We start from the raw sequence: 72,089 nt of genomic DNA, 5'->3' as shown, positions 1-72,089 counted from the left end.
GAATATTATTTGTCAAGACTTTGAAATCACTTTTTTGGGAAAATAAAAATCCCACCCACGATAATATCCGCACTAATTAGAAATTACAAAAGAGTAAAAACGACGTTAAATATTACAACATAGTAAATATAATATCCGAAAGAAGTAATACAATAATACTGATTACAACTTGGTAATGTCAAAAGACTACACTTTTTTAAAAATAAAAATACTTTTTTATTTGACTCTACTTACTATAATATTACGTTCACGCTATTTTCTCATAATCTAAAAAATTACTTGTGGATTACTTTGTAATACTCACTATTGCTCTCTCTATTTTGTGTATTTCAAATGAAAGTCAAAGCTCTGTTTATATAGGAAAAGCCACCGCCTATTCAACCATCAAAATGAATTACTTGACACACCCACAAGTTGAACATTACAAATTACAATAGCAAATGTTCAGTTTACAAATGGTAGGCGCCTACTTTCTAGGGTATTTATTACACTTATTTGAATTTTTTCCTTTTTCATTATATTAATATACTCTCTACATTTAAAAAATATGACTTATTTTGACTTGACAAAGTTTAATAAAATAAAGAAGACTTTTGAACCTTGTGGTTTTAAATTAAAGTTATGTCAAACATACAAAAATTCCCTTTAATTCTATCTTAAACATGCTACATGGATAGTTAAAACTAAAATATTGCCAAAAAATAAAGGAATCATTCTTTTTGAAATGGACTAAGGTTACTTTTTTGAAATGGAGGGAGTGATATATTACTAGGTCCTATTATTCTTGGTTAGTTATGTCTGTCCTATCCTTTTGGCCGCTTTGGATTTTACTCTATACAAAGTCTTCTATGATTTTGGTGTTCTTTTAATTATGAAAACCATCTTTTGGCAGTTTACTTTGAAATTTTTATAACATAGATGTCATAGCATGTAACACCCTAGATTTTGGCTCTTGGAAATTTCTTGACCATTGAACAAATTGGCTAGACAACGACTGGACCTAACGAGTCGTGATAACTCCTTACGAGTCGTAGGATGCAATCGTAGCCTGACTTGTAAGTTGTCCTATATTTCCCTAAGTTTCTTTCCTAACTACGATTGAGACTTGATGAGTCATGGTGAGACATTACAAGTCATAACGGGTGATTCATAGTCTCACCAGTGTGGTTACCTATATTTTCTATTGTGGCCACGATTATAACTATATGAGTCGGATGGTTTGGTCATGAGTCGCAGGGTGAGACTCATGAACTGACCAGTGAGGATGCCTTGAGGTATGCTTTGGTGATAAGTCATGGTGACGACTCATAAGGAGACCCTACGAGTTATATGAAGGCCCTACGAGTCATAGGTGACCCGTTGTCACTGGCGATAAATTTTTAGTCTTTTTATTAAGGGAATTCTTGTCATTTACCTTTTCCCCTACTCATACCCCACCCCCATAAAATATCAAATAGGGGTTATTTCTCTTTATTTATCAAATCAAATACACTCTCAAACACTCTCAAGTCCCCAAAGTCAAGAGCACCTAGGGTTTGCAAGAAATTGGCATTAGAGCTTCCAAAGGGCGAATTCCATCCATAATTGTGATACTTTCAGGCATGTGACTCTACCTTTAATCTTAGTTTACATTAAAGCATGAATTTATATATTTATTTATGCGAATTTGTCCATGGATTTTGATATGAGTTGAGGGCTTTGACATGGTTGATTCTTAAATTATTTTTTCATAATTTATTATGCATTGTTTATGCTTTATGAATGGTTTTGAACTTGTGAGGTGCATGGGTATGGTGAATAAAATAAGGGGTCATGGTTTTTCCCAATTTGATAATTTTGACTTGGCATATGATTTTGAAAATTGTGTTCTCTTAACCCATTTATGAAATTAATATTAAAATATGGTCATGTCACATGGTTTGACTTACTCATTTATACTATTGCATGGAATAAAAGGCTAATGAACCACAAATTGATTTTATTGAACTTTAGAAATTGTGTATTCCCAAACTTGAGGGTCATGGTTTCCCCCATGTGATGGATAATGGATATGGCATGAAAATATTAACTTGCAAGTGAAATTGGTACGACATACCAATGGTATGCCTAAATGAATGAATTAGTTAAATTAATGGGGATGTGTGAAAATGTTTTAATTGGGCTTAAAGTGGGTTGTGTAGATGGGTCGTGAAATTGGAGGTCATGAGGAACCAATACTATAAATCGTATTTTCGGTACGAGGTCTAAATAATCAGGTGGTTCGAGTCCTCCTTATTAAATGATTCGGTGGTTCGAGTCCCCCATGTTAAATGACTAGGTGCTTAAGTCATCTTTGATATATGCCCGAGAGGTTCGAGTCTCCCATGAAACATATGTACATATGATTATTCTCTGGTTAATGTGGCTATATGCACTGGGCCCTTTCAATTGGGGAAAGTTGAACCCATATAGACCGTGGGTGCCTTCTTATGATGTTGAGCTACACAGTCCAGGTTAAGATTTCGAAGTCCATGCTATGCGTTGTTCCCTACCCCGACTTGTGATATATATCTTTAATATATTAAAAGTGTGAATACCCTTAAAAAAATTATTTGAACTTTTTGCCCTTCATTAAAATAATTTACAATAGACAAAATTGTCTTTTCATCTATTTTTCTTAAAATATTATATTATTATTTTTATAGTATTTAATTAAGGATTCCTAAATTATAGAGTCCTAAAATAAATGGTAAGAGAAGAATATATGGTAAAATATAAAAGAAAAAAGTCATTTAATTATATATTTTTCGTAATTATATAAATAAATTATTAATAAAATATTGATAATTTCATAAATAAACTAATGTCAAAATTGGAATTGATCAATCATTGCATATACTATTATGGAAAGTTAATAATAGACTTAAGCAACATAATTGTTGCAATTCCAAAATAGGAATTAAGTTTTTCAACAAGAAAAATTTATTCATAATATTTGGAATTTTGAAGTTGATTAAATTTTTTATTATTAATTTTCTTATTGAATTAGGGAGGGAATCCTAATATTTATGAACTTCATTCATTAAAATTTACCTTAAATAAATTATTTTCCCCAATTAAACTATATAACATAATTATAAAACCTTTTCAACCCCAATTTTCTCTTAAACCGGTTCACATATTTCTTAATTCACATAAATTATTAAGAGATGTTGTAAAGGAGAAACATAATACAGGTAGGGAAGGAGAAGATATTATTGGTTTGCAAGAAGAAGCTATGGTATTCAAGGCAAACCTCGTAATGAACTTTGAACATCATACATAATAAAAATAGCCAAGATTTGGAGAGGATCAACGAAGAAACTTTAAAAGATCTTGAGCTTTTCATGGAGATAAGTCGAATTATATACCTAATTTAACTATTTTCAGCTTATTAGTACAAATCATAGTACCTTTGTAGAAGATCAAGTGCGACAATGTAATTTCTGAGTTTAGTTGCCTTTTCTCTCTATTTTGATTTACAATTAGCTTTTGCTTTCTCGATTATCATATTGGTTTGTTCAAATTTCTATTGTATTACTATCCATTTTTTTCTTATTAATAAAGATTGTAGGCAAATGTTTGATCGAGCTTTGCAAAAGTTTTGTGTAAAAGTTAGATTTTTTTTCGTAAGCATGATTATTAATATTACATATTAAAACAACACATGAGGTAGAGGCTGAGAGGACTATTAGGAGTACCTAAAGATTAGATTTAATCATATTGTTCAAAAATTTTGATTATCGTATTGTTTTGTTGTACTTTCATTTCAATTTTTGTTGATGAATGTCTGGTTGGATTTTGAGAATTTTTTGCGTAAAGATAAGATATTTATTATTTTGTTTTGAAAGTTATAATGCATATATTGAATTTAGAAAAACAATAAATAAACTTCTTATAGAAGATATTATAAACAATTAGCTATTAATTTGTAAATCTATATTCAATAAAACTTTGTTATCTATTATAAGAAATATGTGTAAATATAATATACATGCATATTGTGTAAATTTGAAGAATGCTAGTGTATAAGTCGGTCTAAGTCATATAAATTAATTATTATTTATGTAATGACAGTACATTAAAATAAAATTTTTATCATGATAAAATAACTAAAGTGACAAGAAAGAACATAAGTTAATAAATCATTTATAAAAAGAAAAAAATCAGGTGAGACACAATAGAAAATAATCTATATAATATACAATAGTTATTTATCTTTTCTAAATTGATTTTAAATAGATACAACATTTATTTTACCGTTAACTGCTACCTTTTACGTAATAATTTTGTTTTTAATAAAATTTTTATCATGATAAAATAACTAAAGTGAAAAGAAATAACATAAATAAATAAATCATTTGTAAAAAGAAAAAAGATCAGGTGAGACACGACAGATAATAATATATATAATATACAAAAGTTATTTATCTTATTTAAATAGATATAATATTCATTTTACAGTTAACTGCTACCTTTTACATAATAATTTTTTTTATATGATTTTATTAATTGACACGAAACACACATACAAAGCACGCACACAAAACTAGTATATATATGTATGTATGTATGTATCTATATATGTATGTATGTATTTGTATATGGTTGTGTGCATTAATTTTGAATAATTTTGAACTGTTGATCATGACATTATTTTATCCCTTATCCCTGAGTTACATGCTAGTGCTCAACCCGCTAACCATCTCTGGATGTTGTATCCCCATGCAATGCAGAGCATGGAGACACTTCTGCTTTTTTTGTGCAGTGATAGGATTTTTATGTTGTCAGCAGTTAACTTAAAGTGGTGAGCATCTTTCTTCCATAAGGTCGTTGCTTCTTGGTTTATCTATTATCATAGACTTTTCTTTGGACATATTTTTGGCTATTGTTGGGGGCATGTATCGACTTAGATTGATTTGATTTTGTTAGAGGCTTTGTGAATTACTGTGGATTAGGATTTGTTCCAGATATTTTAGAATCCTTAGCTTAAATTATTCTATCTTGTTAAATATTTGGAATCCATCCACTGCTAGCTGTATTATTTTTTATTTGGCTTAGCTAAGACGGTGGTTTCCGATCCTCGGTGGACTTGAGATACCCATCACAGCCAGACCCTGGTTTGGATTATGAAAAATTTGGTATCAGAGACCTAGGTTCATGGTCAATTGGGTGTTAACAAAGTTGTGTCATGTAGAGTCACTTTTATAGGTGTGTAGCGTGTCACACTTATAAGGGAGAGGCTACGAGGTATTTAGGAATGTTTTTCTTTCTTATGATCTAATTTTGAGATATAGAGTCTAATTTATTGAAACTCATCTAATCTTCATTTATCCGCTCTTCAGATCATGCCTCCCTAAATATCTGATGCTCATGGAACCTCTTTTATCCCAATAGAGGACAATGTGGATGGAACTCCTCCTACTTATTGAGTTCTCACCTATTCTAATGCCCCGAATATTGATTGTACTACTCTTCGTGGAGTTTTACTAATTTCTACCAATCTTCATTGGGCCTCTCGAGAAGGTGATGCTTATGCCCCACCGCCTAAGGAGACATTTCAATACTTAGTTTTGTCCGTTTATTCATCTATTGACTTAACTGGTGACTTCTTAATCTCGTCAGCCTCATTGTGTTAGTTATGTTGCTCCATCTTCTGAGGTTACTAGAGTGGGCCAGTTCATGAGACTAAATCCTCCAACCTTTATTTTCACTAGCGTGGAAGAGGATCGTCAAAGTTTTGTGGATAAAATTGAGAAGATATTCAGGGTAATGAATGCTACTAATTTTAAAGGTATGGAATTTATGGTATATCAGCTGAAAGATATAGCATATCAGTGGTATAAGGAGTGGGATTAGTCAAGGGGTGATGATGTAGAGTTGGAATTATGGGATGACTTCTCTGATGGATTTCTTAATCACTTCTTTCGTTAGGAGTTGAGGGAGGTAAAGGCCGAGGAGTTTGTAAATCTAAAACAAGGCAAGATAAGTGTGAAAAAGTACGCTAAAAATTTCATTAGTTATTCCATTATGCTCCTGGGCTAGTGTCTAGCACGAGGGCTAGGATGAGGAATTTTGATTTGGGTTATCTTGGGACTTGGTCCTAGAGCGCAAGGCTACAATGCTAAATAATAACATGGATATATCTAGGCTTGTGGTGTTTATGCAGTAGGTTGAAGATAAAAAGAAGAAACAAGTTGAATAGGGTAGAGGTATAATAAGAAATTCAGGTATTCTGACCAGGGCAAAGGCCAACAAAATAGTGGTAGAGATGGAAAATATGGTCTAAGAAGAAATAAGGAAATTTTGGTTCCTACTCTAAGGCTATTGCTCCGTATCCTAAGTCGTATGGTGATCATCGATTCCAGGATGACAGTAGGTATAGGGAACAGGGTGCCTAATCTCAGGCTAGTGAAGCTCAGTTGGCCCCACTTATCATCCTTGTCATTTTTTATGGGTAGTTGCATCATGGAGTGTGTGATGAGGGAAGAAAAGATGCATTAAGTGTGATCATCTTGGTCACATACAGCGAGATTATCTTTCTAGGGTTTGCTTTTGGGCTAATAAACTTTTGGTTGCCACATCATTAACTCCTGCACCAAAGGGTGCAAATTCTAGTATCGACACTAGCTGAAATTGTCTCAATGTCCTCACCACCCTTCAAGAATTTAAGGCATCTCCCTACTTTGTCACTGGTACATTAAAGCTCTTCTCTCGTGATGTGTATTATTTTCTTGATTTGGGGTTCATTCTCTTTTATATGACCCTATATGTGGCTGCTCATTTTGGTTTTGGCTCCAAGTGTATTCTTGATCCCCTTTCTATGTCTACCCCGGTGGGTGACTCTATTATGGCTAGAAGAGTCTATGAGGGTTGTATGGTATCTGTCCATGGTAGGAAGATATTAGTAGATCTAATAGTGTTGAACATGTTAGATTTGATGTTATCTTGGGGATAGATTAGTTCCATTTGTGCTATGTGTCTCTTGATTGTAGAACCTGAAAGGTTAGTTTCCAATTCTCGAATGAACTAGTGATTCAGTAAGAAAGGAGTTCCCTAGTGCCTAAGGGAAGATTCATTTCTTATTTAAGAGCCCAGAAATTAATTCGAAGGGGAGTCTATATCATCTAGTTTGGTTTAAGGATTCTAACTCAGAGAGTCCTTATTTGCAATCTGTCCCAGTAGTCAACAAATTTCCTAATTTGTTTCTCGATAATCTTCCTAGTATTCCTCCAGTTAGAAAAATTGATTTTGGGATCGATCTTTTTCCAGAAACTCATCTTATCTCTATACCCCCTTATAAAATGGCTTCAGCTGAGTTAAAAGAACTTAAGAAGCAGTTGAAAGATCCTTTTAATATGGATTTTATCTGCCCTAGTGTGTCATCGTGGGTGCTCCTATTCTTTTCGTGCGTAAGAAGGATGAGTCCCTTTGAATATGTATAGATTACCACCAATTGAATAAGGTAACAGTGAAAACTAAGTATTCTCTTCCTAGGATTGATGACCTATTTGACCAACTTCAGGAAGCTAAGTACTTGGATAAGATTGATCTTCAGCCGGATTATCATCAGTTGAAGATTAGGGAGGCAGATATCTCTAAGACTGCTTTCCATACCTATTATGGCCATCAGAAACTAAAGAATACCCAATTTCCTTTAAAGATTTGGCTTCATTACTTGTATGGGGTTCATGTTGATATCTATTCATATCATAAGAGCTTGTAGTATGTGTTTACCCAGAAAGAGTTGAATCTCAAGCAAAGGATATGGCTTGAGTTGCTTAAAGAATATGACATGAGTCTCCACTATCATCCAGGTAAAGCTAATATGGTTGCTGATGCTCTTAGTAGGTTATCTATAGGGAGATTATCTTATATGGATGAGGAAAGTGGGGGTTGGTGAAGGATATTCACCAATTGGAAAATCTTAAAGTTCATTTTTTAGATTTTGAGGATGGTGGTGTGATTGATCAAGAGGTGGTGAATTCATCTCTTAGTGTTGAGGTAAAGGAGAAGCAAATTTTGGATCATATTTTGATGTAGATCAAGGATAATATAGGACAACAGAAAGTCCTAGCTTTTGGGGTTGGTAGTGATGGTATCGTAAGGTACCTAGAAAGACTGTGTGTTCTCGATGTTAATGGGCGGCGAGAGATGATCTTGGTCAAGGCTTATGAGTCAAGGTATATGGTTCATCCTAGTTTGATAAAGATGTACCATGATTTGAAAGAGGTCTATTGGTGGAATAATATTAAGAGTGATATGGCTATTTTTGTGGCTAAGAACATAGTTTGCCAACAAATGAAGGTAAAGCATCTGAGGCCTTATGGTATATCCCAAGAGATCGAGTTGCTTGTATGGAAATAGGAAGCAATTAATATGATTTCATTACTGGTCTTCCACGGTGGCATAGTAAGTATGATTTGATTTGGGTCATTGTGAATAGGATGGCCAAGTTAGCTTATTTCTTGCCTATAAGGACTACTCATTCTATAGAGGATTGTGCTAAGCTTTTCATTCAGGACATCAAGTTACATGGTGCACTTGTTTCTAGTGTATCTGATCGAGGTATGCAGTTCTCATCTCACTTTTAGCGGTTATTTTAGAATGGTTTGGGAACTAAGGTAAACCTTAGCTCCATTTTCCACCCTTAGATAGATGGACAAGCAGAAAGAACTATTCAGACTTTAAAAGATATGCTAAGGGCTTGTGTGATTTATTTCAATGGTAGTTGGGTTGATTATTTACCTCTTATAGAGTTTGCGTATAATAACAATTATCAATATAGTATTGGAATTGCTCCTTTAGAGGCTTTTTATGGTAGGAAATATCGTTCTCCTATTGAATGGTTCAAATTTGGTGAAACTATATTATTCGATCTAGACTTGGTTCACCAAGCCATGGAAAAGGTAAAGGTGATTTGGTATAGGCTTAAAACTTCCCAAAGTCACCAAAAGTCCTATACTTATGTGAGGTATTGGGAGTTAAAGTTCGATGTTGGTGATCGAGTATTCTTAAAGGTATCTCCGATAAAGGGAGTGATGAGGTTTGGAAAGAAGGGAAAGCTCAGTCCCTGTTATATTAAGCCTACTTTATTTTGACAAGAGTGGTCAATGTTGCCCATGAGTTAAAGTAACCTTCGAGTTTGGGTTCCATTCACTCAGTTTTTCATGTTTTGATGTTGAGGAAATGTATAGATGATCTTTCCTTGGTTGTCCCTTTTGAGAGTATTGGCATTTTTGATTCCTCGTCTTATGAGGAAGTCCCAGTTAAGATTTTGGATAGGCAAGTCCATCGTTTGAGGACTAAGTATATGGATTTGGTGAAGGTTTTTTGGAGTAACCATAAGGGAGAAGAAGCTACTTGGGAAATTGAAGAGGACATGAAGTCCAAATATCTATTCCTGTTTCTTGCTTTGGATAATTGTGCTTGAGTTATATGTATTCCTTAGTATCTTTGTTTTCTATCTTTGTTAAAGGAAAATGTAATTGTTTTCTGTGTTAAATCATGCTAATGGATGCCTTGAATCAACAATTGAGGACGAATGATCCTAGGGGCCGGGGGGAGGGGGGACAACGTAACACCCCAAATTTTTCCCCTTGGAAATTTGATCTACTGCCCATATAAGCACTGGACCTAACGAGTCATGATGACTTCTTACAAGTCATTGGGCACAATAGTAGCCTGACCAGTAAGTTTTCCAAGATTTCCCTAAGTTTCTGTCCTGACTACAGTTGGAACTTGACAAGTCGTGGTGAGACATTATAAGCATAAAGGATGACTAGTAGTCTCACTAGTGTGATTGCCCATATTTTCTGTTATGGCCATGATTAAGACTATACGAGTCGTATGGTTTGGTCAAGAGTTGTCAGGTGAGACTCGTGACCTTACTAGTGAGGATGTGTTGAGGTACTGCTTTGGTAACGAGTCGTGGTGATGACTCATAAGGAGACCCTATGAGTTGTATGGTAACCCATTGTCACCGGTGATAAATTTTTATCCTTTTTATTAAGGGCATTCTTGTTATTTTCTTTTTCCCTACTCGGACCCCACATCCATAAAACATCAAAAAGGGATTATTTCTTATTCTTTATCAAATCAAATACACTCTCAAGTCCCCAAAGTCAAGAGCACTTAGTGTTTGCAAGAAATTGGCCTTAGAGCTTCCAAAGGGAAAATTCCCTCCACAATTGTGATACTTTCAGACATATGACTCTACCCTTAAACTTGTTTTTTACTAAAGCATGAATTTATATGGTTATTTATGTGGATTTGTCCATGGGTTTTGATATGAGTTGATAGCTATGGCATGGTTCATTCTTAAATTATTTTTCCATGATTTATTATGCATTGTTTATGCTTTATTAATAGTTTTGAACTTGTGGGTGCATGGATATGGTTAATAAACTAAGGGGTCATGGTTTTCCCTAATTTGATGATTTTGGCTTGGCATATAGCTTTGGAAATTATGTTCCCTCAATCCATATGAGAAATTTATACTGAAATATTGTCATGTCATATGGTTTGACTTATTCACTTATAATATTGCATGGCATAAAAAGGCTACTGAACCATAGATTGATTTTATTAAACTTAGGGAATTGTGCATTCCCCATACGAATGAATAATTGAACCTAGGGGGGGTCATAGTTTTCCCCATGTGATAGATAATGGATATGGCATGAAAATGTTAAATTACAAGTGTAATTGGTATGATGATACCAACGGTATGCCTTAATGAATGAATTGGTTCTATGAATGGGAATGTGTGAAAAATATTTTACTTTGGGCTTAAAGGGTGTTATGTATCTAGGTCATTAAATTAGAGGTCTCGAGGGACCAATACTGGATATAGCATTTGCTGGCATGGGGGTCTAAATGATCGACTGGTTTGAGTCCCCCTTATTAAATAATTGGGTTGTATGAGTCTCACATGTTAAATGATTGGGTGCTTAAGTCCCCTTTGATAAATGACCGGGAGGTTCGAGTCCCCCATAGTATATATGTACATATGATTATTCTCTAGTTAGTGCGGATGTATACACTAGAACTCTTTCAGTTGGGGGTGAGTTGAACCTATATATCCCGTGGGTTCCTTCTTACGATGGTTGGGCTACATAGTCCATGTTAAGGATTTAATATTTATGCTAAGCCGTGTTCCCTACCCTGGCATGTGATATATATATATGTGTGTGTGTATGTGTGTGTATTTGTATATGGTTGGATGCATTGATTTTGAATGATTTTGAACTGTTTCTCATGAAATTATTTACCCCTTATCCCTTAGTTATATGGTATCACTCAACCTGCTAACTAGCTCTGGATGTTGTATCCCCACACGATGCAAGATACAAAGGCTTTTTTGCTTTTCCCGCGTAGTGATAGGATTTTTGGGTTGTCAGTAGTCAGCTTGAAGTGGTGCGCCTTCTCTTCCGGAAGGTCGTTACTTCTTAGTATATCTATTATCATAGCTTTTCTTTGGACTTTAATTTGGCTATCATCGGGGGCATGTCCCGACTTAGATTGATTTGGTTTTGTTAAATGCTTTGTGGATTACTGTGGACTGGGATTTGTTGTGGATATTTTTAGACTCCTTTGAGCTTACATTATTCTATCTTATTATATGTTAAGAATTCATCCGTTGCTATCTATATTATGTTCTATTTGGCTAAGCGAAGAGTGTGGTCTCCGAACCACGGTGGACTTGAGATACCTATCAGAGTCAGGCCCTAGTTCAGGTCGTGACATAGCATCTATATCCCATTTGTCCAAATGAACCATTGTTAAAACAAACAACCCAGCTTGTACATCCATTGAAGGATGTAGAGAAAATAAAGAAGAGAAGGAAGAAACTGAATTTATTTCTCAAAACTTTTACTGTATAATGCAGTGCTACTATTGTTTATAGATAAGGCAAATGAGCTAAGAAATATCATAACTCATAGCCAGCTTACAGACAGCTAACCATAACTCACTAACTGCCTAACAACTTTATTAACCAACTACACCAACCTTCTAAGCACCACAATCACTGAAACAATAATAACTAACTGTCAAAATGAGACTAGTATACATATTGGAACACTCCCCCTCAAGCCGTAGGGTGGATAATATTTAGCACACCAAGCTGGCTTAATAAATATGAATGTTGAGCCTGACTTAGACGTTTAGTGAGAAAATCAGCAACTTGATCATGAGTAGGGACATCTACTACATGGATCAAACCACTCTTAATCTTGTCCCTGATGAAGTGGCAATCAATCTCAATATGTTTGGTTCTCTTATGAACCACAAGGTTGCTAGTTAGTTAAACAGTTAAATTGTTGTCACTAAACACTGAGATAGGCATATCAAAAGGAATACTGAGTTTTTGAAAAAAACCAACTAACCAAGTCAATTTATCAATAGCTATGGTCATGCTTCTGTACTCAACCTTTGTAGAACTTTTGGACATTATGTGTTGTTTCTTAGACTTCCAAATGATCAAAGAGTCACAAAAATGAACCACATAGTCTATGACTTATCTTTTAGTATTTTGACAAGCCATCCAGTCTGAATCACACCAGCAAGTAAGAGAGGTTGAATTTTGAGATTTTAACCAAACTCTTTGCACAACTGTACCCTTAAGATACCTCACCACTCTAGCAGAAGCTTCCTAATGAGACCTTTTTGGATATTACATAAATTAACTAAGTGTCTGTATAGCAAAACTTATATCAGATCTGGTGATAGCGGCATACATAAGCTTGCCCATAAGTCTTTAATAGGAGTAAATGACTTCCAGTAACTCATCTCGATGTTCACCAATGGTGTGATCATAATCTACTATAGTTAGTCTCAAGTTTGATTCCAAAAGAGTGTAGACTGGCTTAGATCTACTAAGACCAGTGTCTGATATTAATTTAAGGATATACTTTCTTATGCTTAAAATAACTCCTATATCATATCTTAGAACTTTAATGCCAAAAAAATATTTGAGATCACCTAAGTCTTTCATCATGAATTGTTGATGGAGCATCACTTTTGTTACAGTAATTAAGGCAACACTGCTCCCAATAATAAGCAAATCATCAACATACACTAGAACAACCACTATAGCAAATATTTTCTTTAGAGTGAAAAGAGAGTAATCATAAGCACTTTGAGTAAAACTAGCTGCAAGCATGCAGTAGTAAGTTTGAGATTCTACTATCTGAATGTTTGCTTAAGGCCATATAATCAATTGAGCAACTTGCAAACCCTATTCTTATTCTGTCTTCTGAAACCTTCTGGCATTTTAATATAAACCTATTCTTTAAGATCACCTTGTAAAAATGCATTATAGATATCCATTTGTTAAAGAGACCAACCTCTAGATATTATTACTATAATGACACACCTCATTGTTACCATCTTTGCAACAGGTGAATATGTCACATGATAGTCTAGTCCCTCCTGCTGACTATAGCCTTTGTCTACTAGTATAGCTTTGGACCTTTCCACTTCACCATTTTCCTGGTACTTGATCTTGTAAATCCACTTAGAACCAACAAAATTCTTACCCTTAGGTAAGTTTATAACTATCTATGTGTTGTTATCTTCTAGAGCTTGAATTTCTAGCTTTATTGCTTCTACCCATCTATCATCCTTAACAACATGCTTAAAACACTGAGGTTTAGTGAAACTAGGGAATTTGGCCAAGTAACACTGATAAGTATTACTTACTCTTTTATAAGACAAACTCTTAGCTAAACGATACTTACACTTCTGACTTCTAATGGGATTGACATAATCCTGCATCCATATAAATGGTTTAGTAGCTCTAGAGGGTCTGCTGGATGATTCCTCAATAATAAAGGACTGGTTGTAGTGGGAATATCTGTATCCATATCAGATTAATCTACATTCTCTTATATTTACATTAGAAGTAGTTGCACCTGTATTAGGTAATGCTATAGGGATGGATGCATCATATTTACATGGAGATGGTACATGAGAATTAAACTTATAAGAAGTATCACTGTCAGTTAAGACAAAGAAGTCAGGCATGCATGTATCATTATAGAGCCCTTTAGGAGACTGCATTTACTGCAACTGTGCAAAAGAAAAAATATCCTCTTGACAAGTAAGATCTTTACTTTCTAGCAACTTCTTTATGTGTATGTCTAGCAGGACATAACCTTTTTGAGAGTCAGAATAATCCATTAATACAACAGGTTTAGCCCTTTCAGAGAACTTATAACTTTTTAAAACTATTTTTACATAACACAAGCACCCTATGACCTCAAGTAAGAGAGCTTAGGTACCTTAGAAAATAGAATCTCTAAGGATCTTTTCCCATTTAGAACTAAAGAAGGCAGTCTATTCATCGAATATACATCAGCTTTCACACCCCCCTCCCCAATATTTTATAGATAAATGGGATTGAAATTTAAGGGCCCTGCCTATATTTAAGATCTGCCTATGTTTTCTCTCCACAACACTATTTTGTTATGGTGTATGAGGACAACTAGTTTGATGTAAAATACCAAGGGATTGAAACAACATCTTGCATTATGAATTAAGGAACTCTTTTATATTATTAGACCATGTAGTATTAATCAATGCACCAAATTGTGTTTTGATCATAGAGATAAAGTTCTTAATGGCCATTATAGTATCAGACTCTTAGTTGTAAGAGATGAATCCAAGAATATATAACAATAATCATCCACCATAGTTAGGAAATAACACTTATTATCAAAATTAAAAGTTTTATATGGCCTCTAGAGATCCATATGTTCAAGTTCAAAACAGACAGATAATCTGATTCACTATCAGGAAAAGATAGTCTGGTTTGTTTAGCTAGTAGACAGACTGTACATTTATGTAGAATCTATATCTTTATTATACTTCAAGATATCCAAAACTCATAAACCCTGTGGAGCTAGATGCCCAAGCCTTTTTGTAAGGAAGTACAACTGTGAAATGCATCTTCTGTAATAGTCATATTATGCATGTGCTTAGCATTGTTAGTTCTTTCTTCCCAGAAATTCTTGAAGTTGTATAGTTCACATTCTTGTGAAATATCTTGGGTTTTTCCCCGTAGAAAATTTCATAGAAATCCATTCTCTGGAACTAATACGACTCAGTGGTATGAGTCATATGGTGGGGTACGAATAGTATGGTCCTATCATATGTTGAATAGTGTTAGTTAGTGGGATGGTTTTAGTCACTAGAATGGGTACGACTTAGAGGTGTGAGTCATAGGGCTTGGTATGAGTCGTATCATGGACGCATACGGTGGGCAGTGTTTGATCCTCCTGGTATTGCATTCTGTCATGGATATGGGTCATGGGTACGAATCGTATGTTAGGGTTATGACTTGGTTGGATGATTTGTATATTAGACAGTGTCTGATCCAAGGGTGAGGTTTGGACATGAGTGGTAGGTACCAATTGTATTGGGAGGGTACGACTCCTACAGATCAGTCGTATCCCTATGAAAAGTTTTTAAGGGATTTAAGAAGGGGTATTCTGGACATTTCCTTACTTATTAGGACCCACAACTTCTAATACACTTTAGAGGCTATTTACCCTTTTATTATATTCCATAAAACTTAGATCTATTCCAAAACACTCCATAATTCTCTCAAGAGCTTTTGGTGCAAGGCAACTAGGGTTTCAACTAAAGAATTATTTTGGGGCTTGTCTTGGTGATTTTTCTGTCATCTTCTTTGTTTAAAGCATGTTTATCATCATTCATTGTTAATTAAACTAAAGGCATGATTTATATGAATGTTTTCATGGTTTTACTATTGCATAGTTTTTGGCTTTCAAATATGATTTGGGGGTTTTGATGTTAATTGCTTAGTTACAGTTTCCCATGGTTTTAATTATGATTTTATATGCATTAATAGTGGTTTTGGGTAATTGGATTAAATGGGAATGATTTATTGCTAATTGGAATTTTTTGATTATATTATGCCCCCAATGTGTTTGATAAAATACTTATAAAGATATGTTTATTACATTGACTTCTTTTCAAGGAACTCTTGCATATTTTAAACTTGGTAAAGAAATTATGCATTGTTTAAATGGTTTGGAAAAGGATGAAGGATAAATTGTTATGCTTATAGGGAATATAGAAGTCTCTCAAGTGGTTTAATATGGTATATGGAAGGGCACTTAAAAGTCCTTTTAAACATAAAAATGGTTGGCTATGGATGATACTTGCAAGTAAGGGTTGGTATGACAATACCAATATCAATGACCATGGTTAATAAATGGATAATGGTTTGATTACTTGGAAACTGGTTTTCATCAGGCGTTAATGACATGGTGTGTAGCATAATCATGGAAGATGACGATCCTGGGGGGACCAAATTTGGAAACTCGTATTTGCCGATATGAGGATTGGTCTTAGTAGACCATGTGCATGATGTCACTCTATTTGGGGATATACTACTCATCCCATAGGATACTTCCCTGGTCATGCACTAGGGCTCTTTTATCAGGGAGAACTAAACCCATATAACCCATGGGTAGTTTAGGATGGCCAAGCTACACAGCCCAGCTAAAGGTTTTAATGGCATGTTAAACTCTGTCCCTTTTCTGGCATGGTTATATATATATATATATATGTATGGTTGTGTGCATTGAATGGTTTTACTTGGTTTTATAACTGGCATTATTTTATCCTTATTCTGAGATTCATGCTAGCAGTTACTCGCTAACCCTGTTTACTGTCGGTTGTATACCCATGCAATATAGGAACTAGCCATTCTACTCTTTCTACATAGTGATTGACTCGGGGATTGTATTTAGAGTGAAGTAGTGAGCTCTCATCCTTTCAGAAGGCATCATTTCATGTTATGGATACTTTGAGATATTTATATTTATATTTTATTTTGGATATTAGTTTTTGCCATGGTTGGGGGCATGTCGCAATCAAAGTTATTTACTCTTTTGGATAATGGCTTTGTGGTACTTCTGGGGGTATGAATGAGTAGTATCGGTGTAGGTGTTAGCCTTGTCATTGGAATAGACTGGGAGGTTGGCATCATCGAACATGATTTTTCACTATTCTATCATAATATATTTTAGGATTAATTATATTAAATTTTGTCTAACTTATTTAATTATGGCCTGGTTTATGGTCTTTGGTTTGGTTTGATATGGTTGGGCGGTTGGCGGGTACGGTAGGGTCGATCACGGTTGTTACCCTATCCTAGATTCTTAATGATAATATTTATGCTATCTTTTTATATGTATGAATTTCAGCCTATCATGGGGAGAATATAGTAGTTGGGTTGGGTAACAAGGGGTAGTACCCGATCCTGGTTGGACTTGGGATGCCCATTATCTCTGGGCCCCTATTTGGTCTATGATAAGTTGGTATCAGAGCTTAGGTTCATGGTTAATTAGGAGTCTACAAAGCCGTGTTGAGTGGAGTCTCTTTTAGGGGTGTGAAGTATGCCACACTCAAAAGGGATAAGCTACAAGCCATTTAGGAATGTTTCTCTTTCTTGATATTCTATCTTCAAGCTTGAATTTTCCTTCCTAGAATCTTCTCTAATCCTTATTTTTTCGTCTTTCAAATCATGGATCGTAGATATAAAACACAAAGAAATTCTTCTATCCCATGTGGGTATTACTGAAGGGGTGCATCCTGCTTTAGGGGTTCATCTTCGATCTCACGGTCCTATCCCTTATAGTTTTGGAGTTCCACTAGTTGTTGCTAGTTGTCCTCAAGGTGAGGTGACTAATATAGAATTCTAATGATCTATTCATGTTATTGCTATATTGGTTATTGCTTAGGCTGAGCAGGATGTGTTAGGCGACTTGCCTACAGACGCCATGAGAGTTGGCTAATTTATGAAGGTGAGTCTTCCAAATTATACCAAAGTAAAGGTGGAGGAGGATCTATAGGGCTTCTTAGATCAGATGGAGAAGATCTTTTCGATGATGCAAGCTCCTAATGTAGAAGGGGTTAACTTTGTAGCTTATCAACTTAAAGATGTTGCTTATCAGTAGTATGAGGAGTGGGACAGGGATAGAGGTGATATGGAAGAGGAAGGATTGTGGGAGGCCATTTTTAATGCCTTTTTGGATTGGTTCTTTCATAAAGAGTTGAGGAAAGCTAAGATAAAGAAGTTTGTAAGACTCAGGTGTGGGTGGATATCAATAAAGGAATATGATTTAAAGTTCCATTAGTTATCAAGGTATGCTTCTGACTTGGTAGCTGATATGAGGCAGAGAATGAGGAAGTTTACTTTTGGGTTAAACAGAGATTTGGAGAGAAATACTACTTTTCTCATTAAATATATAGATATCTCGAGGTTGACTATTCATATAAAGCAAGTGAAGAATAAACAGAGGAGGCAGGTGGAGTTCGAAGAGTGGCAAAAAAAGAGGAGCAGGTTTTCCTATCAGGGAGGTGCTCAGTCTCAGGGTGGTAGAGATAGTGGCAAGTAGTAGAAAAATAAATGAAGGAGTTCTGGTTCCTACTTTTATGCTAGTGCTTCTTACTAGTCGGGCGATAGGCATCATTATGGTGGTGATAATTCTTGGGCGCAGGTGACCAATCTCAAGCAAGTGGAGGTCAGTTAGTTTCTTTATGTCCTCTTTGTCGATTCTGTGTTCGTCCTCATCGAGGTTATTGCAATAAAGGAAGGGACAAATATGTCAAGTATGGCCAGGTTGGCCTTTTTGGATTAGTTCTTTCATGAAGAGTTGAGGGAAGCTAAGATAGAGAAGTCTGTGAACCTCAAAAAAGGGTGGATATCAATAAAGGAATATGCTTTAAAGTTCCATTAGTTATCAAGGTATGCTTCTAAGTTGGTAGCTGATATTAGGTAGAGAATGAGGAAGTTTACTTTTGGGTTAAATAGAGATTTGATCTTGGAGAGAAATACTACTTTTCTCATTAAATATATAGATATCTCAAGGTTTACTATTCATATGAAGCAAGTAAAGGATGAAAAGAGGAGGTGGGTGAAGTTCGGAGAGTGGCAGGAAAAGAAGAACAAGTTTTCCTATTAGGGGGGTGCTCAGTCTCAGGATGGTAGAGATAGTGGCAAGTGTTAGGAAAATAAATAGAGGAGTTCTGGCAAGTGACAGATATATTCGAGTTGGGTATGATAGATTTTTATGTAATTCTAGGAATAGATTGGTTGCATTCTTGTTACGCATCTTTGGATTGTCGGACCCATAAGGTTATCTTTAAGTTCCCTTATGAACTGACTATAGAATGGGAAGGTAGTTTCTTAGCTCCTGGGGGGAGGTTTATTTCTTATCTTAGAGCTCGATGGTTAATCCCTAAGGGTTGTCTTTATCACTTGGTTCGAGTTAAAGATTCTAACTCGAAAGGTCCTTCTTTATCTCCGGACCCTATGGTTAACGAGTTTTCTAAGGTCTTTATGGATGATCTTCCTGGTGTTCCTCCAGATAGGGAAATAGAGTTTGGTATTTATTTACTTCCAGACACTCGTCCAATTTTTATTCCTCCGTATAAAATGGCTCTGGCCGAGTTAAGAGAACTCAAGGAGAAACTTAAAGATCTTCTGTATAAGGGGTTTATTCATCCTAGTATTTCTCCTTGGGGAGCATCGGTGTTGTTTGTGAGCAAGAAGGATGGTTCACTTCGGATGTGCATTGACTATAGTTATTTGAACAAGGTGACGGTCAAGAACAAGTATCCTCTTTCCCAGATAGATGACTTATTTGACCAGTTACAAGGTGCCAAGTTTTTTATTAAGATAAATCTTCAGTCTGAGTACCATCAACTTAAGATTAGGGAGGTGGATATCCCTAAGGTAGCTTTTCGTACTCGGTATGGGCATTTTGAGTTTTTGGTGATGTAAATTGGGTTGCCTAATGCTCCGACCATATTTATAGATCTGACGAATAGTGTATTCAGGCAATATTTGGATCTCTTCATTATTGTGTTTATTGATGACATTTTGGTTTATTCGAAGAGTGAGGTGTATCATGCTAATCACCATTGTGTGGTGTTGCAGACCTTAAAGGAACACCAGTTGTATGCTTAGTTCTCTAAGTGTGAGTTTTGGTTGAACGATGTGACTTTCTTAGGTCATATTATTTCTAGTAAGGGGATTATGGTGGATCTGCAGAAGGTTATTGTGGTGAAGAGGTGGCCTAGACCTATGACTCTATTCGATATTTGGAGCATCTTAGGTTTATCCAAGTATTATAGGTGGTTTGTGGAAAGCTTTTCTTTGATAGCTGCTCCTTTGACTAAATTAGCTCAAAAGAAGGTCAAGTTCTCTTGGTCGGATGCTTGTGAAGGGAGTTTTGAGAATTTGAAAGATAAGCCAACTTCAACTTCAATTTTGACATTGCTAAAGGAAAACATGGGTTCGTGGTTTATTGTGATGCATCTCGGGTAGGTCTTGGTTGTGTGTTGATGCAGCATGTGAAGGTGATTGCCAATGCTTCCAGGCAGTTGAAGGTACATAAGAGGAATTACCCTACTCATGATTTAGAGCTATTGGTGGTTGTAATTGCTCTAAAAATATGATGACATTATTTATATGGTGTTTACGTGGATATCTTTTCTGATCATAAGAGTCTGTAGTACGTGTTCACTCACAAATATCTTAATCTCAGGTAGAGGATATGGCTTGAGCTTCTCAAGGACTATGATACGAGTCTTCACTATCACTAAGGTAAGGCTAATGTGGTTGTTAATTCGTTTAGCAAGTTATCCATAGGCAGTATGGCTCATGTAGAGGAAGTAAAATGAGAATTAGTGAAGGATATTCACCACTTGGCTAATCTTAGAGTTTTTATCTTGGTTGTAAGGAGGGTGGTGTGGTGGTTCAAGAGGTAGTTCGATCATTTCTTGGTACGGAGATGAAGGATAGGCAAGTGTTGGATCCTATCTTGATGAAAATCAAGAGTGATATTTATGGGAAAAGGTAACGGTGTTTGAGATCAGTGGCGATGGTACTTTGTGGTACCAAGAGAGGTTGTGTGTTCCTGATATCGATGATTTGTGACAAAGGATTTTGGCTGAGGCGCACGAGTTGCGCTATATTGTTCATCTCGAATTGACTAAGATGTATCATGATCTCAAAGATATCTATTGGTGGAATGGTAGGAAAAAAGATGTGGTTGACTTTATGGCCAAGTGCATGGAGTGTCAACAGGTTAAGGTTGATCACATGAGGCCAGGTGGGTTACATCAAGAAATTGAATTGACCAAATGGAAGTGGGAAGTGATCAATATGGACTTCATTACTAGTATTCCTAGATCTCAGAATTATTTTGATTTGATTTGGGTCATCGTGGATAGGATGACTAAGTCTGTGCACTTTTTGCCAGTGCGAACTAACTTTTTGGTAGAGGATTATGCAAAGTTGTACCTTTATGAGATTGTGAAGCTGCATGGGGTGCCTATTTTGATTATTTTTTTATCATGGTATGTATTTTATGTCTCACTTCTAGTGGTCTTTCCAAAAAAGATTGGGGACTAAGGTTAGTCTGAGTACTGCTTTCCATCTGCAGATGGATGGGCAAGCGAAGAGAACTATTCAGACATTGGAGGATATGCTCCAAGCTTGTGTGATTGATTTTTATGGTAGTTGGGTTGAGTATCTACCTCTGGTGGAGTTTGCTTACAACAATAGCTACCATACTAGTATTGGTATAGATCCTTTTAAGGTATTGTATGGTAGAAGGTGTAGATCTCCTATTGATTGGTTTGAGCTTGGTGGGGCAGACATGTTTGGTCCAAATTTAGTTTATTAAGCGATGGAGAAGGTGAAGGTGAATTAGGATAGGCTTAAATTTTACCAAAGTCGCCAAAAGTCCAATACGCATATTAGGCGTAGAGACTTGGAGTTTGAGGTCGGGGACAAGGTTTTCCTCAAGGTGTCTCCCATGAAGGGAGTGGTGCAGTTTGGCAAAAAGGGAAAACTCAGTCTTCGATTTATTGGCCCTTATAAGATTTTGCAGAGGGTTGGTAATATTGCTTATGAATTGGAGTTGCCATCTAGCTTGAGCTTGATTTATCCGGTATTTCATGTTTCTATGTTGAGGAAGTGCATTGGTGATCCTTCTTTGGTTGTTCCTTTGGAAGGATTGGGTCTCACTAATTCTTTGTCTTATGAAGAAGTCCCGATTGAGATCTTGGATAGGTGGGTTCATCGATTGTGGACCAAGGAGGTGGCCTCAATTAAGGTTCTTTGGCGGAACCATCAGATGGAAGAGGCTACGTGGGAAGCGGAAGAGGACATAAAGTTCAAATATTCGCTCTTTTTTCTGCTCCTGGGATTTGTGCAGAAGGTATGTGTCTTAACACATCTTTATTTTCTGATTTTGTTAAAGGCAAGATTAACATCTTTGCCTCTTTGTTTTTGAACTTTCTTAATGAGATGTTTAATAATACAAATGACTATGTCTGTGGTTACCACCTATCTTGTCCGTAATTCGAGGATGAATGTTCCTAGTGAGGGAGACTGAAACATCCTGGGTTTTACCCCTTAGAAAATTTCCTAGAATTTCGTTCTCTAGACCTAATACGACTCAAGGGTATGAGCCATATGGTGGGGAACGAGTGGTATGGTCCTGTCATATGCTGACCAGTGTTAGTTGGTGGGATGGTTTTCGTCACTGGAATGGGTACGACTTAGAGGTGTGAGTCATAGGGCTTAGTATGAGTCGTATCATGGACTCGTATGGTGGATAGTATTTGATCCTCCTGGAATTAAATTCTGCCATGGATTCGAGTCATGGATACGGATTATATGCTGGGATTATGACTTGGTTGGATGATTCGTATACTAGATAGTGTATGATCCAAGGGTGAGGCTTAAATACGAGTGGTGGGTACCAATCGTATTGGGAAGGTATGACTCGTATGGGTCAGTCGTATCCCTGTGATGGGTTTTTAAGGGATTTAAGTGGATGTATTCTAGACATTTCCCTACTTGCCCTAATTAGGACCCCAGACTTCTAATATATTTTGGAGACTATTTACCCTATTATTCTATTCCTTAACTCTTAGAACTATTTCAAAACACTCTATAATTCTCTCAAGAGCTTTTAGGGAAAGAGAGTGAGGGTTTCAACTAAAGGATTGCATTGGGGCTTGTCTTGGTGATTTTTTCTGACATCTTCTTGGTTTATGGCATGTTTCTCTCCCCTCGTTAATTTAACTAAAGTCATGGTTTATATGAATGTTTTCATGGTTTTACTAATGTATGGTTTTTGGCTTTCAAATATGATTTGGGGGTTCTGATGTTAATTGCTTAGTTATGGTTTCCTATAGTTTTAGTTATGTTTTTATATGCATTGATGGTGGTTTTGGGTAATTGGATTGAATGGGAATAGTTTATTGGTTATTGGAATTTTTTTGGTTATATTATGCCCCCAACGTGTTTGATAAAATACTTATAAAGATATGTTCAGTACATTGATTTCTTTTCATGGAACTCTTGGAAGTTTTAAACTTGGTAAAGGAATTATGCATAGTTTAAATGGTTTGGAAAGGCTGGAGGGTAAATGGTTATGCTTGTAGGGAATATGGAAGTCACCCAAGTGGTTTAATATGGTATATGGAAGGGCACTTAAAAGTCCCTTTAAACCAAAAAATGGTTGGTTATGGATGATACTTGCAAGTAAGGGTTGGTATGATGATACCAATATCAATGGTCGTGGTTAATAAATGGATAATGGTTTGGTTACTTAGAAATTGGTTTTCATTAGGCGTTAATGGTGTAGTGTGTATCATAGCAGTGGAAGGTAGCGGTCCCGGGGGGACCAAAACTGGAAACTCGTATTTGCCGATATGAGGATTGGTCTTAGTGGACCATGTGCAAGATGTCACACTATTGGGGGATGTAATAGTCATCCCATAGGATACTTCCCTGGTCGTGCAGCTACACATACTAGGGCCCTTTCAGCAGGGGGAACTAAACCCATATAACCCATGGGTGGTTCAGGACGGCCAAGCTACACAACCTTGGTAAAGTTTTTAAAGGCATGTTAAACTCAGTCCCTTTTCCTGGCATGGTGTTATATATATATATGGTTGTGTGCATTGGATAGTTTTAATTGGTTTTATAGCTGACATTATTTTTTCCTTATCCTGAGATTCATGTTAGCAGTCACTCGCTAACCCCGTCTACTGGCGACTATATGCCTAAGCTAGGCAGGAATCAGCCATTCTACTCCTTCTAAGTAGTGATTGACTTGGCGACAATATTTGGAGTGAAGTGGTGAGCTTCTATCCTTTGGAAAGGTAACATTTTATGCTATGGATACTTTGAGACATTAATCTTTTATTTTGGATATTGGTTTTGGCAATAGTTGGGGGCATATCCCAACCAGATTTATTTACTCTTTTGGATAGAGGCTTTGTTGTACTTCTGGAGGTTAGAATGGGTAGGATCGGTATAGGTGTCAGCCTTGGCATTGGAATAGGTTGGGAGGCTGGCATCATCGGACATAATTTCTACTATTCCATCATATTACATTTTGGGATTAATTATATTAAATTTGGTCTAACTTATTTAGTTGTGCCCTAGTTTATGGTCTTTATTTATGTTTTGTATGGTTGAACGATTGGCGGGTACGATTGGACTCGATTGGGTTGGTCACGGTTGTAACCCTATCCCAGAGTCTTCATGAGAACATTTACGCTATCTTGTTATATGTTTGAAATCCAGCCCATCATGGGGCGAATATGGTAGTTAGGTTGGGTAACAGGGGCGGTCCCCTGTCTTGGTTGGACTTGGGATGCCCATTATATCTAGGCCTTGGTTTGAGCTGTGACATCTTGTCTCCCAATCCGCTTCACCTTGCCACCGAAGAGGTGCTGTATAACACCTCAATTTTTTGAATCAGAACGCTACACGGTGCTCATGACCCCGAAGGACCACAAGCTAACCTATGACTGATATTTGTACCTGTATATTGCATAATCTATCATAAAATATGGAAACATGAACATGAAAGGCCATAAGGTTCGAACTGAATAAACATCTGATAACAAAATATCTGAAAAAGGTATAATAATACCAAAACAAGTCATAAATACTAAAAATAATGAGATCTGAATAACCAATCTGACATCTAGTCTGAAAACCTCTAACTGAACTGAATAAGGAGTTGAAGGAACATGTCTCCAACTAACTCCATCTACCAACTAGATATTAAATGTAGCAATAATCATATAGTCCTCGAATGAGAATGACTCACTGCAAACTCTGAACACTGGAATGCTACTGTTGATCTGGAGCTCATGCCTATGAACCTATGGTGTAACATAAGAGAAAGCACCATAGCGCAAATACGTTAGAATGTCTGAATGTACTGAGTATAGAGTGAGGTAGGCTAAATGCAAAGGGTTATATGCATGAACAATGTTGACTAATATGAACGTGAGAATACATACATGCATACATAACAATAACTGAACTCGTGGAGATACTGACTACTAAATCTGAATATTGAAAACTTGAGTGTACTGATACTGAGATACTAAATAATGAATGACTATTTCTGACAGTTCGAATTATGAAGAACTGGTCTGGTTGACTGTGTCTGACAGTCCTGAAGCAGAATACTGATATCATGAATTCTGATAATTGATATGACTGACACATGAGTTCAGAAAACTGATATAACTAATATAACTATGATGATCGGCCTAACCAATGTAACTGATACTGAGCAACTGTATCTGACAGTCTAAGTTCTGATGGAACTATCTGAGTTCCATTCTACTTGGAGTAACTAAATCTGAGATCAGTCCTATCTAGCGGCTGATTATGAGTAGACTTGAAATAAGGATGATTTGACTTAGTCTGAGATCATTCCTATCTAACGGGTGATCTTTAAATCTAATGACTCTGATACTATTTAACTATAGTTGAGATCAATCCTGTCTAATGGGTAATCTTGAAGTCTATTTTTAATGATAAGGATTGATTGTCTCTAACAGTACTGAATCTGTACTACTAAACTGAGTTGACTATAACTGAGAGTCCTAAATCTGTAACTGAAACTGTGGGATGTGTTCATCTAACCGACATGCCCCAAACTAAGCTGACTGGGGTCTAATCTCTTCCCTGACTGGAAGGGTGTCAGCACCGCGCCACCAGTGAAGACATCTGCTGTGGAGTCAGTCCTAATCTAGCGGGTGACTCCTGGGATCAGTCCTATACATATAAATGTGCTAACGGGTGACCCCAGAGTATATCATTCCTACCTAATGGGTGACATCTCGTACCTACACTGGCTACATAGTTCTGAAACTTAGGGATTGCTTCTAAGGATCTCAATCCTAATCTAGCGGGTGAGTCCTAATCTCTAGGCTCACTCGGTGCTGAATCCTACTCCCATCTGAAAGAAACTGAACTAAATAACTAGGTTGAAATGAATAACTGAACTAAACTGATACTGATTAACTGAACTGATACTAGTGGTATTATTTAGCGTAGCTAAAACTGAGTTTACTGGATTCTGATGACAGGTGGAATATAATGAGTTCTGAGGACTGATTAAGAGTACTGAAGTTACTGAGATTTACTATGATTCCTGAGGTTACTGAGCATTGAGATTACTGAGAATACTGAACTACTGAGATTACTAAGTTTTCCTGAGTTACATGACTGACTGATTTCTATAGATCATGGCTTGACTAAGAGTATCGTGAAAACATGACATGGCTCTAGGCACACAACTATATTTTTTAGGTACAAGTACCCCCAGGACTCGATGGAAGGAAACTGACACACATGACTGACTTGATCATAAGAGTAGAGTCCATAATCCACAATATCATAAATAAGGGACTTCATACTCAGCATGGTTCTCAACAATCTATTTCATGGAAGAGAATTTCATATAACATGTATATACTTGCATAGCTTTCAATAGCATGCTCATTACATATTACAACCACAATCGGTAATATCATAACTTGGGGAATTTCATGAAGTACATGGGTATTCTACATCTTCTACATGAGTGGGGTTTGCAAGTAAGCATAGTATAATTCCATAAGACTAGTTCATAAGTAATCCAACAGTGTTCACAAGACACATTATCAACATGGATGACATTGAATCATAGAGGCCTATCATGAATCCTTCCCTTAGTCAAAATTTAGCTACAATGCATGATTTCTAGTCTTTTAGGTATTTTATCAAACACCTTACATGCACAACTTAGGCATAGGTGTAAATCATAAAATTACTCATCACAAATAATCAAACTTACATGTTTTCAACCCATATGATGTCATAGATTCATAATAACACATAAAGATTCTATCTTGGCATCATTCAACACATAAACATGATCAACAATCCATTCATAACATGAAAACCATAATATATAGTTTTAGAAAAAAGGGTTCTTGAACTTCATAGACGAAAGGAGTCCATGAATGAACACACGCATACCTTAGAAAGGAAACCTTGATGATTTGCTGGAGAGTTCTTAGATTGGGAAACTTAATTCTTGATTATCTTGGAAAAAGGCTTGAATCTTGCTTTTGAGAGATGAGTTTGATGGAAACCCTAATCTTGTTGTTGAGAGTGTAAGAGAGGGTTCTTAAGATGCTTAACTGAAGAAAAAGGGGAAAAATTATGCCTCTTTAGGGTTATAAGTCATGGAAGGTGAAGGAAAAGACCAAAATACCCTTATGAAATAATTTTCCAGTTGCTGATAATCATAGCTGACGACCTTCATGATAGTGCATCACAAATGTGATAAGCTATCACGAATGTCGTCACTTAGGGGCTGGTTTCTCCCTAAGGCTGATGACCTTCGTGATAGGGCATCACAAATGTGATAGGCTATCACGAATGTCGTCAATTAGGTCCCTAAGGCTGATGACCTTCGTGATAGGGCATCACAAATGTGATAGGCTATCACGAATGTCGTCAATTAGGAGCTGGTTTCTGCCTAAGAATGACGAACTTCGTGATAGGGCATCACAAATATGATAGGCTACCACGAATGTCGTCACACTATTTCCATCCTGACATACTGGAGTAAAATAGGCATAAATCTTTGCTCCGATATCATATTTAGGCAAAATTGGTATAGTTGGAAAGCTAATTCAAAGAGATTTTATTTGATATATAGTAAACCACCCAGTTCGTCATATACAACGAGTTATGGTCGATTGAAGTTGACCCAAGTTTTGACGCTCACTAAAACTTGAACGATAGGAAAGCTTTCAACTTGTACTTGAGTTAGGAGACCTTTAAGATCTAAATTCATGCTCAAATAGATTCCCACACTACATAATTGATTAACACACTAAATTTATATATAATTTGAGGCTTTTGAAACATCCACGCATAGGAATGAAGGATTTTCATTCTAGTCCAAAATGTGGGGTATTACAATATGTCTCCCTTGGGAACATTCGTCCTTGAATGATACTGGCTGAGATGAGAGAAAAGACAACTTACATGAAATATAGCATGAATGATTGATCATGATTTCATGCCTGATATGATTGAAAACTGAGTATATCATACTGTACATGCATATCTGATGCATGGGTCGCTGATTTATGAATGTAGGACTGAGTGTTCTGATAAATTTTATTTCTCAAATTGAGAATGCATATTTGATGTTTAACTGATAAATTGAATCCATGCATATCTGATACATAATTATATGACTGACATGATACGTGAATGTATGAATGAAAGTACTGATAAGCTGACCACGCATATCTGATGCATGGATACTAGATTGAACTTACTCATGAACATGTGACTGAACATGCAATGGTAAAGGCACTAAGATTGAACTGAAACATGAGAACATGACTAATTCTACTACGTGACATATGGATTCAATATCATAAAATAAACTGAACTGAACCTCTAAATACTTGACTTACAGCTGAATTCTAACTTGAAGGTCAACTTATGAGTACCTTCTATTCTAGACTGAATTCGTAATGCAAGGAGAAATTAAAAGATCTAAGGCATGAGAGCGTTAAGAGAAAGTAGGGTATCTCCCCCTTGGGACGCTATGTCCCTCTAAGAACGATTACCATATGGAGATACTGGGTGATGCACAGGGCATCTATGAACTAGATTATAACTCAACTTTGGGAGTTTGAAACTAATACATGAGATGGACTGAACTTACAACTACTAGGAGGTTCTACCTGGAAATAGTTACATTCTCTAAGATTTTGGATAACATGAATAGATGCAAGGATGAGAAAACAAGCTATACAAATCTGACTGCTCACTGGTACGATATGAATACTGAAAGAAGGGAAACTATTCCTAAAACATCTCATAGACTTCTGCACATAGATGTGGTGCACAACACATGCATGTAAAAGATTCTACTAGATACAGCTTTCAGACTTCCTAGGACTCTATTGAACCTTAGGCTTTGTTACCAAGTTTGTAACACCCTGATTTTTTGAACCAGAATGCTACACGGTGCTCATGACCCCGAAGGACCACAAGCTAACCCATGACTAATATCTATAAATGTATAATGCATAATATATCATAAAATGAGGAAATATGAACATGAAAGGCCATAAGGTTCGAAATGAATAAACATCTAATAATAAAATGTCTGAAAAAGGTATAACAATACCAAAACAAATCATAAATACTAGAAATAATGAGATCTAAATATCTAATCTGACATCTAGTCTGAAATCCTTTAACTGAACTGAATAAAGAGTTGAAGGAACATGTATCCAACTAACTCCATCTAGAAACTAAATAGTAAATGTAGCAATAATCATATAGTCCTCGAATGAGAAGGACTCACTGCAAACTCTGAACACTGGAATGCTACTGCTGATTTGGAGCTCGTGCCTCTGAACCTATGGTGTAACATAAGAGAAAGCACCATAGCGCAAATGCGTTAGTACGTCTGAATGTACTGAGTATACGAGTGAGGTAGGATAAATGCAAAGGGTTATATGCATGAACAATACTGACTAATATGAACGTGAGAATACATATATGCATACATAACTGTAACTGAACTCGTGGAGATACTGACTACTGAGACTGAATACTGACAATATGAGTGTACTGATACTGAGATACTAAATAGATGAATGACTATTTCTGACAATTCGAATTATGAAGAACTGGTCTGGTTGACTGTGTCTGATAGTACTAAAGCTGAATATTGATATCATGAATTCTAATAACTGATATAACTAATACATGAGTTCAAAAAACTGATATAACTGTGATGATCGGCCTAACTGATGTAACTGATACTGAGCGACTGTATCTGATAGTATAAATTTTGATGAAACTATCTGAGTTTCGTTCTACTTGGAGTACCTAAATCTGAGATCAGTCCTATCTAGCGGGTGATCATGAGTATACCGATAATAAGGATGATTTTACTTAGTCTGAGATCATTCCTATCTAGCGGGTGATCTTTAAATCTATTAATTCTGATACTTGTTAACTATAGTTGAGATCAGTCCGGTTTAATGGGTGATCTTGAAGTCTATTTATAATGATAAGGATTGATTGTCTCTAACAGTACTTAATCTGTACTACTGAACTGAGTTGACTATATCTGACAGTCCTGAATCTGTAACTGAAACTGTGGGATGTGTTCATCTAACCGACATACCCCAAACTAAGCTGACTGGAGTTTAATCTCTTCCCTGACTGGAAAGGTGCCAATACCACGCCACCAGTAAAGACATATCCTGTGGAGTCAGTCCTAATCTAGTGGGTGACTCCTGGGATCAGTCCCATACATATAAATATGCTAATGAGTAACCCCTGAGTATGTCAGTCCTATCTAACGAGTGACATCTCGTACCTATATTGGTTATATAGTTCTGGAACTTAAGAATTGCTTCTAAGGATCTCAGTCCTAATATAGTGGGTGAGTCCCCATCCCTAGGCTCACTCGGTGTTGAATCCTACTCCTATCTGAAAGAAACTGAAATAAATAACTGGGTTGAACTAAATAACTGAACTGAACTGATTAGCTGAACTGATACTGATTAACTGAACTGATACTAGTAGTATTATTTAGCGGAGCTAAAACTGAGTTTACTGGATTCTGATAACGGGTGGAATATAATGAGTTCTGAGGACTGATTAAGCGTACTGAAGTTATGAGATTTACTGTGATTACTGAGGTTACTGAGCACTGAGAATACTGAACTACTGAGATTACTAGGTTATCCTGAGTTACATGACTGACTGATTTCAATAGATCATGGCTTGACTGAGAGTATCGTGAAAACATGACATGGCCCTAGGCACACAACTATATTTTTTGGGTACAAGTACCCTCAAGACTCGATGGAAGGAAACTGACACACATGACTGACTTGATCATAAGAGTAGAGTCCATAATCCACAATATCATAAATAAGGGATTTCATACTAAGCATGGTTCTCAACAATCTATTTCATGGAGGCGAATTCATACAACATTTATATACTTGCATAGCTTTCAGTATCATGCTCATTACATATTACAGCCACAATCCATAATATCATAACTTAGGGAATTTCATAAAGTACATGGGTATTCTACATCTTATACATGAGTGGGTTTTGCAAGTAAGCATAGCATAATTCCATAAGACTAGTTCATGAGTAATCCAATAGTTTTCACAAGACACATTATCAACATCGATAACATTGAATCATAGAGGCCTATCATGAATCCTTCCCTTAGTCACAATTTAGCTATAATGCATGATTTCTAGTTTCTTAGGTATTTTATCAAACACCTTACATGCACAACTTAGGCATAGGTGTAAATCATACAATTACTCATCATAAGTAATCAATCTTACATGTTTTCAACTCATATGATGTCATAAATTCATAATAACACATAAAGATTCTATCTTGGCATCATTCAAAACATAAATGTGATCAACAATCCATTCATAACATGAAAACCATAATACATAATTTTTTTAAAAAAAAGGGTTCTTGAACTTTATGGACGAAAGGAGTCCATGAATTAACACACGCATACCTTAGAAAGGAAAACTTGATGATTTGATGGAGAGTTCTTAGATTAGGAAATTCAATTCTTGATTATCTTGGAAAAAGGCTTGAATCTTGCTTTTGAGAGATGAGTTTGATGGAAACCCTAATCTTGTTGTTGAGAGTGTAAGAGAGGGTTTTTAAGATGCTTAACTGAAGAAAAAGGGGGAAAATTATGCTTCTTTAGGGTTATAAGTCGTAAAAGGTGAAGGAAAAGACCAAAATACCCTTATAAAATAATTTCCCAGTTGCTGAAAATCATAGCTGACGACCTTTGTGATAGGGCATCACAAATGTGATAAGCTATCACGAATGTCGTCACTTAGGGGCTGGTTTCTACCTAAGGCTGACGACCTTCATGATAGGGCATCACAAACGTTATAGGCTATCACAAATGTCGTCAATTGGGAGCTGGTTTCTGCCTAAGGATGACGACCTTCGTGATAGGGCGTCACAAATATGATAGGCTATCACGAATGTCGTCACACTATTTCCAGCCTGACATGCTGGAGTAAAATCGGCATAACTCTTTTCTTCGATATCAGATTTAGGAGAAATTGGTATGGTTGGAAAGCTAATTCAAAGAGATTTTATTTGATATATAGTAAACCACCCAGTTCTTCATATACAACAAGTTATGGTCGGTTGAAGTTGACCCAAGTTTTGACTCTCACTAAAACTTGAATGATAGGAAAACTTTCAACTTGTACTTGAGTTAGGAGACCTTTATGATCTAAATTCATGCTCAAATAGATTCCCACACTACATAATTGATTAACACACTAAATTTATATATGATTTGAGGCTTTTGAAACATCCACGCATAGGAATGAAGGATTTTCATTCTAGTCCAAAATGTGGGGTATTACATGCTGAAATACACAGGAATTAGCGTAAAAGGAAACAAAACAAGACAACTTCTTGGTTACTTTAGCTACAAATAGCAGATTAAGCTTCAACTCCAGGACAAAAAGAATATCTTTAATTAGTTTATCTCCAAATATGTAGGATTCTCTAGTGTGTGATATGTCTACTTTAGCTCCAGTGGGTAAATGTAACTTGTCCTTGTGATATTGAAACAAACCTTTGCCACCCTTCAACCTATCCCTTCTTGTAGATACATGATGTATAGCACCTGAATCCACAATCTAACTCTGAGAATAATTTTTGGATAAAAACAAGTAGTAATACCTGTCATGTTGACTTGTTTGATTTCCTTAGTATCATTTGTCAACATGTTCAGAATTTGATTGTGTTCTCCTTCAGTGAATATGTGACCCTTAGCCACTTATGGATGATTCATCTCTTGACTAGTGCTAGCCACATCAGGTTGTCCAGTCACCACATTTGCACTATGGGATTATGCAGGGTTAATGTGTGACTACATTCCACAATTACCAAGGTAGTCGTGACCATGTCCTACAATGTTATGCCCACCAACATAAGACTTATTATTGCTAGCATTGTAGCCTAATTTCTTCACTTTCTTCCAATCAGTAGGGTAACCTATTAGTTTGTAACAATATTCCTTGGTGTGACCTGTGAAATGACAATATTCACACCTCCTTCCTCTATAATTTGAACTCCCTTGTCCAAAATTATGACTTCAATTCACCTGCAGATCCATTGGTTTCAATTTTTCGTGCACAACAATCATACAAGATAAATGATGAATTTCATCTTCTATAATCATAGCATATGCTTGGTTAATAGTGGGAGTCACTCTCTTCAGCAAAATTTGTCTGTGAGCCTAACAATATGACTAATTCAGGCAACTAAAAAACTGGAGCAATCTCAACGAGTACAAATGATCTACATGCTCCTTACATTTAGGCAGTCACAACTAAGATTTGGGACTAAGACCTCATATTCACTCCACAAGCTTTTATGTTTCGTAAAATAAACTGAGACGGAGTCAGTACATTGAGAAAGCGTGTTAATTTCTCGATGCAATTGGTAAATGCGCATACGATTCACCCTATCAAGTTGCTCCTTGAGATCCTCCCAAACTGCAAAGGCACTTGTAGCATACACAATGTTGCAGAGTAAATCTTCACCCACTATATTCAGGAAAGTATAATAGCATTACATGTTTCCCACTGTTCATGAAGTTCATCCCTGTACAATTCCTTGCTGCAAGCTCCAGTGAAAAATCCATACTTTCTCTTTCTTAGAAAAGCAATGCTCATCGATCAATGCTCATCGATCAACTCCACAAACTATAATTTTCAGATCCAACTAACTTGATAGGCACGAGTACGATGCTCGAGCTATCCGAAGCACTAATGTAAAGTGGATCATTGTGATTAATTTTGATAGGCGCCATAGTATACTCAGCTAGTTTTGTGCGAAGAAAATATCGAAGCTCCACAAAAAACTGAAGGTCGAACAATAGTCCAGGAAAAAAAAAAAGCAGAGTTACCAGATGAGAAGGAATCTAAATCTTCTTAATGCAAGGCTCAATGGCTCTAATGCCATGTGAAAACAAGCAATCCAGCTTTTACATCCATTGAAGGATGCAGAGAAAACAAAGAAGAGAAGCAAGAAAATTTATTTCTCAGAACTGTCACTGTACAATGCAATGCCACTGCTATTTATAGACGAAGCAATTGAGCTAAGAAATATCTTAGCTCATTGCCAACTCACTGGAAGCTAAGCACAACTGACTAACTGCCTAACAACTTCACTAACCAACTACACTAACCGGTTAAGCACCACAATCAATGAAACAGCAATAACTAATTGAGATAACTGTGTAGAATGAGACTAGTATACATATTGGAACAACCATCCAATATTTTAAGGTCCTTTCCTACCGCTTTTAAAATTGGCAAATATAAATAAAAAGATGACAAAACAATTCTCAGCTCAGACCCATGAAAGCATGCATTTTACAAACTTGGAGGTTGTAGTTCGGACCATACACATAGGAGTAGAGCCCACCATTGCATAATCCGAAAAAAACTCACAGGCTGCAAAATATTTTACTTAGGAACGAGAAAACTCACTGATCATGGAGGTATATCAGCCAGGAAAAAGAAGTTGAAATTGGAATAAAAGCTAAAAACCACAAGTTTTACAAAATGGGCCATCTTCCTTACGTCTCTCAACTTTATACTAGAAAAACTCATAATAATGGAGAAGAGACTTTAGTATTTGGGGTTGACCATATATAGTTGATTGATTGATATATAGAAAAGAATTCTGTAACTTTTGCCATTTCACAGGGCCGAAAGCATTGATTGTATATTTATGAAAAATGGGTGACTACAAAACAAGAAGTATATATTTTCTGAAGAGCATCGAAAAAAAAAGAGCGTCTTAGTTCATCCGTTCTGAACCAATAGCTATTGGGATGGACTCTCATCACCTGAACTAAAATCATCATCCATCCGTCGCTCCTAGATTGCAGGAAATAGTCGTTGATGAACATCTGGCAGAGAATCTGAATGGGATTCCTGGGAAGGTGATACAGTTAGTGCTCCTTTTTTAGGGGTGTTTACCGGCAGCTTGGTTGATTTTCTCAACGATGTACATGACTTGTCCAACATAATTAAGAAATCACGAACAATGATGAAGAGTCGCAAGCCTTCGTCCTTTCCTGCAGTTCCATGGAAGTAGTCTCCTGTACTCTTCACCAAAGCCATTATCCTTTTGTCTTCTTCTTGTATCCACTTGATCTCATCGTCTGTGTGTTGCATAAAATTCATGAGTGTATCACGGAACTTACTCTCTTCCGCCAAACTTTTCATGTCAGTGTCCAGGAACCTTTTGGTTTTCATTAGTGACTTGCCAAGTTTGGAGACAGATGCACTTAAATTCTCACCATCTATAAGTGCTGCTTTTCTTACATTCTCAAGCTCATTGCTTAGACCAGAAACCACCTGGAGACCAAGGTTACGGTGGTCATCAACTGAGTCCCGAGAAGCATCCTCGACAATATCTTCTAGTGCTATACTTGGCAAGCTTTCGCTCTCCCTTAACTTGCGTGCTGCTCTTAATCCTTCTGATCGGATAATTTCCTGAACGACAAAGTTCAGAAGTGTGGTTTTGCCATCAGTTCCTTTAACATCAGAGAGTTTCAACAGCGTATCAAGCTTGAATGCCTGTGCGCCACCACGGTAAGTGCCATCGTTCATGCGGTTTCCAGTTTTAAGAACTGCTTCTAGAAGTTTCAGGAAGAGTCTGCTCTTTCTCAGCTCCTGGCATGCCACCTGCAAGTTTTAATAATGAATTAATGCCATCTGCAAGTTTTAATAATGAATTAATGCCATCTACCATGTGATAAGAAAAAGCTACTAGAGAACAATGTACCAAAAGCTCATTTATTTAACCATGAACGGAGAGTAAAATAGCCAAATTTCCTACGTATATATGGCTAGATTATGATTGAAATGACTTCCTTTGATGTAAAGAAGATCCAGCACCATCCTCATTCAGGTAGCAGGTCATGAGTTTGAAATGACCTTTGACACAGTATTACAGGTTACCGGTTTGAATTGACAGTACAATTGTTTTATATTAAGCTACTGAATTTCACAATTGATTAAAATGACCACTTGCAATAGCAAAAAATTTCTGTTATTAACGATTGTGAGACACTCAATGTAACAACAACAACATACTCAGTGCAGTCCCACGAGTGGAGACTAGGGAGGGTAGGATGCACGAGATCTTACCCCTACGTTTGTCGGGTAGATAGGCCCGATATACAAAGACACTCAAGATATAAGCAGAGAAACTCTGGAAAGTCCAACTAACTGGACTTGATTTCAGTTCATCATGATTACTAAGAAAGGGTATCTTTCAATCAAAAAAATCCTGGACACTTATCTATGTTTTTCAGCACTATTTATCTAAGACAAATTCAGCTTCTCTTCTCTTTCTTTTTCTTTTACTTTAACTATGATCTTGGGAAATGCAGAAACAAACTTTTACAGATGGATAGGCGAGATCAATCTCGTGATACGTAGCCAACAGACGATGCTTATTTGACTTTTTTTCTTAACTCTTCCTAGAATTTATGTCAGATGGTATGGTTGGACCGAGTTGCAGCAGAATAACAGAGAATTTCCATACTACGCTGCAATACCTAAGGTATGAATGACTTAGAATTCAAAGATTTACCTCCAGAGTTTCAAATGACTCTTTAATAGAAAAAACATCTTCCTGAAGACAACTCATGAGCAACAAGGCTTCCATCCGTTTGAAGGCAAAGGGAATTTCAACCAGGGATTTGAGAAACCTTTCAGCAGGACCAAGCTGAGAAATTTCCCCGCAATATAATCGAAGTTTGAGTTCTTCATCTGTTGTTGGTGCCAACTTTGATAAAGCTTGAATAAGTTCAGGAGACAGTTTATTACCTGATAAGATAAGCAGGCTTTTGCAAGTAAGTCGCTGAAACGTACTTGATAAAATAAAAATAAAGACTAGTGAAAATTCATAGACATTAGCAAGAAGTAAGTTGGAGTATCCATCAGCAGTCAGCAATCTTTTTCCACAAGATAAAATGATATACCAACTCAAGTCTACCAACGTGACATTAAAAATTCTCACATCATGAAACTTCAGTTAGTACTCTACAAGAAGAGTACCAGGCAAGCACCAGACACAACCATAACAAATATGTAATTCTATAGTTTCTAAATTCACTTATAACCATAAGCATTGCATGGTGGGATGTTGTAACGACCCGATTTTCTAGAACCGGAACGTCACACGGTGCTCATGATCCCGAAGGACCACAAGCTAACCCTCTACTGATATCTGTACCTGTGCACTGCATAATATCAGAAATAAATGCGAAAAACTGGAGGAAACTGGCATAAGGTTCAAAACATCTAAAATACTCGAAACTGAAAATTGAATACTGATACATCTATCCGAAAAGTCTCGAAACTGTCTGAACTGTGGAGTTGATGGGACATGTCCCCAACTAACTCCGTCTACTGAAAATAAACTAAATCTGATGCGATAATAAAATAAGGATCATCCTCGACTGAAAAGGACACATTGCTACGTCTACTGCTGCTGACTGGGACTGAGCTGCTAAGGGTACTTTGGATCTCGTTCCTTTGAACCTATGGTGTCAAATAAAACACCATAGCGCAAATGCGTCAGTACGGGAATGTACCGAGTATGAAGATGAGGTAAGGCTAAATGCAAGAGCTTATGCATGAACAATTACTTAACTGAATAATCATGAGAGTACTGAATGAGAACACATGCATGAATGCACAAATCATAACTAAAATCATCATGACTCGAAATACTGAAACTCGACTTTACTGTCATCTGAACTCACTACTAATACCGAGCTACTGAACAACTGAATCTCCTGATATTGATAACCAAGTACTAGAGTTGAGATCAGTTCTCTCTAGCGAGTGATCTCGGAAACTGATGTTACTGGAGCTAATTAACTGAATCTACTCACATCAATGACTGCACTCTGAACTTGCTACTCTCAGCTGACTGAATCGGAGATCAAACCTCTCTAACAGATGATCCCTGAATCTACTATCAATGATAAAAAGAGATTTTATCTGAGATCGAACCTATCTAGCGGAGGATCTACTATCCCTGCACTCGCTCGATGCTAGCTCCTACTCCCAACTGAAAGACTCTAAACTGATTCTTAACTGAACTTAAACTGAGCTGAATCTGTTACTTATCATATTTCTCGAATGACCAGACTGAGTTACGCTGAATTCACTTGGTTTCGTATCTGACAGAATACTACTGAATTTTGTTATCTGACTGCATGATACTAAGTCCCGAACTGAACACTTGAATACTACTAAATCTGAGCTGAGTACTGAACTGAGGCTAGAATACTAGCGATACTGAGATTATCGAGATTTCTTAAGTTCTGTATCTGTCTGAGAGTACAGAGTTCTATAACTCACTGAGTTCTGAGAATCGTGGCTTAACTGAGATTATCGAGGAAACTGACACGAGATCTAGACTGTAGCTAATTTGTCGGGTATAAATACCCCCAGGACTCGAAACATAAAAGTAAAACATAACCATTCTTGAATAATCAAGACCATGGACATTCATTCACCATCACAATCACTAAAGCATCTCTTCAAGTATTTAGAAATCATAAACATGTGATAGTATAGGGAGACATGCTATTGGCTCATACTCCATTCAACAAGGTCTTACATCAAACACTCGGCATGTATTAAAGTCTTAGCATGTATCGAAGAGTACATAATTGGGGAATTTCATGCTATCATATCACAATTCATTCACTAAGGCTTTTCAACAAACACTTGGCATGCATGAGTTTGCACGCAATTGGGGATTTCTAGTCCACATGCTATAATGGCTCTAATTCTTTCATATAAGCATTTTATCAAACATATGGGAAGCATGCTTTGCTTATTCAACAATTTCTACACTTAATTGACGTGAACACATCACTTAACAAGCAACTTGAAAAGGGTTTATCATGAACATCATATAAATATCACATACTAGGGTCAAAGCTTGAAACTTCATAAACAAAATATGAATTAAAACTCGATAATAGCATGAACATCAATTTCAACTCACATGAATCATGAAAACTCATAAACATAAGATCTTTGAAATTTAGGAAAGGGTTCTTGAGCTTCTTGGATGAAAGGGACCCAAGAATCAACATCTGCATACCTTAGGGAAACTCTTTCTTGAAGGCTCTTGGAGAGATTCTTGATTTCTTAATTTCTTTTGATTTTTCTTAAAGAAGAAAGAATGGTTTTGATTTGTAGGAAACCCTAGTTTTTGATGTTGAAGATGAGAAATGAAGTTGTGAGCCTTGATCGGATATAAATAGGGGCTGAAAAGAGTGGGAGAAAGATCAAAAAGCCCTTTTAAAAACGTCTTAAAATTACTGAACAGAGGCTGCGACGGTCGAAGTGATGGTCGAAGCGAAGGTCCGTCACTAGTCTGACGGTCCGTCGGATCGTTCGTCGCACGTCGGTCAGAAAAAGAACACATTGCCTTAGTTGCGACGGTCCGAGCAATGGTCCGTCGCAAACTCGACAGTCCATCGGATCGTCCATCGCACGTTGGCCAGGATGAGGCCACACTGCCTCAGCGGCGACAGTCTCAGCGACGGTCCGTCGCAGCCTTGACGGTTCGTCGTCCTGGCCGTCGCACTTGGGCCAGAAAAGGGAGTTACTGCCTTGGTTACGATGGTCTGGGCGATAGTCCGTCGCAAGCTTGCCGGTCTGTCAACCTGTCCGTCGCACCTGGGCGGTTTCGATAGCTCTTAGTAAAACGGTTATAACTTTCTCGTCCGATGTTGGATTTTAACGAAATTGGTATCAATGGAAAACTTATTCAGTGCTCTACATGACAAAAGTTCGATATTAGGAAAATTCTACATGGTTCAAAATACTTTTCACTTGGGAAGACACTTCTCAACCTTCTAGGGCCGGATTAACACTTTACTAAACACGCTCTAAGGCTCAGACTACGAGAGAATTTTGCGGGGTCTTACAATATCTCCCCTTTGGAAACATTCATCCTCGAATGTCGTTTGATAGGCTAAGAACACTGATCAACTGAACTTACTCAAAGAACGAGAGCATCTAAAACATGATCATGCAACTGGAACTACTGATATACTGAGCTCTCATACTGGACACGCATATCTGATGCATGGAATACTCGACTGAAGCTACTCATAAGCTGAATTCTCATAATAGACATGCATATCTGATGCATGGATCCGTAACTGAGTTGCTCTCATAAATGCATAACTGAGTACACTGAAAAACTGAACTCTTTCTACTGAACATGCATAGCTAATGCATGAATGTTTGACTGTACTGACTCTCGAAGGCATGAATGGCTATGCAATGATAACTGATGTTAACTTCATAAGGAAAGTTTGAACATGCAACTGAATGAGTTTAAGGACATGAAAGCATTGCAATATTATGGGGTATCTCCCCCTTGTAACTCTATGTCCCTCTAAACACACTTCGCTGAAATACTGGGGCGGTGCACGAGGCACCTACGAAGTAGGTCATGATTCACCGACTGAGATCTGAAACTAATGCATGACTCATGCTGACATATAAGCTCAAAATAGTAGCAAAGGATCTAACAATGCATATCATAAAGATGAAGGACTCATAACATACTCAAATCTATATCAGGGAACCTTTCCTGAACATGGTGGGTCTGAAGCGCATGAAGTCTGTTCTGATGCAGACCACTACTGGCACCGGAAGGGGCACCCTATTGATGAAACTCTCTACCCCTTTAAGCTAGCACTCTACATTCTCGCATTCTGTGACCTGGCCTACCAGACCCAAAGTACACATCACTGTCGGCTCTACACACACCTAGGTGGCTCTTGCCACACTCTCCACAAAGCGGATAGGTAAGAACACCACTAGCACTACTTTAGGCTTTGGGGTCTAGCGCCGCATCATAACTGACATCCCCGAACTTTGGTGCGGGTACACTAGCTGAGGATGGAGCTGGGACTGAAAACTTCTGACTATGCTGAGAACGGCTACCACCCTGGAACTCTACCTAAGAGAAACCATGACTACCTTTTCTGGCTCTCTTACTCACTCTCTCTCTTTCTTTCATCTTATCTGCCTCAATCTGCTGCACATGCATCATCAGCTTAGCAAGGTTCATATCTCTATTGAGCATACCGGTTCTACACTCTTTCAACACCAACCCGGACACACCAGTCACAAACTTACTCATACTCACTCTAGGGTCAGCTATCAAGTCAGGGGCATAGTAAGCTAACTGGTTAAACTTAAGACAATACTCTTTCACTGTCATGGAGCCTTGCCTTAGGTTCATGAACTCTTCTACCTTAGCTTCCCTCATCTCTAGCGGGAAAAACTTATCTAGAAAGGCATCTTGAAACTCCTGCCAAGTCACGGGAGTTGCATCCTCCCCTCTACTCTTCTTCCACATCACTACCCAATCATGAGCAATATCCTTCAGCCTATAGGACGCTAACTCTACACTCTCCTCCTTAGAAACATGTATAATCTGGGTAATCTTCCCCACCTCCTCAAGATAAAGCTGTGGGTCCTCACCTGCTACTGAATCAAAGAATTCTAAAGGGCTCATTCTCATGAAATCTCTAATTTTGGCTGCGCCTGAACCCCCATCTTGCTGAGGTGGGGCCACAGCCTGACGGTTTCTCTGAACACTAGTTGTCACAGCTTGGGCTAGCGCCTGAAAAGCTGCTCGAAACTCTGCATGTGACACATTCTTATTCTCAGGATCTACTGGCTGAGGTGGTTGGTCATCAACCCTACGGACATTATCTCTGCGAGGAGGCATACTTTGTAAATGGAAGAAAGAGATCAATTAGACTGAGGATCAACTCGATCTCATGCTCACTCGCACGACATGAATACTGAAAGAAGGGAAACTGCTCCTAAAAACATCTTATAGCCTCTTGTACATAAATGTGGCGCGCAACACAGCCATGCACAAGACTCTAGTAGATGCGGCTTTTCAGACTCCCTAGGACACTATTGAACCTTAGGCTCTGATACCAAGTTTGTCACGACCCAATTTTCTAGAACCGGAATGTCACACGGTGCTCATGATCCCGAAGGACCACAAGCTAACCCTCTACTGATATTTGTACCTGAGCACTGTATAATATCTGAAATAAATGAGGAAAACTGGCGGAAACTGGCCATAAGATTCAAAACATCTAAAATACTCGAAACTGAAAACTGAATACTGATAAATCTATCCAAAAAACCTCTAAACTATCTAAACTGTGGAGTTGATGGGACATGTCCCCAACTAACTCTGTCTACTGAAAATAAACTAAATCTGATGCGATAATAAAATAAGGAATATCCTCGACTGAAAAGGACTCACTGCTACGTCTACAGCTGCTGACTGGGACTGAGTTGGTAAGGGTACTCTGGATCTCGTTCCTCTGAACCTATGGTGTCAAATAAAACACCATAGCGCAAATGCGTCAGTACGGGAATGTACCGAGTATGAAGATGAGGTAAGGCTAAATGCAAGGGCTTATGCATGAACAATTACTTAACTGAATAATCATGAGAGTACTGAATGAGAACACATGCATGAATGCACAAATCATAACTGAAATCATCATGACTCGAAATAATGAAACTCAGATACCGTTTTACTGTCATCTGAACTCACTACTAATACTGAGATACTGAACAACTGAATCTCCAGATATTGATAACCGAGTACTGGAGTTGAGATCAGTCCTCTCTAGCGAGTGATCTCGGAAACTGATGTTACTGGAGTTCATTAACTGAATCTACTCACATCAATGACTGCACTCAAAAGTTGCTACTCTCAGCTGACTGAATCGGAGATCAAACCTCTCTAACGGATGATCCCTGAATCTACTATCAATGACAAGAAGAGATTTTATCTGAGATCGAACCTATCTAGCGGAGGATCTCTGGATCTAATAATGAGAATACTCAACTGAATCTGAGACTGAGATCAAGCCTATCTAACGGGTGATCTCTGGATCTGATAATGAGATTACTCAACTGAATCTGAGACTAAGATCAAGCCTATCTAAGGGGTGATCTTTGGATTTGATAATGAGATTACTCAACTGAATCTGAGACTGAGATCAAGCCTATCTAACGGGTGATCTCTGGATCTCATAATACTGATACTGAATTTTTTTATGTGAGACCATGCCTATCTAGTGGGTGGTCCATGAATCAATGGAACTATCTGAGTTCCTTACTGAGATAGGTGACTGTATCTGACAGTCCTGATTTCTGAGTTCTACTCTAAAGACTAATACTGAAATTGTAACTGCAAGAGTGCTCACTTAACCGACATGCCCCGAATCTGAACTGGTGGGATCCAACCTGTAACTCCAGCTGGAAGAGTGTCAATACCGTGCCACGGGTAAAGACCTCTACTCTGGTCAAGCCTCTCTAACGGGTGACCCTCATAGGAAGTCAAGCCTAAGGCAGTATAATAGTCAAGCCTTATTCTAATGGGTGACTCCTGCTCCTGCACTGGCTACCCAGTTCTGGAGTTCACAGATTGCTCCTAACGACTTTCCTCTCTAATGGGGAGCCGCCATCCCTGCACTCGCTCGGTGCTAGCTCCTACTCCCAACTGAAAGACTCTAAACTGATTCTTAACTGAACTTAAACTGAGCTGAATCTCTTACTGATCATATTTCTCGAATGACCTGACTGAGTTACGCTGAATTCACTTGGTTCCGTATCTGACGGAATACTGCTGAATCTCGTCATCTGACTGCATGATACTGAGTTCTGAACTGAACACTTGAATACTACTAGATCTGAGCTGAGTACTGAACTGAGGCTAGAATACTGGCGATACTGAGATTACTGAGATTTCTTAAGTTCTGTATCTGTTTGAGAGTCCAGAGTTCTATAACTCACTGAGTTCTGAGAATTGTGGATTAACTGAGATTATCGAGTAAACTGACACGGGCTCTAGACTGCAGCTAATTTGTTGGGTATAAATACCCCCAGGACTCGATAACATAAAAGTAAAACATAACCATTCTTGAATAATCAAGACCATGGACATTCATTCATCATCACAATCACTAAAGCATCTCTTCAAGTATTTAGAAATCATAAACATGTGATAGTATAGGGAGATATGCTATTGGCTCATACTCCATTCAACAAGGTCTTACATCAAACACTCAGCATGTATTAAAGTCTTAGCACGTATCGAAGAGCACATAATTGGGGAATTTCATGCTATGATATCACAATTCATTCACTAAGGCTTTTCAACAAACACTTGGAATGCCTGGGTTTGCACACAATTGGGGATTTCTAGTCCACATGCTATAATGGCTCTAATTCTTTCACATAAGCATTTTATCAAATATGGGGAGCATGCTTTGCTTATTCAACAATTTCTACACTTAATTGACGTGAACACATCACTTAGCAAGCAACTTGAAAAGGGTTTATCATGAACATCACATGAATATCACATACTAGGGTCAAAGCTTGAAACCTCATAAACAAAACATGAATTAAAACTCGATAATAGCATGGACATCAATTTCAACTCACATGAATCATGAAAACTCATAAACATAAGATCTTTGAAATTTAGAAAAGGGTTCTTGAGCTTCTTGGATGAAAGGGACCCAAGAATCAACATTTGCATACCTTAGGGAAACTCTTTCTTGAAGGCTCTTGGAGAGATTCTTGATTTCTTAATTTCTCTTGATTTTTCTTGAAGAAGAAAGAAGGGTTTTGATTTGTAGGAAACCCTAGTTTTTGATGTTGAAGATGAGAAATGAAGTTGTGAGCCTTGATCGGATATAAATAGGGGCTGCAAAAGAGTGGGAGAAAGATCAAAAAGCCCTTTTAAAAACGTCTTAAAATTACTGAACAGGGGCTGCGACGGTCGAAGCGATGGTCCGTCGCCAGTCTGACGGTCTGTCGAATCGTCCATCGCACGCCGGTCAGAAAAAGAACACATTGCCTTGGTTGCGACGGTCCGAGCAACGGTCCGTCGCAAACTCGACGGTCCATCGGATCGTCCATCGCACGTTGGCCAGGATGAGGCCACACTGCCTCAGCGGCGGCAGTCTCAGCGACGGTCTGTCTCAACCTTTTAGGGCCGGATTAACACTTTACTGAACACGCTCTACGGCTCAGACTACTACGAGAGAATTTTGCAGGGTCTTCTAGATGTGTTGTTAATTTCCACTCTCTTGTGAAACATATCAGATTGAGCAATGAAAGATATATATTTTTTTATATAACTGTGGTATCTGGGCCAGCTTGCGCGCACCTCCACTAATTCCAGGTACATAGCTGACATCAAAACAGGTACCGAGTAACTCTATCCACAAAGGCTTGGAAATGTGAGAAGAAATCACCTAGTGTTATTTATTACCGCCAGAGTTATACTTATATAACTGATAGACTATTCTTTATTCTTTTTCCATTTTCATTCTTTTGGAAGGAGTGGGGACAGTAAAAAAAATTACCAGGTTTGTTTTATAAAATTTCCAGCAAGTTCTATTTTCCACTTAGAAATGGGACCTTGTTTTCAGCTTCATCTAATTTCTAGGAGTATTTAAGTAGCACTGCCAACATTTACTGAATCTTTCTTCTGAAACTTCGCCCTGGGATTTTCATTCTTCCAAACACCATGCAAGAAGCAATTCGTAAAATAAAACTTCTTTATTACTCACGTAAATGACAAACAGTTTCCTAATGGACTGACAAGGAGATCTATGTGCAGACCATGTTGCTTGTTCTTCCCTTCCATTTTTAAGGCAGTCAAAAACATTCATGCCAAAGCTGAAAGACTTCAATAGCTACGAAATAGAGTTATTAAACTGGATTAGACACACTCTTCTCCCTGGTGATAAATTTAATATTTTCAATTCCCATTAGCTATTAATGCAAAAGACCAAGATCACACTCTCGTGGATCTCATGGGAAAAACAGAGAGAAAGAGAAAGAATTACCCTCCTTGAGAGCGTTACAAACTTCTTCTGTCGGCACATTTAAGGCTTTAAGAATAATTGCTAAATTTTGTGATTTCTTAGCATCAATTATCTGAATATAATGTGGGGTAGCTTCAAAAGACGCAGAAGATTTCGTGCCATCATTTTTGCCTGCATTTGCTGCGTTATAACCAAATAATGATTCCATCATCTCCTCATTAAACCTGCAGTAAAATCATTATAAAAAGGGAGGCAGTTAGACATCTTGCAGAAACAAAGTGCAATATAGGATGATTGCTGCAAATCTTACTGGAATGAGCCGGCTTTGATGTCGTGCCAAACCATTGAGTGATCAGGATTAGCAAGAACCTTGTCCCAGAAAAATGGCTTTAATTTTGCCTTCGGAGCATCAGAATCATCAGATGGTTCAGTATGCTCACCACCAGAAGAATGTCGCCTCCGATGTACTCCAAGGGGTAAACGATTTGCTGGCTTTCCAGGCTTTGGTGGATTAGGAGGAGGGCAAGCAGCCATTGGAGGTGGAGGCGGTTTTGGAGCTGGTGGTTTAGGAGGAGGAGGAGGTGGTGGTTTAGGGGTTGGAGGTACAGATTTTCCTGGAGGAAGTGGTAATGCATTTACAGGTGCATCTGTCTTAGCTTCTGCCTCTGAAGAATTATGAGAACCAGCTGCCACCAAAAGATTATTTACAGTAGAAGAACTCTTGAAATCTTTCTTGGCTGAACTTCCTATGTTTGAAGACTTCTGAGAAGAATCTGACCACATTAAATGTAGAAATTATTCGGCATAACGAAAAAAGACATGCAATTTGAAAATTTTGACCTTCATGATTAAATACCTGCAGATTACCTGAACAAAGGTTAAGAAGAGGTTTCTCATCTCTTTTCCTATGTTGTGGACTTGTTTCTTTCTTTTTACTTTTTGTAAGACATAGTATTAATAACAAAGCTAAAAGGGCAATTCCTAGCACGACACCTCCAGAAACAGCAGCAATAATATAAGTCCTGTTCTGATTATTATTTTCTGAAGAATTAGTTCCAGTATTTTTTGGTTTAGCAGGAGGCGGAATGACAGGCAAAGGTTTAGAAGAGTTGGCATGAGTAGGAGGTGTTGGAGCCTTTGCTGGAGGATTGACAGGAGACTGAGGTGTTGGAGCCTTTGCAGGAGGTTTCGTGGGCCCTTCAAAAGAAGGCACTGGAGCATGAATTGGTGATACTGCTGCATGGCCTGGAGATGGAGCAAGGATTGGAGCTGCAAGATCATGTATTAGCTTATCTTTAATCTCTCTTTCTCTTAGGTGCCTTCTAGTAACACTGGACGACCATTGCGATAAAAGCTTTTGGTACTTGACGAACCAAGAAATGAATGCAGCCTGACGGCCTGAACCATGAAGAGGAAGACTTTTCCTTTTTAAGCACCCCCCAAGGATCTTCTTTGCTTCAGGAGGCAGATCACTAATAGCCTCCTGTAAGATTCTTTTTCTCAACAAAGGTATATCTGATTTTGAGAAAATATAAGTTCCTGTTGCTGCCTGATAAATAGACAAATCCAGAAAGCTTGCACTTTCTGTATTCTTGTATAATCCTTCCATGCAATGAATCCATATTTGCTCAGCCTGTAAACAGAATACTTCATCAATATAATGCCAGAAATATACATTGGCAGCACAAGAATTTTCTATGAACTTTTATTACTTAAAGAACACGATAACTTTGATTTCTTCTCACAACTTAAAAACATATGACTTCCAACTCAAAAACTATGTTAGAGCACATAACTTGTCAACCTACATTCACCGCCTGAATCCAGAACACATGCTTCTGGCACATGTAATTTGCAACAAAAACTTTACTTTTGATAGTTACCCGCACAACATAAAAAACAAAAATCTCTGCAATAGTAAAAGATTAAAATCACTAGCTTGGAAACATAGACTTGCATGATCAACTAGTTTTGAGGAAACATCAAGTTAGAACTAGCAACAGATATTCTGAGCCTAGTAAGAAATTCTGTTACAAAAAAATCATCAAATATTCATGAAACAAACCACTTGCGTTGATACAATGAATCTAAAGTAAACAGTTCACATAATCTCCCAGTTCCCTCATACTATGAGAAGCATTGCCACAAATTCAGAGGTGCACAGTTTAGATGTTTTTCTCTTTGTCGTTATTAAATACAACTTTATCTCTTGTTGTTTTAGTCCGCAATGATACAACCAACCTATGTAGTTACATCACTAGGCTTCCGCAAAGAGAAAAAACTTCTGAAACCATGGCATATGTCTCCTAGCAGTCCTGTACTTTCATTAATTCCTCCTAAATGGCATTGATTATCCTAGAGATTTCATTTTTATTTGAATTTGATTATTCACCATGTAAAAGGATTCCTCCAATGCATCAATAGTAGAATAGTTAAAGTGATCAACACAGTTTTGGTGAACTAGTAGGTTCAATTCCTACTGGATGCACACCAGTCATACCCTCCCCTAAGTAATCATTTGATTGTGAACAAAATGCATGACTTTCTCATTAGCTGGGGAATACTTTTAAGTCTTAGTACTCAACAATTATTGATGTATCAGCAGATAAAAGCACTGCCGCAATCAATTCTTATAGTCCTAGGACCAGTAGTAGAATCAGGAATTTATATTAGGGAACTCAAAAAGTAGCAATTTTTTAACCCCTTTAGCCACTTTAAAATAATTTTCTCTCACGCCAAGGGAATTCAACCACTTATATATAACCCCAAAAAATCATTTTTCCTTATTTGCACCATATATTTTTCAACAAAGGGAATTCAATACCTAGCTCTGCCACAGCCTAGGCCATTGTGCTCAAATGGAAAGACTGAATTGTTAGAAACAATTACTAATTGTGACACGAAGGATTACAGTAAGAGTTAAGTTGCAGCAACAATTACCATTATGAATTCATGACACACATACATATTTGTACATGCATATATTTTAGCCTTACATATACTTTTAACACATTTTTCTGCGCAATGATATGCATCAAAACTTTGTATTCATTAAAATAATATGGTATGAAATGAGAAGTTATATTTCATACCGTATCTTCATCTATCTGTTGAAGCTTTTGATTCGCTTGTGAACTAGGGGCTGGCCAAAAACAAACAAAAACAACAAAAATAAATACAGAGCTGATCCTTCTCATGCCCATTGATTGTAAAATCAATCTTCCAATCCCATATTTTGGCGTTTTTCATTTCATCTGATATGCTATCATTCAAGAATATGCCCCACAAACAAATAACAAAGCCCTGTGGCCTCAATTTTGTAGATAGAAACAGAGTAACCTACACGAAGATTAATCTATCTTTTACACATAATAAAATTGGATATTATGTTTGTATAAATAGATATAATATTTTAGGCTGCAAAATGAATAAACGGAACCCACCACCCTTTTGGTGCCTTTGCAACAATATTAATACAGGGAAAGTCTAAGAAATTTGCAAAGGTTTCAAAAAGGGAGTTTTCCTTAGATTTTTTTTGGAAAAGTAGGTGCTTTTTCGATTTTTTGTGTGAGATTTTGGCATGAAATTTTTGTTCATTGGAATGTTTTCATGTTTTTCGGAGACAAATGAAACGTGCACAGAACTACGTTAGACAGAGAGAGACGAGTGTGAATTTCGTCCGTTTTTATTTTTATTTATGCTTTTTTCCATTAAACCTATTTAATTCTTAACAATATCTTTGGGTTTCATTTTACTCCATCAATTAATTAAAAATAATTATTTCAATTTATTCTCTCCATCCATATTTGTTTGTTCAAATTACTAAAAAAAATGTCTAACAATATTTTTTCAGTTTTGAATAATTTATCAATTTGCGCCCATAATATCCTTTGATATTGAATACTATTCATTATTTAGTGCATTTTTCAATGCATCAAATTTATTATTATATTCAAAAGATGATATAGCAAAATTATCTTATTATTTATTATTATTTAAAATATGTGTTAAGTTAATAGTGAACAAACATTATTAGATGGGGAGAAAGCTTGTCAAATTTATAAAATCAAAAGAAGCTTATCATTTTTTTAATACTGCTCATGTTATTAAATGACTACATAAAAAATAATAATAATTTTTTCACTTCCTTTTATCCAGCAGAGATACTATATGACGAAATAAAACCAGTTATACAAGTTGTAAAAATAGGACTAACTAGAGATATGATCATACCAGAAGATATTACACAGCAACCGGAGATACCCAGAATTGAGATACCTGACTTCTACGCAAATAAACGACTTATTAGACTAGCTACGATTATCCAAGAACTAGCAAATAATTATACTAATGGAAACCCAATATGGAGCTATTATTCGAGAGATCATCAAATGATTTACTCTAATTCAAAAGAGCTACGACAAGCAGATATGGAAGATGTCAGACAATGGATAATCACATTATTTAACCCAGAAAAACAATCTACCGCAAGAGCAATTAAAAAAGAATTTATTTCAGAAGGACTAATGACAAGATATTGTAAAATAATCGGACACAAATATCCAGATCACCAATGTTCAAGATGTAATGGAGAAGTTAACATTATTCCAGAAGTACATCTAGAATAAAAGAAGACAAAATGCCAGCTGGAAAGATAAGATAAGAAGCAATAATGGAGATATAGCAGATACGCAGATACGACAACATCAACGGAAGACAAGATATTGATTAGAATCATTGTATAGATTTTTTAGTCTTTACGTAAATTTGTAAATTAGCTTTTATGTAGACTTGGACTTTTCTTTTAGCCTTTAAAGGCTATGTATAGGCTTTTTAGGTTAGGTAGCCCTTTTAGACCTTTCTTAATAGCCTTTTTGACTTTACAAATTAGAATTTTTAAAACGTGTAAGGATATTGTAAAAATTTCTCTATAAATGAAGAAAACTGAAGGCATTGCAAGGCAAACCTTCATGCGTTGAAGCAAATACTCTCTCTATTTCACAACAAATATTTTACTCAGTTAATTAAAAAACAGATATATTTCAAATGGAAAAAGCTATGGAGGAACAAACTTCAGAAATATCAAAACTACCCGAACAGGTATATTTATTTATGATTATGAATAGCTAAATTCATAATTCCCAACAATCATGATATGATAAAATGAATTCATATTAGTTACTTTATAGTAGAATTATTCGAAGAATAATATGTTAAAAAGTTTATTAACAAAGTGGAAACGGAGAAAGATCCCTAAGAACTATGCCATACTAAAGGTGAAACCAATGAGGTAAGAAGCCGTGGCGGGGAGTAACCAGAGTAGAGGCGTTGTTTAAGGGAAAAAGTATCCGGATTACCATGTTAATAGTGACCGAAGAACATATTATTTAAGAATAATCTAGTATATAGTAATCTAAGATGACCATATTTTGTTATGTACATGGTTGAAGGGAATATTTTGAAAAAAGTAATTTTATGAAAATGAATAATTATTTATCTGATGTGATGGTAGATAAATTTAAAATACTTATTTTGTATACACTTAAAGATATAAAAGTAGTAGATATAAGAAAAATCATATTAGAAAAAACATTTGGTAAATATTACATGACTAGAGTAAATTATATACCATACCTACCTAACTACTCTTACAAATACTTACCATGATAAATTACATAGAATTTTTAGAAAAAGATATGAGAAACATATAGTTACTAGAAAAACAGATGAAAATAAATATAGACAAATACATGAAAAATAAAGATATAAAATACATAGAATTTCTTAATAAAAATATGCAAGAACTACTAAGGCTAAAACAAACAACTACAAAATATTATAATAAAACCAATTTTAAAAGATAGATCATCTAGATTATCTTAAAGTCTTAATCTTATATATACTTAAAGATATAGAAATTATAGAGATTAAGAGAATAATATTAGAAAAAGTAATAGACTATGAAATTGAAACCATAAATTGGATAGAACAATTATACCAAGAAATTTACCTAGAAGGATGTTATACAGATTAAGAGATGTTAGAATATATTAGAAAAACTAGAGAAAATCAAGATAATCTAAATGAAGAAATTAATTATAAAAACCGAATTAGAAAAATAATGGAGAATCTAAAAGAAAAATTAATATGGATAGAAGAAACCTTAGAAAATTTAGAAAAAAGTACATGTGATAGTTTATATAATTTAAAAAACTCACTACGAGAAGAACAACACAAGATAATAAATAACATTGAAAATCTAGAATTAGATATACATTACAGTACAGTTAGGATAAATTATTATACAGAAATTTGTAACTCTGCAATTACTACATGATAAAATAATAAACCAAATAAATTAATGAATATATCTTACGAAAAGAATAAATCATTAAAAGATATTGAAACAAAATTTAAGAAATATCCACGCACAAAGAAAAATAGATTCACTAGATACCTAATAAATCTATTTCATACGTCAGATATCCGCACCCCCTACAAATGCTACAGAATATATGCAGATAGATTATATAGATTATGAATTAGAAAGTGAGGATAGTATATATGAAATTTCAGAAAACGAAACAGATAATGAAATAGATAGTGAAATAGATGAATCAAATGACTGAAGAAGATATAAAAATAATAACAAAGGAAGAATATTTAAACGATGAAGGAACGGAACAAAAAATAATATTTGACAGTAACATATTGGATGAAATAAAAGGAAAAGAATTAGATTTAAGTGTAGAAAAAATATTTAAAATACCAACAATAAAAAATATGTTTACTAGGAAAAAGGACGAATATTATGTAGTATGTCAAAAAGAACATGTAATAGACTGCAGATATGCAAAAGGCAAAGCCAGTATACCACTAGTAACAAAAAGAATAATTAATAAAGAGATAAATGATATAAAAAGTAAAGGAGATCCAATAAAATATGTACACCTAGGAGGTACAAAGATATTAATAAAAGCATGTTTTAGAGAAGGAATAGATACACCAATAGAATTATATTTAGCAGATGATAGAATTATAAAACCTATAGAAAAAAGCATAATAACTGCCGTAAAAGAAAATCTAATATACCAAAAATTTAAATTTATAATAAGTGCAAATTATTCAGTAGCGGTAACAGATAAAAATATAGATAAATCACTCGTATTATATTGAAAAATATCAGGAATAGAATTAACTCCAGGAAGTAAAATATTTACAGCAAGATGCAAAAATCTATATGTATTAACAACAAAACATAAAATAACAGGAAAAAATAAGATTAACAAAATACGAATAGAAAGCTCATTCGAACAAATTGTAAAAACAATAGATTATAATGATTATAGCTATAGAGACATAGATATAGAAGAAAATTTAGAAATAGTAAATGATAGAATTAGTACAACGAAAAGAATAGCTGATGAAAAACCAGAATCAAGTACATTCTTTTATAGATTTCTTCTTTCTATATGGTCTTTTGTATTTATAATTTTTTACATAATATCTTTTTCTCGGTTTCTTATATTTATATTTTGATTTTTTATATTTCTTACATTTCTTATGTCTTTTTCTTTTCTTATAATATCTTTCTTCACATCCAAATTGGGGTGCTATTTTATTTTTGCAACATGCTAAATTTCTTATTAATGTTTTTTTCTTTTTTAATTCTTCTCTATATTTTTCATATAAGTTTCTATACCATTGTTGTAAAAATTTTATTCTTGCTCCTAACGTATCTACTATTTTTGCTTCTTCCCAACTTTTTATTATTTTTGAACTAAATGACTCGGGTAATTTATTAAAATATAATTTTTTTATCTCTTTACTTTCTTCTATACTATATGCTCCTTTATAATAATATTCTTTAAATGCGCAAGTATATTCATCTATATAACACATATTACATATTGCTAATTTTAACATTAAATTTCTATTTGTATCTTTTTCTTCATCTTGTTCTTCTTCGATTGTTGTCGTACTACTAAATTCATCTTTTATAGCTGTTTCATATTTTCTTAATAGTTCTATAGGTGTTATTTTAGTTGTTGTCGATGATGTTCCTTCTATAGGTTTATTAGTTCTTAATACTTTCTTGCTATTTTCAGTTAAATTTGAAAATCATAGTTTTACTGATCCTATTAGTGTTCTTTCTATATATTCCGGTGCATCTGTTATGTTTATATTATTATCTAATAATTGTTTTGTCATATATCCTATCCATAATTGTATTGTTTTTTCTGTATCTATTACACAGTCTAGGTCTAAAAAGTTATAATTTTTATTAACTATTTGTTTTGGTGTCCATTTGTCATATTCATTATATTTTTTAAACTTACTCTTATAATATATAGGTTTTCTTATTTCTGCTATTTTAGGTATTATATTTTCATCTTCTTTTTTATCAAGAGTATTTATTTTTGTGTGGGTATTTTGTAAGTTTTCCTCATTAATTTCTTTTTGTTTTTCATTGATTTCTAAATTTTTTGTATTTGTTAATATTTCTGTATATGTTTCACTATCTTCTGAATCATAATTATCTGTCTCTTCAACTTCTATATTATTTATTTCTAATTCTTTGTTTTTTATTTCCAATTTTTCCTTAAATTGATTTATCTTGTTCAGTAATTTTTGTTCTCTATCTTTTTCTTCTTTTTCTTTTTGTTTTTGTTCATACAGATCTTTTAACATTTGTAGTTCTTTTTCTAATTCAGCAATCCTACTATTTTTAGTTTCTTCTATTTTTCGTATTTCTTCCGTAGTTTGTTGTTTTATTTTTTCTATTTCCTTTTTCCTATCTATTTCTTCATTTTCTCTTTCTATTCTTACCATTGCTGTTAATTTATCTTCTAATTTTAATTCTTCTTTTTTCTAACATTAGATATAAATGTTCACCTATTTTCTTATATCTTCTTCCTAGATTAGAAAATACTATTTTTATTTTTAATCCTTTGTGGTTTTCATATATTTTTTCATCTATTATAAATTCTTCTTTGTTCATTTTATTGTGAATAGTTCATGTTGATATATATATTCTAAACTATTTATTTGTGATTCTAATTTTGATATTTCATCTTTTTGTGTATCTATTGAGTTTTTACTAACTCCGGCAAATATATTATAATGTAGTCTTTTTATTCTTATTTTTAATTCTTTACGTTTTTCAAAAATAATTTGTTTTAATTCTTTATATTGTTGTACGTTATTCATTTAAACCATATTTATAATATCTTGGCGGATATCTAAATCTAATTTTATTATAATTAGGTAGTATGTGTTTCATTCTCCTATATTTTAAATGGATTATTAATTTTGATTCAATACTAGATATTAATGTAATTAAGTAGGCTAATCTTTGTGGGTTTTATTTTGTTTTATTTAGACTTATATATTTTGAATAATTACTAATTAAAGATTCTTTAATTTTTCTAAAAGCTTCTCTATTTTTAAATGGTCTTCTCATAATTAATTTAATAATTTATAGGTAAATTCTGATGATAACTTTAATAGATATATCTCACATATCTCACTTAACATATATCTCACTTCTGTATTTTTTAAATTACTGGACTTTGATATCATTTGTAGGGGGGTGCGGATATCTGACGGATGAAATAGATTCACTAGAGGATCTTTCTCCATTTCCACTTTGTTAATAAACTTCTAATAGATGAAAAAATATATGAAAATCACGAAGAATTAAAAATAAAAATAGTATTTTCTAATCTAGGAAGAAGATATAAGAAAATAGGTGAACATTTATATCTAATGTTAGAAAAAGAAGAATTAAAATTAGAAGATAAATTAACAGCAATAGTAAGAATAGAAAGAGAAAATGAAGAAATAGATAGGAAAAAGGACATAGAAAAAATAAAACAACAAACTACGGAAAATACGAAAGAGTGTCCTGCTCTTTACAAATATCTGGCAAATGTCACAGAGTACAAAGTACTCTTTTCTTCAATATGTCGCCGCCTACTAAGAATGTTCCCGGAGTGGTGAACTTGCAGTTGAGTTTGCTTCTCCATTGGGTAATCTTCAAGCTCAATCTATGTCTTTCAAAGTGCGGAACTATCTATCATCTTTACTATCTCGAAGTAAGCCCTCTTCCATCTTATCTATCATCTTGTTCCTATGTGGGACTAACCATTTATATTTTGTCTTAGGCGATCAGAGTTTACCCCTGCGGGACCTTAAAATCATGTCTATCCTTCTAAGATCTAGGAAGTCATGTAAGCATTTTTATATTCATTGCTGACTTCTCCGATTCACCCTTCTTTTCTCCTTAAATTCTATATTTTACTTGTCTCCTGATATGGTTTTCTCATCTGAGCTTCTCCAGCAAAACAAGACCAAATTACCCTACTTTTTTGGTGAATTTTTTTGGTACCTATAGCTTTTAAACCTATCTAGATTAAGCCCGATGTAGTGTCTCCTTTCAGGTATACTTTATCTCTAAATTTGTTGTGTTTTTCCTTTTTCTTTTTTCTATGGGGCTATAATTACTGAAATCTTTGATGTTTTTATCCTTGTGAAATGACTAATCTGCTATTCCCTTGCATACTTTGGTCTTTACTATATATTATTGTGTTATGATTTTGTGCATTTTGACTCTAAGATCTCGTGTTTGAGATTTATTCATATAGAGGTGTCTTCTTGTAATGACTGGTAGCTCTTGGAAATTATTATACTCCTTTGTGACCTAACATTCTACTACTTCATTTGCCAAAGAGTTAGTCACATTGTTCCTTTCTTTGAAAATGTGGATGATCTTTGCATTTAGTTGTTGTATTCGACTTATAATCTCCGCAATACTTTCTATTAATTCTCAAGCAACCTTTCACTCCCTCTCAACCATTTTTTTGAGGGTTAGAGAATTTGTTTTGATTAAAATAACAAACATATCCTTCTTGTGACAAAATTACAAAGCTTCCTAAATAACAAGATATTCTCTTTTGTATTTATTGCAATGCATATCTATCTTGCTCTAGCATACACTAGATCATGTTTCTCATCTCTTAGACAAATCCAAAGGATCCTAATCTTGGATTGCCTCTACAAGAGCCATCAATGTTGCACTTCATTTTATGTCTATTCGAAGGTTTCCATGCGACATTGTAATAGTGCAACATTGGTTTATAGTCCCTCAACTTGGAAACCATGCAAGGCCAATTTTCTATACCCATCTTTATCCATAGGTATAACATCTTTAGTAAATTATTTACTATGTTCTAAACTTGCATCACCGTCTCTATAAATGTAGTGTTTTCTTCATATGTTGTGTTATTACTTCTCTCAATAAACTCTTTATAATGATTGCTGGAATAACTCTAAAAACCATCCCCAAGTTTAGGTGTTAATTCATACTTCCATCAGGTGGTTATGAGCTATTGTAAATGTATGTCCTTGATATTGGTACCTGAAATCAGAGACCATCCCCTAGTCGTAACATGGTATTTAGAGTCACTTGTCACTCCAAATTAACCCCTTGCCTGGCATGACACAAAGAAGACTGAAATAACTGTCGGTCATTAATGTAGAAGTTAGAAGTCTGAATAATATATAATAATCAAAGCCAATAACAATATCTGAATCAAAACCATAAAGCTGAAAATTCTAATTATCTTTCTGAAAGCCTCTACTAAGATAAGTTGCTGGGACAAGCCCCCAGCTATCAACAACTATCTAAAACTAAATGATTGAATAAAGAAAATAACATAAGTCTTGTCTTGTATGAGGAATCACCTGATGTGGAGTTGATAGGATTGCTGACTTCTCTGATTCACCCTCTTTTCTCCTTAAATCCTATAATTTACTTTTCTCCTTGCAGCAGATGTTGAGTAGATGACTTGCTCTCTGAAATGGTTTTCGCATCTGAGCTTCTCCAGCAAAACAAGACCAAATTACCCTTCTTTTTTGGTGATTTTTTTTGGTACCTATAGCTTTTAAACCTATTCTAGATTAAGCCCAATGTAGTGTCTCCTATCAGGTATACTTTATCTCCAAATTTGTTGTGCTTTTCCTTTTTCTTTTTTCTATAGGGCTGTAATTATTGAAATCTCTGATGTTTTTATCCTTGTATATGACTGATCCACTATTCCCTTGTATACTTTGGTTTTTACTATATATTATTGTGTTATGATTTTGCGCATTTTGACTATAAGATCTCGTGTTTGAGATTTATTCATTTAGAGATGTCTTCTTGTAATGACTGGTAGCTCTTGAAAATTATTATACTCCTTTGTGACCTAACATTCTACTACTTCATTTGCCAAAGAGTTAGTCACATTGTTCCTTTCTTTGAAAATGTGGATGATCTTTGCATTTAGTTGTTGTATTCGACTTCTAATCTCTTCAATACTTTCTATTAATTCTCAAGGAACCTTTCACTCCCTCTCAACCATCTTTTTGAGGGTTAGAGAATTTGTTTTGATTGAAATAACAAACATATCTTTCTCGTGACAAAATTACAAAGCTTCCTAAATAACAAGATATTCTCTTTTGTATTTGTTGCAATGCATATCTATCTTGCTCTAGCATACACTAGTTCATGTTTTTCTCATCTCTTAGACAAATCCAAAGGATCTTTATCTTGGATTGCCTCTACAAGATCTATCAATGTTGCACTTCATTTTATGTTTATTCGAAGGTTTCCATGCGACATTGTAATAGTGCAACATTGGTTATAGTCCCTCAACTTGGAAACCATGCAAGGCCAATTTTCTATACCCATCTTTATCCATAGGTATAACATCTTTAGTAAATTATTTACTATGTTCTAAACTTGCATCACCGTCTCTATAAATGTAGTGTTTTCTTCATATGTTGTGTTATTAATTCTCTCAATAAACTCTTTATAATGATTGCTGGAATAACTCTAAAAACCATCCTCAAGTTTAGGTTTTAATTCATACTTCCATCAGGTGGTTATGAGCTATAGTAAGTGTATGTCCTTGATATTGGTACCTGATGTCAGAGACCATCCCCTAGTCGTAACATGGTATTTAGAGTCATTTGTGACTCCAAATTAACCCCTAGCCTAGCATGATACAAAGAACACTGAAATAACTGAAAGTCATTAATGAAGAAGTTAGAAGTCTGAATAATATATAATAATCAAAGCCAATAACAATATCTGAATCAAAACCATAAAGCTGAAAATTCTAATTGTCTTTCTGAAAGCCTTTACTAAGATAAGTTGCAAGGACAAGCCCCCAGCTAACTACAACTGTCTAAAACTAAATGACTGAATAAAGAAAATAACATAAGTCTTGTCTTGTATAAGGAATCACCAAACTCTTATGTGGAGAAGGAGATCGTGCTAACCATGAGCTGAATGGCGAGCATGTGATATATAGATTAATTAATATAAGCTTAATATGACGCGGTAATTGAACATTATACTAAAGGGAATGTATTACTGATGCAATAAACAAGTAATAAATATGTAACTGTATAATATTATGAATGATACATACAAGGGAAATGCTTAACCTTTCATAGTGGAAATTATTTTGTAGCAGTCTTATTGTCTCTCTTCCTCCCTACCCTCTCTCTCGCTCGCACCGGTCACTGGCCTCCGTCGCCGTCGCCGACCGTCGGCGCTGGCCCGACCCGACCTCCGGCCCCCGGCGCCGACCTCCGGCGCCGCCCTAACGGCTCTCTCTCTATAACGGCTCTCTCTCTCTCTCTCTCCCTACCCTCTCTCCCTCTCTCTCGCACTGGTCCCCGGTCCCCGACGCCGTCGCTGACCTTCGGCGCTGACCCGACCTGACCGTCGGTCCCCAGCGCCGACCCCCGTTGCCGCTCCCCGCCACCTTTCGGCGCCGACCACCAGTTCCAAGCCGTTCTCCCCTACCCCCCACCCTTACCTGTCCTGTCCGTACCCCCTCTCCCCGGCGGGGTACACCAGCCCTCCTTCCCCCACCTCGCCCTTCAGCCAGTCGTCGCCCGGTCTCCAGTCGCCACCCGCCGCTCTGTCTCTAGCAGCCGCAGCTCCAAGCGTAATCCGGTGACTTCTAAACTTTGTTATTTTCGTTATTTCATATTTCATTTTATTTCATTATTTCATATTCCATTCTTAGTATTATGCTAGTAGTAGCCCCTGTACCTTGACTTGCGTGGGATTTGTGGACATTGTCTATTGTCTGTTGTTGCTGTGGTCGTTTCTTCCACTGCTTTGGATTGGGTTATTGGCGCCCTAACCCAATAACCCAATTGAGTATCGTTTGCCCCCTAATTGAGTATAGTTTTGTTTCGGGAGTATTTCTTTGAATTTGTGTGAGCTTTGTATTTCCTTGCTGCTGCTTTGATACTACCACCGTGTATATCTGTATATTTTCCTATACTTTCGTGTAGTTATGGCTGTGGGCGGTAATGGGTGGATAGGGTCATGTCCAAGGGGGTTGGGGCATGGGGCAGTGGTGGGGGCGGGGGATGAGGAGAGGGCGGAAGTGAGAGGGAGGCCAAGGTTTGGCCGCGGGGAGGGGGGGGGGGGGGGTAGTGGAGGGCGTGACGGTAGGCTGAGGGTTGGGTCTTGGAATATAGGGACCCTTCTGGTTAAGTCCATAGAGCTTGTGAAGATTCTTAGGAAGAGGAGGATCAACATTGCGTGTGTCCAAGAGACCAAGTGGGTAGGGTCTAAGGCTAGGGATGTGGATGGTTACAAGCTGTGGTACTCTGGGAGCGACAGGCGTAGGAATGGAGTTGGCATCTTAGTAGATGAAGAGCTTAGAGGTCAGGTAGTGGAGGTGAAGAGGGTCAACGATAGGTTGATGACTATTAAGTTGGTCATTCGGGGGTTTACCCTGAACGTGTGTAGTGATTATGCACCGCAAGTGGGATCGGAGGGGGAGGAGAAGATGCGGTTTTGGGAGGCTTTGGAGGAGGTGGTGAGAGGCGTGCCTAGTTCGGAGAAGATTGTTGTAGCAGGGGATTTCAACGGGCACATCGGGGCGCTACCGGGAGGCTTTGGTGATGTGCATGGTGGTTTTGGTTTTGGGGAGAGAAATGAAGAGGGGGCGACCCTATTAGAGTTTGCGAGGGCCTTTGGGCTGGTGGTGGTGAACTCGGGCTTTCCGAAGAAGGACGAGCACCTGATCACCTTTCGAAGCGCGGTAGCCAGGACTCAGATTGACTTTTTGTTGCTTAGGAAAGGGGATAGGGAGTTGTGTAAGGACTGTAAAGTCATCCCGAGTGAGAATCTTTCGACCCAGCATAGGCTCTTGGTTATGGATTTAGGTATAAAGAAGAATAGAAAGAGGAAGGGTAAGGAGTGTAGACCTAGAATTAAGTGGGGCGGCCTGACGCCAGTGAATGCGTGGGAGATAGGGAAGAGGTTGGTAGGAATGGAGGTGTGGGAGTGTAGGGGGGACGTGGATAGTATGTGGGATAGGGCGGCAAGGTGCATCAGGGAGAATGCAAGTGAGGTGTTGGGTGTTTCTAGGGGCCAGGCCGGGCATCATCGGGGGGATTGGTGGTGGAAGAGGTGGAGAAGAAAGTGGGGACCAAGAAAGGGGCGTATGCTAAGTTGGTGGAAAGTAAGGACGAAGAGGAGAAGCGGGTAAACAGGAAAGAGTACAAGCTAGCGAGGAAGGAGGCGAAGTCAGCAGTCACGGCAGCTAAGACGACCACTTTTGAGAGCTTATATGCAGGGTTACAGGGGAAAGGAGGGGAGAAAAAGTTGTTTTGACTCGCTAAGGCTAGGGAGAGGAAGGGTCGTGACCTCGATCAGGTGAGGTGCATTAAGGGGGAGGACGATAGAGTGTTGGTGGAGGACGGCCACATTAAGAAGAGATAGCAGTCGTATTTTCATAGGCTCTTGAATGACGAAGGGGATAGAGATATTGTGTTAGGGGAACTGGAGCACTCAGAGGAGTGTCGGGATTTTAGCTATTGTAGACGTTTTAAGGTAGAAGAGGTTAGACGGGCTGTCCGCAGGATGCGAAGGGGTAGGGAGACGGGGCCGGATGAGATACCGGTGGAGTTTTGGAAGTTCGTTGGAGAGGCTGGTGTAAGGTGGTTGACTGGATTGTTTAATGAAATCTTTAGGACGGCAAAGATGCCCGAGGCATGGAGGTGGAGTACCATGATCCCTCTCTATAAGAATAAGGGGGACATTCAGAGTTGCAATAACTATAGGGGAATTAAGTTATTGAGTCACTCTATGAAGATCTGGGAGAGAGTGGTCGAGGTGAGGCTGAGACGGATAGTGTCTATTTTGGAAAACCAGTTCGGATTTATGCCCGACCGCTCGACGACGGAGGTAATCCACCTGGTACGGAGGTTGGTGGAGCAGTATAGGGAGAGGAAGAAGGATCTGCACATGGTGTTTATCGACCTGGAGAAGGCTTACGACAAAGTCCCCAGGGAGGTGCTTTGGAGATGCTTGGAGGTGAGTGGAGTACCGCTGGCGTATATCAGGGTAATTAAGGATATGTATGATGGAGCGAAAACCCAGGTGAGGACGGCGGGAGGTGACTCGAAGCATTTCACTGTCCTGACAGGATTGCATCAGGGATCTACTCTTAGTCCCTTTTTATTTGCGTTGGTGATGGATGTGTTGACGCGGCGTATTCAAGGGGAGGTGCCGTGGTGTATGCTTTTTGCAGACGATGTAGTTCTGATAGATAAGACTCGAGGGGGTGTGAATGACAAATTAGAGGTGTGGAGGCAAACTCTTGAGTCTAAAGGGTTCAGGGTGAGCAGAAGCAAGACAGAGTATGTGGAATGCAAATTTAATGACTTGAGGCGGGAGAATGAGGTAGTAGTGAAGCTGGAAGCACAGGAGGTATGTAAGAGGGATAAGTTCAAGTATCTTGGGTCCATGATCCAGAGTAACGGTGAGATTGACGAGGATGTCTCGCACCGTATTGGGGCGGGATGGATGATGTGGAAACTTGCGTCGGGGATGCTGTGTGATAAGAAGGTTCCTCCCAAGCTTAAAGGCAAATTCTACAGGGTGGTAGTCCGTCCGGCCTTGTTGTATGGAGCGGAGTGTTGGCCAGTTAAGAACTCCCACATCCAAAAAATGAAGGTGGCAGAAATGCGGATGTTGCGCTGGATGTGTGGACTGACTAGAGGGGATAGAGTTCGGAATGAGACTATCCGGGAGAAGGTTGGTGTGACTTCAGTGGAGTGCAAGATACGGGAAGCACGATTGAGATGGTTCGGATATGTGAAGAGGAGAGGCATGGATGCCCCGGTCCTTAGGTGTGAGAGGCTAGCGTTGGATGTTTTTAGGCGGGGTAGGGGTAGGCCGAAGAAGTACTGGGGTGAGGTGATTAGGCGGGACATTGAACAGTTACAGCTCACCGAGGACATGACCTTAGATAGGAAGGTCTGGAGGACGCGAATTACAGCAGAGGATTTGGGCCAGTTTGGGTCGCTAGTGTAGGGAATTACTTGGTGGGGGTTTTATTCTTGCTATGATTCCGTGTTCCGTGTTCCATGTTTTAATACGAATCTGCCTGCTTTCCTCTACTTTCCTCTGTTTTATATTACTTATGGGTGCCGTATTTATGTTATGTAATCTGCTTCTGTGCTTTACTATGTGTTTGTATGGTATCTCGTGCCTTGAGCTGAGGGTCTATCGGAAACAGCCTTTCTACTTCATCAGAGGTAGAGGTATGGACTGCGTACATCTTACCCCCCCCAGACCCCACTAGGTAGGAATACACTGGGTTTGTTGTTGTTGTTGTTGTTGATACATACAAGGTTATATACATATCTGAATCTGAAACTGCTGAGAGTAACTGCAACTACCACAGACCATGTGAGCAATATCGTATCCATCCTATAACCCAAGTTGGAAGGGTGTTTTGTACCTTGACAAGGGTAAAACTATCATTAGTGTGAATTCATTCATGATCTCGAATATACTCTCAACTAGCGAGGGCCCCTTAACCTCTGGTGGCACATAATTTACGACTTAGGTTGTATAAACTCATGTCCTCTTGGTGCTAAATAATACTCCCCATTAAAATTAAATTGAGACACTGAAATGCTCAATAAGGTTGTTATTTTGAAACTAAACATAAGTGCTTTATCTGAAAACATTCTAAATTATATATACATGGAGGACTGAGTATTCATTAACAAGTGCATGAGATCCTAGGCCATTGGCATAACCCGTCATTACTAAAGTATGAAATTAATAATGATAATTCTATAATCTCAGTATAATAGGGAATTTTATATCTGAATTTCAAAATCATAAAATTATCAATATACTGGGAGCTTGTAGTTAGAAATAGTCAAGGATACTAGAATTCCTGGGAAACATGTATTCATGGCTTAACTACAATAAGAGACTGAAACTTGAGGGAATTCATCCATTTCATATAAAACCTAAGCTTGAAGAATGGAATTAAATTAAGAAATTGAGTTTACTTAGGGACTCAATGGGTGAAATAAAACCGAAATATGAAATCCCACATACCTGAGAGTGTAAAACTTGGTGAAACTATTCAATTTGGAGCCTGAAGTTAAAGAACCCTAGTTCTTGCTTTGGAGGAGAAAATTGCTTGTTTCTTTGTTTTTTCTCTATGTGTCGGCTGAATTTAGAAATAATAAAGAATTTGGGCTAGATAAGGCTTATTAATCAACCTTAAATGACATAGTTTTGGTGGTAGAACAGTGGAAAAAGTCCAAACAACCCCTTTAAAAACATTATAATAGTGTAGAACAATGGTTTGATGGTTCGGGTGATGAATTGTCAATCCCTTAACTAACCATCACTCCAAACCATCACAACATGACCACATTTTGATCTTACTGGTTAAGCGCAATGGCTTGCATTAACAATTCATCACAAGTATGATAGTTCATTACACTGAACCATTATATTCTCGCAGATAGAAACCCTTTAGTAAATTAAGCATAACACTTTACTCTAATAATAAATTAACAAATAATTAGAGGCGTTATTGATACACCCAAATTACAACTCTCATTAGAAAGTGTAAGCGGTCGCTGTCAAATATAGAACCCAACTTGGTTGGGTGTCGAATCCCACAGGGAATACTGTGTTCACTAAGTATTGTGGTTGTTATTAGACTGTTGATCGAAGGCTCCAAAATGGAGAGGGGGTTTTGATTTATCAATTGTATTTAAGTACTTGTCACAGAGAGTAATCCAAATATTGATTGTATTGCAAATAGTAATTCTTTTACAAATTTATAGTACTATTGAGTGTTTTATTTACATGTGCATTCACCCCCTTATACTCAGTACAATCTAGAAGTACTTATCCACATATATGTCTATGTGCTACATTGTCTCATAATGTAGGTTCAGGTGCTCAGTTTCAGCAACGTGAGTGATTTCGAGCATCTCTATCTACATCCCGACAGTTGGTGAGTCCTCATAGTTTGGGGACCCAGTCCTTCAGTTTTTCAGCTTATTAGTATAGATGATTCAGTATTTTTCAGACAGTTTGAGTTAGCTGGGATTTGTTCCAGTGACTTTTTAGTTGTTAGTAGTAGAGGCTTGTCTGACTGCTTGATATGATTCAGATTTCTAGTATTGATTGATCAGAATCTTGAGTTTAGCATTTTCAGATATTATATTCAGATAGTTTTAGCTTAGCTCATATCGAATTTCGTATTTTAGCTTTGATTATATGTCTATATTTCTCTATTGTGAGCTTTAGATTTAGTAGAAGGCTTATAGGGTTAGTTTGAGGCTACTCGTAGTGTTGAGCACCGTGTGACATCTCGGGACCTATTTTCGGGGTGTTATAAGTTACTTGTAGCCTTAATACACGTCTAAACCACTCTTTATACTACCAAAATGTGAAGTTAGGTTCTATGTATACTTAAAGGATGGTTCTAATCTTAGCTTGAATCTCCCCCTTGAGGTCATTTGTCCTTAAATGAAAATTAAGTATGCCGGAAAGATTGGGAATGATTTATAATCCCAACATTGAATTTCTAAAAGCTAAATATGGATATGATAACTGAGTCTGTAACTAAAACATAAACTAAACTGAACTCATGAATTCATGCTATTATAGGGGAATAACTGAGTAACACGAGATTGAGAGAATTAATTAAAGAAAAACTATTACCTCAAACTGGAATTGAATTTGAAGAGAAAAGATAGGGGTACTTGGTCATTAAATCCGCCTCTGCTTCCTAATTAGCTCCCTCAACTAGCTGATTCCTCCAAAGAACCTTCACTGAAGTGACTTTTTTATTTCTCAATTTACAAGCCTGATGGTCAACAATCTTAACTGTACTTCTTAAAAAAGACTATCTTTCACTCCCATACTGTCTAAAGGCGCAACCGAGGCACGATCACTAATTCATTCCCTTAATATAGACACATAAAAGACTGGATGCAGTGATGTTAAGTCTATAGGTGAGCCTAACTCATAAGCCACATTATCAATGCACATTAAGACCTTATAAGGACCCACATAGTGGGGACTGACTTTCTCTTTCTTGCCAAATATTTTCACACCTTGCATGGATGAAACTATTAAGTAAATCAAGTCACCATTCACAAACTCAAGCTCTGTTCTCCTCACATCTGCATAGGACTTCTGACGACTCTGGGATATTTTCATCCCTTCCCTAATCAGCTCAACTTTCTCCACCACCTCATGGACTAAATCAATCCCTATTAAGGTAGCTTTACCGACGTCAAACCAACCAATATGAGATCTACACCTCCTATCCTAAAGTCCTTTGGATGGGGCTCTCTAAATACTGGAGTGATAGGAATTACTATAACAAAATTCAATCAAAGGCAACTAATCTGTTGTGATGGGTATCCCAAGTTTTCCAAGGACCGGAGACCACCCCCATTAACCTAGCCAACCAGAACATAAGACAACTAGCAGTGGATGAATTCAAAATAAATAATAAGATAAAACTGACTTCCAAGAATATGACAAGGTAGATAAATCAACTAAATAGGATCTAAGAATCCACAATACCAAATCCACCCATATTTGTCCACAAAAGCCTCTAAGGAACCATTCATCAACCTAAGTCGGGACATGCCCCCGACCATAGCCAAAAGAAACCATAGAAATAGTCTAAGACATAAATGAAACAAGATGATGAAATGAGGATCATTTGGAGAATGAAAGCTCACCACTTAAAAAATGAATGCTGGACAATCCAAAAATCACCTACCACTGTGCATGGAAACAAAAGTGTCTTCGGATCCTGCATCGCGTGGGGATCCAGTATCCGAGGACGGTTAGCAGGGTGAGTACTAGCATGTATCTTAGGGAAGGGATAAAATAATGCCATGATCAATCAATCCAAAACTATATGCACATAATCATATACACATATAATATGCCAGGATAGGGAACATGGTTTAGCATGATATTTAAAACATTTGCCTGGATTGTGTAGCATCAACTGTTATAAAAAGGGACCCAGGGTTAAATGGGTCCAACTTTCCCAACCATGACGGCCCTAGTGCGTGTTAGTTGCATAAATCAAAAGTTTTAAGAAAGACTAGGAAATGCCCCGACCCCACGTCAATCCAGGATACAAATATATGTATAAAGTGTGACATATGCAGACAGTCAATAAGATCAATCCCCCACTCCGACAAATGCGGGTTTTTAGTATTAGTCCCTCAGGATCTTTACCTTTACGACCAGCTACACAATCCCCTTTAAGCCCAATTAAAACATTTACACGCTCCCGTTCATTAAACTAAGGACCATCCATTAGAGCACATACCGTTGGTATCGTCATACCAATTATGCTTGCAAACTAATATTATCATTCCATTTCAATTATCCATCAACATGGGGGAATACCACAACCCCTTTTTGTTTATTAAATCGAGTTGGGGGAATGCATCGACCCCCTTTAGTTTATCAAGTCAGCTCGGGGTAATGCCTCAACACCCGAGACTCTAGTTTAAAATAAAAAAATGGTCAACAATGGTTTCCAAGTTAGTTTTATCCATTTAACCATTATGCAATGCAATAGTTTGGGGAAGTAATACAAATCATATGATTAACTATATTTTAAACCAAAATTCATCACATGGGGAAATGCCCCGATCCCCATCCCATTCATCATGCCCATTCACCCAACGGGTTTTAAAATACCTAAATAAAGCATAACTAAAAGCATTGTAGCCATGAAAATCTAATTCAAGTGACCATCATTCCAAAACCTTCAATCCAATAAAAATCTATATTTAAATTCACATTAATAATCATGGAACACATGCCTTTACATAAAAAAAGTTTAGGCGAACATATACATGCCCGAGACATCAAGAAATTTGGAGAAGAAAAAACCCTTTGAGCCCTAGATGACCAATCCTTAGAAAACCCTAGGTGTTCTTGCTTAGTGATTTTATGAGAAGAGAGAAGTATATTTGATGTGTGATGGGATGATAATAAGACCCTAAAGATGTTTTATGGTCATTGGTTATAACTGGGGATGAGAGGAAACGACCAAAGTGCCTCCAATTAAAACACAGGAAAAATTGTCGCCAGTGAATATGGGTCACCTTACGACTAGTAAGGACTCATTTCACCACGACTCATGGTATGGACAGTAAGACAGGGCACCTTTACTGGTTTGGTCATGAGTCCCACCCTACGACTCGTGCCCAAATCCTATGACTTGTGGAGTCTAGTCATTGCCAAGACAACAAGCTTAGGCCATCTCACTGGTTTAGTCACGAGTTTCACCCTACGACTCATGACCTCATCTTCTGACTCGTGAGGTCTAAGTCGTGACCTCAACAGAAACAATGGATAACTTATTGGTAGATAATGATTGGAGCCATATGAATTGTGAGGAGTCTTTACTACTCTTCCCCTAAGTTGTACCCTGGATAAGGAGCTCAAAACTCAAAAATTTTCTAAGTAAAAAATCTGGAGTGTTACATTATCCCCTCCCCCAGTATCATTCATCCCCGAATGAGAATTCAAGGAATCCATTAGTATGAACGTAAGACAGGGATGAAATCACAAAACCTTTAATAAATTCAGAAAATATAAAGAGTCGAAAATTTCATACCTTGAGCATGATTATCTAACCCCAGGAAGAAAAACGGATATTTGGATTTCATGTCCTCTTTAGCTTCCCAAGTAACTTTTGCACCTTTTGGTTCCTCCAAAGGACCTTCATCCAATCTACATCTTTAGTTATCAAACGACGGGCTTGCCTATCAAAAATCTCAACAGGAACTTCCTCATAAGACAAGGAATTCGAAATACCAACATTGTCAATAGGTACCACCAAAGAGGCACCACCCACGCACTTTCTCAACATCGAAAAATGGAAAATTTGGTGAATGGAACCCAAACTTGAAGGTAAATCCAATTCATACGCAATATTTCCCACTTTCCTCAAAATCAAGTACGGGCCTACATAATGGGGACTGAGCTTCCCCTTCTTCCCAAATCTCATCACTCCCTTCATAGGAGATACATTTAAGAATACCCAATCACCAACCTTAAACTCCAACTCTCTTTGCCTCACATCCGCATAGGACTTTTGGCGACTCTGATCAGTCTTAAGTCTATCTTAAATCACCTTTACCTTCTCCATGGCTTGGTGAACCAAGTCCAGATCAAAAAATCTAGTCTCACAAAACTCAAACCACCCAATAAGAGATATACAGCTCGTACTATACAAAGTTTCAAAAGGATCCATCCCAATACTGAGTAATACCTATTATTGTATGTAAACTTAATAAGAGGCAAATAATCCACCCAACTACCTTAAAAATCAAACATATAGGCCCTTACCGTATATTTTAAAGTCTGAATAACCCTCTCCGCTTGCCTATCCATCTGAGGGTGGAATGTAATTCTAAGATTCACCCATGTGCCAAAGCTTTTCTAAAAGGAATGCCAAAAGTGAGAAGAGAATTACGTACCTCGTTATGAAATATGGAAACTGGAGCACCATGAGACTTGACGATCTCCTTAATAAACAATTTAGCATAATCCTCTCTAGAGTAAATGGTCCTCACAGGCAAAAAGTGAAATCCTATCCACAATGACCTAAATTTAATCTTGTTGATTTTGAGACCGTGGAAGACTAGTAATAAAATCTATGTTGATTATCTCCCACTTCCGCATGTGAAACTCAATCTCTTGGGACATACCACTGGGCCTCAAGTACTCAACCTTCACTTTCTAATAGACCATACATTTAGCCTCAAAATTGGCCACATCTCTATTTATGTTGTTCTACTAATAGATCTCTTTTAAATCATAATACATCTTCATCATACCAGGATAAACTATATATCTCGACTCATCAGCCTCAGTCAAAATCTTTTCTTGCAGTCTGTCCACATAAAGAGAACATAGTCTGCGTTAGTACCTTAAGATATAATCACCATAAATCTCAAAAGCCATAACCATCTGCTGGCCCACATCATCCTTAATTTGCATCAAGATAGGATCCAAAACCTATTTCTTCTTTACTTTAGCACCAAGAGATGACTTTACCACCTCTTGAACAATCACTTTAGCAAACCAATGAATATCCTTCGATAATCCTCGCTTCTCCTCATCCGCATGAGATAAGCTACCCATAGACAATCTACTAAGAGCATCAACAACCATATTAGCCTTACTTAGATGGTAGTAGAGACTCATGTCATAATCCTTGAGCAACTCAAGCCATCTCTTTTGCTTGAGATTCAACTTCTTCTTGGTGAACACATGCTACAATCTCTTATCATCTGAATAAATATCAACATGCACTCTATACAAGTAGCGACACCAATTCTTCAGTACAAACATCACAATCACCAACTCTAGATCACGAGTCAAATAATTCCTTTCATGAACCTTTAAGTAACACCCCAGATTTTTGCTTCTAAAAAATCCATGATTTTTGAGCGTACTAATAAGACCACGACTTACCTTATGAGACGTATACGGGTCATAGGACCCAAATTATAGCCTGACTAGTAAGGTTTTTCTAGGTTACTGCCCTGGCCATGACTTGTACCTAATGAGTAGTGGAGAATACATACAAACCATATAGATTAAACCATAGCTTAACCAGTATGGGGTCCCCTTGATTCTTTCCTGACTATGACTTATACCCTACAAGTCGTAGGGTCACAATACGAGCCGTATGGTATGAGTCATAAGGTAAGCAGTGGGGATGCCCTATGTTTCTTCCTAGGCTATGACTCATGGTGACAAATCTTAATTGTCCTTATGAGTCATAAGGTGACCCGTAGTCACTAGCAACTATTTTTTATTTTTTTCATTAATGGCACTTTGTACATTTACCCTTTCCCCCAATTGTGACCCACAACCTTAAAACATTTTGGGACCTCGTATAATCTAAAACATAATCAAATACACACTCTCTTCTCTCTCAAATACCTAAGTCAAGAACACCTAAGGTTTCTCCAAGTTGATTAATTAGAGCTTCCAAGGGTGATTTTGCTCCGTAATTCTTGATATTTCAGGCATGTTACTCTTCCCAAAAGCTTATTTTGTTAAATAATGTGTTTTAGCTATTATTCAAGAGTTTTAAATATTGGCTTCGGAATTTGGGTTGAGGGTTTTGGATAATTGTTGTTTAAGTAATGTTCCCATGATTTTTCTATGCATTGTTCATAATTTATTGATAGGTTTTAACTAGTGGGGTGCATGGGCATGGTAAA

The 72,089-nt window shown here is 36.8% G+C and overlaps 1 protein-coding gene across 1 annotated transcript; it reads right to left on the bottom strand.

The window, feature by feature from the left end:
• Positions 1–35,129: 35,129 nt before the first annotated feature.
• LOC107870823 (formin-like protein 3) lies at positions 35,130–50,159 on the bottom strand. The gene is made up of 6 exons (XM_047413077.1): positions 49,550–50,159; positions 47,325–48,090; positions 46,768–47,230; positions 46,479–46,681; positions 37,121–37,356; positions 35,130–36,207 (listed from the first exon to the last, which is right to left on the bottom strand). Exons 1-6 carry the CDS (start codon positions 49,658–49,660, stop codon positions 35,395–35,397), a joined length of 2,592 nt encoding a protein of 863 aa, XP_047269033.1. The 5' UTR covers positions 49,661–50,159; the 3' UTR covers positions 35,130–35,394.
• Positions 50,160–72,089: the final 21,930 nt, after the last annotated feature.

This window comes from Capsicum annuum, chromosome 5 (assembly GCF_002878395.1).
Source record: "Capsicum annuum cultivar UCD-10X-F1 chromosome 5, UCD10Xv1.1, whole genome shotgun sequence".
NCBI lineage: Eukaryota > Viridiplantae > Streptophyta > Magnoliopsida > Solanales > Solanaceae > Capsicum > Capsicum annuum.
The sequence above is the reverse complement of the archived record's forward strand: the minus strand, read 5'-3'. Positions and strand labels throughout refer to the sequence as shown.

Excerpts from the sequence above, each read along its gene's own strand:
- LOC107870823 (XM_047413077.1), bottom strand. The coding sequence starts at position 49,660 with ATGGGCATGAGAAGGATCAGCTCTGTATTTATTTTTGTTGTTTTTGTT. Across the intron at positions 46,682-46,767 it reads ATCAAAGCCGGCTCATTCCA|GTTTAATGAGGAGATGATGG; the intron begins GTAAGATTTGCA and ends ATTTTACTGCAG. Across the intron at positions 37,357-46,478 it reads TTGTAACGCTCTCAAGGAGG|GTAATAAACTGTCTCCTGAA; the intron begins GTAATTCTTTCT and ends TTATCTTATCAG.